The sequence below is a fragment of the Mercenaria mercenaria genome, chromosome 5, assembly GCF_021730395.1.
Source record: "Mercenaria mercenaria strain notata chromosome 5, MADL_Memer_1, whole genome shotgun sequence".
Taxonomy (NCBI): Eukaryota; Metazoa; Mollusca; class Bivalvia; order Venerida; family Veneridae; genus Mercenaria; species Mercenaria mercenaria.
The window spans coordinates 19,051,710-19,123,798 of record NC_069365.1 but is presented as its reverse complement, the minus strand read 5'-3'; the positions used below and the strand labels follow the sequence as shown (position 1 = coordinate 19,123,798).

Sequence of the window (72,089 nt, the reverse complement as noted above, 5' to 3'; positions counted from 1 at the left end):
CAAACAAGACAAAAGCAAAAGTGTTGAAGTGATACTGGAAACACCTATCACGCTCCCTTGTATCGTTTTGAACGAGAAAACATCAACTGACGAAGTCAGGATCCAAACCTCTTGCAAAATGTAAGTATTTGAATAGTTCTAATATCTTTTTTCTCGATTTATTCCTCTGACTGTGAGCCCTGGTAAATCTGGACGAGGCAATTCCTGCAATAAAATATATCTTGTATAATCATAAATATACTGAACGCATTGTCTAGTAATAATTATATTTGGGACAGAGTTTTAATGAATGCCAATTCAATAAGTCAAGTAAACCAATAAACATGAAAAATACTTTTTATTTATCGTTAATAATCAGAGGCTACTCGATTATAGACAGAAACAAAGGAAAACTCACCGTTGGGCATGTATCCAAGTTTGGAGTTAAGATATGAGTTCTGATCGTTATGATAAATTTTCTGCAGTCCTTCAATGATATTATAATGTCTCTATTTATCCCGTCCATGTTAACATACAATGTATCAATATAATGAGTCGAGCCTGCTGATATAACACTGTGAGTGTCAATCATAATCATCCAAGATTACTACCAATAGCCAATACTTCTTCAGTCACACGTATTTGCTATGCTCCGCCCATTTGAATTAGTATTACTTCCTTTTATTGTAGTGTACAAGGAAACGAATTACTTTAATGAATAATCTTACTGAACCTAACATTTAAAATCTAGAACATACCGAACCAGTGTGATTTCGGAACGATATGCGATTGTTATCTATTTGTTTTACTTTGTCTAAAATATAATTAATATAAAATATAGTGTTTACTTTTCGATGCTAAATAAAAACCATTAGGTATGCAAGTAGTACGTGTTAAAAATGAACACAGAAGAAAGTATTCGGGAGTGTGCGTGAGGCTAACAAAGAATGTGCGTAAAGTTAGCCTCCTAGCAGCCTTGCACCCTAGGAGAGAAGGTTCACTGCCCATTTTTATGAAATTGCAGTGTATAAGCATCAATGCTTGTTACAGATATGCGAAAACAAGATATACTAAGGCTTCTAGCATGTATTTGTATAGCTACGTTTAGTATTTTGGCCATCTTTCGCAATACGCGGGTGTCATAATTAAGAACGTTTGTTTAAATAGTCTATTTTATGGATGTTGTAAGCAGACTCGTATTGCTTTAAAAGCTATAGAAATCGGCGTACACGTACGTACGTAAATGTAAGTGTACATGATCAGGTTGACAATCGTCTTGTTCGAGATAGGTAGATATACTAATAAGCAACATAAACATAATTTTCCTTGTTTCAAATTATTTGAGTAATCAGGCTGGTGGAATTGAACATGCTGAGGTAGTTTCCTACATTTGTTTTACCTTTGCTGTTCGTTTTCTGCCGTACATGGTATATAACAAATATGTACGACTTTCAGGTTTAAAAATGTCAATTAGTGAACTATATTTTCTTTTAAAATAACAAGAAGCATAATTGTGTTTTAATAATACAGTATACATTTTTCAGTAATGTGTATGCACACGTATGTGTGCGGGCGTGTGCGTGTTACATTACAAATTGTAAACTTAATAGATATACATTTGACCAATAAAACGACTATTTACAGGGTTCCGTAAATGTGGGCAGATTCTTTTTAACTCCAGTACCGTTAGTCTGCCCACTTCTACAGATATATCTGCCCACTTCTACGGTATTTTACGGAATGAATCTATAGATCAAACGTACATCTGCCCACTTCTACAGTATAGTAAAAGTATATATATATATATATATTATTATATATTATCTCTACTATATATATATATCTGCCCACTTCTACGGTATTTTACGGAATGAATCTATAGATCAAACGTACATCTGCCCACTTCTACAGTATAGTAAAAGTATATATATATATATTATTATATATTATCTCTACTATATATATATATATATATATAATTATCTCTACTATATATATATATATATATATATATATATATATATATATATATATATATATATATTAGAGATAATTCATACGAACTAAATCACCACCACAATATACCAGACCAATTACGGCATAGCGCCTAGCAGATATATATATATATATATATCTTAAACCAGACAGACACTGCTTGTTTGGGCTTTTTTTACATACCGCTAAAAATAAAAACGCCACATTGCTCGACAACTTACGTATACTAGAAGCAAGCGCATGTTTTTTAATGTTTAAAAACAGTCACAAATGGACTGTTGTCTTTGAACGGTTAAATATTTTTTTTATGAATGAAACAGTTTCGCCTAAACCGGTGCAGAGAGTTGTTAGGTATGTTTCAACATCTGTTGAACAGATTTAATAAAATAGAGTTTACTTTTATGATTACTTGGTTGAGATCGATGCTTCTAAAGGATATTCGTACGGGCTTTCTAAAATGAAGTCAATGATCTCTTATTTCCTAGAAGATATGAAACAGAAAAAAATCAAATTTTATATAAGAGCCGATTATCTGCTTTTTCCTTCAAGATGACACCATTAAGTCTATCTATTTTTGAATTTTTATACATTTTAGTTTTTTTTCTAGGTGAGATATCATTTGCTTTAATATTGTGTAAATATATTAGTTGCATGTTTTCAGTTCTGGATTTGTGCACATATTTAGAAACATTTATATTTTCATATTATAGCCTATGCCTCGCTAGAGATGATACATATTTTTGAATTGTGGTTATCACACTATGTACCCGGATAATCTTAACTCTGTTCAGCGACCCTAACTCAGTGCCAACATGGCGGATGTAAAGCCGATACAACTTTGTTTTCTATGTAATTACGATGTATAAAGGAATGTTTCGGTTGTTATATTTATCTCCATTGATCAAGTGTATATTTATTTCAATATGTATCATGTTAAATATATCAACCCTTGTGTTTTCAGGTGGAAAAACGACAAACAAGGCAAAGTTTTCAATGAATACTTCTACAAAAAATCTTTAAAAATACTTATATGCTTTTGATGCCTCGACTATTTGGTTGTTTGAAAGCAAAAATATACTGCTTTATAGGCCCGTTTACACTATGTTGTTAACCCACTACATGTTGACACAATACATGTTCAAATGTACTGCCAGCGAGAAAAGGGATAAAAACCTAACTTTGAGTTGATAAAAACCGAACTCAGTTTACATGAAGAATGGATAAAAACCTAACTTACACAAAATTGCGGGAAGGATAAACACCTAACTGACTAGTATTCTATAAAAATGAATGAGTTGACATGTACATGGTCCTGATTATTGTAAACATTACTTTATAAGCGGTATTGTCTTCAAACTTTGTCATTAATTTTACAAGATGTTATATTTATGCCCACTACAGTCACATATTTTTTCATAATTTTAATATAATGCAAATAGCAATGTTTGCAAAAATCTGGATAAACCCTCGAAAATAACTCAATATAAAAGTCAAAAATATAATATAATTATATAAGAAATTATTTAATACCACCGATGTTCGAAGTTCTGTTACCCCCAGCCCTCTCCCTCCATCTCTCTCCCTCTCTCTCTCTCTCTCTCTCACACACACGCGCGCACGCACGCACGCACGCACGCACGCACGCACACACACACACACACACACTGTTTCAGAAATATTGTGTATGTTTCAAATCTTGTATATCGTATAAAGTAAGAGATTTTTATAGTGGTGCTAATGGAAAAGTTTTGATATTGTTTAAATGGGATTAGATTTATTAGCCCACCATCATCAGATGGTGGGCTATTCAAATCACTCTGCGTCCGTGGTCCGACGTCCGTCCTTCCGTCCTTCCGTCCTTCCGTTAACAATTTCTCGTTATCGCATCTCCTCAGAAACTACCAGGGGGATTTTGACCAAACTTTGTCAGAATGATGTATTGGTACCCTAGTTGTGTCCCCCTGAAAATCAGACTGGTTCAACAATTCTTTAGTGAGTTATGGCCCTTTGTTTATTTCTATAATTTACATAGATTTATATAGGGAAAAACTTGAAATCTTCTTGTCCAAAACCACAGAGCCTAGAGCTTTGATATTTGGTATGAAGCATCATCTAGTGGTCCTCTACCAAAATGATTCAAATTATTTCCCTGGGGTCTAAGATGGCCCCGCCCCGGGGGTCACATGGTTTATATAGACTTATATAGAGAAAAACTTTGAAAAACCTCTTATTCAAAAACACAGGGCCTAGGGCTTTGATATTTTGTATGCGACATTATCTAGTGGTCTTCTACTAAGATTGTTCAAATTATTCCCCTAGGATCAAATATGGCCCCGCCCCGGGGGTCACATTGTTTACATAGACTTATATAGGGAAAAACTTTGAAAATCTTCTTGTCCAAACCACAAAGCCCTGGGCTTTGGCATTTGTAATGTAGCATCATCTAGTGGTTCTCTACCAAGTTTGTTCAAATCATCCCCTAGGGTCAATTATGGCCCCGCCCTGGGGGTCACATGGTTCATATAGACTTATATAGGGAAAAGCTTTTAAAATTTTCTTGTCAATAACCTACAACATTCAAGTTTGGACCACCTGTATGGTTTTGAGTGGCAAGATGAACCTTGACATGAGTTGACCTTGATTTTGACCTAGTGACCTACTTTCACATTTCTGTAGCTACAGCCTTCAAATTTGGACCACATGCATAGTTTTGTGCACTGAAAAAAACTTTGACCTTGATATTGACCTAGTGACCTACTTTCACATTTTTGAAGGTACAGGCTTCAAATTTGGACCACATGCATAGTTCTGTGTTCCGAAATAAAATTTGACCTTCATTTTGACCTAGTGACCTACTTTCACATTTCTCAAGCTACAGCCTTCAAATTTGGACCACATGCATAGTTTTGTGTTCCGAAATGAAATTTGACCTTCATTTTGACCTAGTGACCTACTTTCACATTTCTCAAGCTACAGCCTTCAAATTTGGACCACATGCATAATTTTGTGTACCGAAACAAACTTTGACCTTTACATTGACCTAGTGACCTACTTCCACATTATTGAAGGTACAGGCCTCAAATTTGGACCACATGCATAGTTCTGTGTTCCAAAATAAAATTTGACCTTGATTTTGACCTAGTTACCTACTTTCACATTTCTCGAGCTACAGCCTTCAAATTTGGACCTCTTGCATAGTTTTGTGTACCGAAATGAACTTTGACCTTAAGATTGACCTAGTGACCTACTTTCACATTTCTGTAGGTACAGGCTTCAAATTTAGACGTACATGCATAGGATTGTGTACCGAAGCAAACTTTGACCTTGACATTGACCTAGTGACCTACTTTCACATTTTTATATATACAGGCTTTAAATTTGGACCACATGTATAGATTTGTATTCTGAAGTGTAATTTGACCTTGATTTTGACCTAGTGACCTACTTTCACATTTCTAAAGCTACAGCCTTCAAATTTGGACCACTTGCATAGTTTTGTGTACCAAAATAAACTTTGACCTTAAGATTGACCTAGTGCCCTACTTTCAAATTTATCAAACTACAGCGTTCAAACTTGATGCACGTGCATAGTTTTGTGTACAAAGAACTTTGTCCTTGAAACTGATATAGTGACCTACTTTCACATTTCTCAAGCTACAGGTTTCGAATTTTGACTACATGCACAGTGTTTTGTACGGAAATGAAATTTGACCTTGAGCTAGTCAATAAGTCTTAAAATTTGGAATTCTCAAAAGTGGCACATTGGTGGGAGCCAAGATCACTCTGTGATCTCTTGTGATTAATTATTAAATATGATATTTTTCAGACGGTAAATAGGTATTAAAAAAGTGTGTGTGTGTGGTGGGTGTGTGTGTGGGGGGGGGGGGGGGGGGGGTAGTGATGCATGGACTGACAGAGCAGGGATGTGGGTATCCTTACATTTTTTACTTGTCCACGGACACTTAAAACTCCGCTTGTCCATATTCAAATTTCACTTGCTCTGATTTGTAATATCAAACCTTTATGAAACTGCAAATAGTCTGGAGATTGAGTTTTGTATTTAGGACAATGAAAAGAAAAATGCATATCACAGTAACTGTGGTAAGAATTAAGCTGTTAAAATATTTGCCTTTTAACGTTTATAAAAGTCCGAAATCGCGTAAGCAGGGTTCGGGATCTTTCGACGTCATGCCCGAAACACTGCCCATGCAATGGAGCAAAACCAGATGAATTCAGAGACAGACACTTAAAATGTTCCTACTTGTTTTTAGTCATACCTGCGATCTCTGTGTGCTTTTGATTTTAATTTGACTGACTACTGGCTCCCATATTTCCTTTGACAGTGGCTTATTGTCTCAGCAGTTGGAATCCTACTTGCAAACTTGTCATAATACTTTTTTAAATTGTTTACGTTTCTGATATATTATCATAGCCACCGAGTTACAGTGTGCGCGAGACCTAGTCAAAGAACCAATCAGATCATGGAAAGTGATGCTTAAAACACAGATGAATGTTGTTTTTTTTAACTGCAGCAATCGAGAGGCTTTCAGCAAGTACATCGCGGATTTCATACATTAAAATATCTTTATCACCTCCATACACTTGAAGCAACACACAATCTAAATGATATTTTTTGTTTTCTCATTTTATACCTGAAAAAGTCTGTTTGTCCGCGGACACACAGAATGAAACATGCACTTGTCCGCCGGCAAAAACATCACGAGTCGGACAAGTTGGACATAGGAATCCCATATCCCTGCGGGGTGGGTAGGTCAAAGAACTTCGAGCATCTATAGTCCATAAATAAAGCACAGACGAACAGCTATGTTTTCGTTTGGTTAGGTGTTTATCCATTCAAAGTTCGTATTTATCCAGCTCTGTTTCCTATACCAGTTAGGAATTATCCGCAAATTTAAACCCATCTCATAATCAAAACAATGTTTAAGCTATAAAAATCAGTTTCAAACTTTGATACTGTTAAACATTGTCAAAGAGATGTTTATGGAACTAATACAGTTGATAAGTAAGGCCTTACTGCAATTTCTGGTACTTTAAAACAATCAGAAACATAAATTATGTTCATTTTGAAGACTTCTTTGAGTACATTTTAATGAATTCCAGCCACATAATGTGACTTTTCGATTGAAATATTTAGTACACAAAACATGTTATCAATACAGGATATTATGACTATCAAACGTTTTACGCTAACATTGCATACTAACATAAAAACAAGAAAAAAGACATGGAAATTAACTACATACATCGTCTTTCTGTCAGCCATGTTGGCACTGAGTTAGGGTCGCTGAACAGAGTTAGGATTATCCGGGTACATAATGTGGTTATGATCTTATTCCGAAATGATGCTGTATAACGATAATCTGCTAAACGCTGAACGTTTGAAAGGCGAAAGAGACATGTCATCAAACGTCATATTTAAATGTGTATTTCTTATCAATTATAATTAAGATTAGATTAAGCCTATCAAACTATTATGCCATTTATATTATTAACATTACAATATCTGTTGAGATCAAGAAATCTGTAATTCTTTGCACTGACACTGATATTTTCTCAGATAACCATTTTCTCTCTAGGCTCAGCTCAACAAGTTACAATCAGAGATAAGATATGTCTTATTTTCTTTTCGGAAAATGCTGTTAAGGCTCGTCTACATTAAGTCCCGTCTACACACTACAAGAAAATCTTGTAGGGCTCATAAATCACTTGATAATTTATATCTTGGACAAGCAATTAGTGCTTTGCAATATTTCTTGAACTTGAAAGACACATTAATTTTAAATGGAGGGAAATCATGACAGGTAAATAAAAAGATGGCTACAAAGTGTTTATAAAGTTCAAATATTTGGACATTTAAAATGAACCATTGGTGAAAACATTTACTGAGAAAAACTCTAGTTGAAGTGATACATGTCCAGTTGAAGAACAAAGCTACTCAAAAGATATTATTTCAGGAAATATGATAAAACAGTCATATTTTGTTAATACCTCTGCGAAATGCAGTTCTTGAAATCATGAAGACTTCAAACCATTAAAGAACTGTTCATGAACAAACCTTCAACAGTTCTTGACTTGTGTTCATGAATTTTTGGACATGAACTGTCCTTCAAATGTGTTAATGAACAGTTCATGAACTACTAAAGAATCACACAGAGTTCTTGAATTGTCCATGATAAAAGGTTAAAGGAACAATCATGCTTGTAGTATGTAGACGGGCCTTTCAGCTAATACATTGAATTGAAAGTCTTTCATGTAAAGATAGCATTTGTCCTTTTAACGCTTATAAAACGGCAAAACACTTTATACTTTAAGTGATCGTTTACGGGTTGTCATTGACAAGTAGTTTCGTTTCAGGTAATTTATTGGTCTATACTGCTATTACATTCACTATACAATTATTTGAAGACTAATGTTTCTCGACGTAAATGATACTTGATACGCCTTTTGTAATATTTAATCTTTTTAAGAATACATTTAATCTAGGTTTAAGGGAATGCAAAAAGGACTTGACCTATAACCAGGTGCCTCTATGCACTATAACCAGCGCTTTTATGTATGATTATGTCAGGTTTATAAAGTTCCGCACGATGTTTGACGTTTTATTCAACAAATTTTCACAAAATGATATTTATTTTGTATAAGGGTTTATCATTTTCAAATTTCAAAGTAAAATAATCGTCAACGGTTTCGAACGTCGCAATGAAATATTCGCTGGATTTATCTATCATCGAAAAGGTAGTTTGGGGATAACGTTATGGGAGTAAGAGCATGACATGTTTCTAAGAAATTTTACGTAGCAACATTGTACAAGAAAGAGTTATAGTCGTTTCTACTTGAGACATAAATGTTTACTTGGTATACATTGTTTTGTACGTATATTTAGCGTTTAGTAAAGTGCTGGCATGTGCAAATTTTGAATAACATTTCCCTCTTCACGGGCTTTGCTTGCCTTTAAATTATCTTGAGTCAGTAATTCATAAAATTTGAGTTTGGACGTTATGTTGTTCTATCCTTGTTCCGAGGGCATTTGGCTTCTTCCTTGCCATTTATAAAGTAGATAAGAAGCGGTCTCGTGATAAGATAAAAACAGTCACCAAGATAAAAACAGTCACAACAATACCTATTAAATTTATTGAGGCATACATGGCACAAAAACACATAAAAGACACTCATTACTTACTCTTTAAGATAAATGAAATGATATAAGCATACAACCTTCAAATACAAACTTCGCATTTGAAATAAAGATGTGCAGTTGAAAGCACAGTATGCAACAATATAAACACATTGCAAATGAAACAATTAAACTGAAAGTAAATGACCCTGGCAAAATTATTTTGAGAAAAAAATGACACCATTTTATTGTAAGTATCACAAGGCAGTTCTTAATCACCTGCAAATCATACAGTTACTATGAAGCGTTTCTACTGCAGGATTTTGGACACAACCTTGAATTGATCACAGGTCAGAGTTTTGAAAAGATACATATCAGGAAATGCCCCGGGGAAAATTTGATATTTTCTGTATTTGGTATTGCTCTTTGTCAATGCAATGATTTTTATTATTAAACGTTAAGAATTTCACAATGTGGAAAACGTTGATAAAACTACATATAGAAAGAAAAAAGTGTGGCTGTCTTTTTAAAACGACAAAGACTAAACGAACCTAATAATAACAATTGAGAATTGACAGCAGCATTACTGTGTTATCCTCCTTTGTATGTAACACAGATAATAAATTCTCCATAGCTTCGATAGGATCGACTAAAATATATTATCTGTAGAAACTAAGAAAACGGTTCGTTTCTCTTGAAGGGTAAACCTGTATTTTATTATCAAGAGCTCTAATTTTGATTGTTATAGCACAAAATGAAGTGTTCCATCACAAAGGTACTTCACATCTGCTTCTTCAGATATTCTTCCGACAATATCAAACTAATTATAGAAGTAATAAAAAGTTTGGTCAACCAAACAAATCTCAACTCGCATTTCAAAATAGCGAATATTTCTTCTCAGAGTATACAAGCTATCATGTACATTATTGTTAAAAGTTTTATCATGTCAGTGCTAACTAGCAACAGTTGTTTGATATTTTCGAACTAAAATGTGATGCTCATTCATTAGACTCTCTATGCTATAAAGTCGAATGATGCATATGTTTCTTCCTTAGTTTCATCATTTACAGCTTGAATTTTGAGTTCCGTTCCTCCAAAAATAAGACTGACAGCTGCACCACCAGCTCTGCCGAACCAATCTCTGAAGTCTACACATATTTCCCCTATGCTAAAGCAACCGTCGTCATATATGAACTTTGGATCTTTATGTGGCGAGGCGAAAAGCTTTATAGTAAATCCTGTACTACAATCACGTAATGGTGAATAATTCTTTGTGGCACACTGTTCCTCTGGACTAACAGGCTGTCCGACCGTCACAAGCTTGTCAAAGACTCCGCGAGCCATTTGTTTTCCTTCGGTGTAAACCATCTTTTTTCTGCAATGAACTTGAGGGTCGAATTCTTTATACATTTTAAATCCGTAAGTGTATTTGGCAATTCTACAGGTGATTACTGAACTGTTATGTCCAAATATGACTATACGTTTCAAAACAGCAAGCCCTGCTTCGTGTGGTATTATTACTCTCATACTGATAAAGGCTGACTGTATCGCGTAACGCAGCATTGGTGAGTCTGAAAAGCCACCGACCATGAGAATTGATGTGTCCTTCCGGACTAGCTAATATAGTTTTAATATGATCTGTAATTTTCCTATTCGTTGTTTCGAACAACGACTGTGCGACCTCAGCTTCAACTCTCATTTGATCGCCCTCTAATGTTATTTTTCCACTCAGTTGTGGGTGCCTCCTGACTGCTTCCCTTATTTCCCCATTCTTCTCATTTCTAAAAAGCTCATGCAATGCTCAATGTATCTTGAACGTTACTTTTGACTCCATGTCAGGCTAAATAGTTGTCTATGGTTGTTCCTCCCCATGCACCACCGTTTGCCTTGTGAAGCTCTCGAAGCTTCCCGTCTGTCAGAACTTTATGTACTGTTACATCTGTTGTCCCACCTTTGAAAAGAAATATTATAATAATATCTTTACCACAGACACGGGAAATAATTGTTGAAAAAATACGATAAGGTTTGCCTGTTATGTTTGTTTATTGCAGTGCTTAAATATAGTGTTCTTCAATATTAACCTAGATTGACATTAAACGAAATGAATTAATCAATACAGGTAGATCATAAATGCTTTGAACACATACACGTGCTTGGGTAAATGAGTAGGATTAAAATTGATATAATTATGTGCTTGCTGGTACCACACCTAACCAGTATCTCTTACAATTATAGTTTTGCTCCAGATAATAGTCTTCTTTAATGGTAACCTAAAAGTAAAAAGACGTCAAAGTTTAAACCCTAGCTAGGTTGTACAAATATCTTTTAAACCATTGCTATATGCGATCATTGGAGCAACTAAAAGAATTGTTTTATAATTGCTTTAGATTTATGTCATTAAGGCAACAATTTAAGAGTATCACACATTAAACAGCATTTTAAAAGTGAAAATAGATAAAATAAAGAGTGGCTTTTAAACTTGCATACTAAAGTCGTTAGTCGCGTCCTTACCTCCAGCATCAAGCACCAAGTATTTTGAATTAGGTTGGAAGCAAGTGATTTTCTTTTTTGATGTTCCAATCATTTACAGAACATAGAAGCTGCCTCCGGTTCCAGTGCAAGCAGCAAGTTCTAACCGGGAATCCCAGCCTGAAACAGATACCTTTATTTGAATTTATCATAAGAAAAATTTGGAAAGTTATAAGTTTTGTCACCGCATAATGTGTTACCTTGATCACTAGAAGATAGATACAGAGAATAAAGGTCCACTGCGAAGACTTGGACATCTGGATTACATCATTGTCCTTCCTAGGCCCTGTTTTAAGCATGATTTTGCTTACAAAAAGTAAATGACTATCTGTAATGCAATAGTATATTTTGAATGTCATATACACAATATACGAGCAAAGTACGTATATACATGTACTATTGAAATGTCCTTGTTTTTTTCGTCATATCGTCATATGTAATTTATTGTTCAGCTTTGATGTGTTTAGTATGGGGACAGTATATTCATAACGGTAAACTTTACCTTGTGATATCAACAGCCCAGTATCTGTAAGTAAGCATAATCAAAACGGAATTGCATGACTTAGACCCTTAGATATGTGTTGTTTGTAATGTCTTAATTACTCAGGAAATGCACAATTTGCTATCAACTTTTATTCACTATGACAATACTGACTTTTACAGCAGCTTCTCTCATGAATTGTTTGGCAGCGTCATCCCATATTGCTGGAACTGTAAAAAACCCATCGGATATCTTTTATATCTACGCCACTGCCGTACATCCTCTCAGTACAAGACTGCATCATATGATCTTTCAGGTAACAAATGCCTTTTGCAAAAACATCCATTGCAAGCATTTCCTTTTCTTGTTTCGTCTCTTTATCTTTTTTGTCCTATGGACATCCTGTTGCAAGAGTAAAACTATACCTGTTTTGACTTTTACAAAAGAATAAAACATGCTTGTCAAATGTGCTTACTCTTCATGCTTAAATCAATCTGATTATTTTGGAAAAATATGACCAAACGAACTAACAAATAGATTTACCTCTTTCGCTTGATCATTTTGTCTTTAAAATGTCAGATTAGTCATTTAGTTTTACAAGTTTCACAAATGTTGGCTCTAATTATAAATTTTAAGTATTACATGCTATGCTTAATTCCATACATCATACTTTTGAATCATACAGCATCATCTTAAACCTTCTGAAGTAGAACCAGTCATGATGTTCGTTGTCCAAGGCCAGGTCGCTGTATCTGTCCTCAGCTTCGAACCCAAAAGAGTCGAACTGACCATTTGGCCGGAAGAGAACACAAGAAGAAGTCTTCAGTGAGATCGATACTCTTGACCCTGTTGTCCATGAACTTGCGCATATTTTAAGCAGATCGTGTTCAAACTCGTGTGGAAATGAAAAGGCGTAACCGGAATAGGTTGTGCCAAAATCGATGGCTGCAACTAGTAGTGTTGAATCTCTTGACATGATTTTATACCTTTAAAAGAAACACTGAATACATTATCCTCTGGGAAAAATAATTTCATTACAAAGTGTTGACACCGATCGTTCTTACGACGAGCAAGTGAAAAATGAAATATTCACTTGTAAGATCCCATCAGTTTAAAAGCATTCTTTCTCCGAACTGGTGAAAAAGAGAGGAATAGCATATTAACATACATCATATACCCTGATCCATACCTACCCGTTTGAAGGAAATAGTTGGAAAATGGCATTTAGTTTCTGTTTCTGATATGAATAGTTAACTTCCCTGTACTAATTCCATGAAATGATTTGTTTTTTCAGATTACAATTTTCTTCCTTATTTGCAAACCTATTTCATTGATAAAATTTATTTCATTGTTTTCATGTATGAACAATAACAAATTTGATATTTTATTACTCTGTATACTCATTTAAAACTAGCGTACTTGGTCAATTATAATCATTCTTGTTTTAGTAGGCGAAAGAGCCTTTTTGGTACATCTCCATTAAGTACGAATAATATATACGTGTTTATTAGAAATATTTGTGAACAATTAAAACAGTCCCATTGTATAGATATGTGTTTGGATCAATCACATATGAATATAAGCATGTTATAACGCGATAAAAATAGTCACTGCCTAACTTATAAACCTTGCTTACAACAAGAAATAATAGTAAACTATTTGCAATTTACTTCCTCTTTATTTTCAACGAACTCTGTACGGTTTCGTAGAAGCCGCCCGGGCATGCCCCACTTATGATCTTGTGATTACAATGGCAGACTTTTACACGTAAGTATACAAACAATATTTAAATAATTGAATGTTTGTTATAACATATTTAGGTATGAAAATATGTTAGTGTATAATAATTTTAAATGTTTGCACTGTATGTCAGTATACGATAACGGCATTTGTTTCGTAATTGTAAATTAGGTCATTTATACATGTCGGAGCATGCTCCTGTTTGTTTATTGATATCCGTTCGATGTGTTTAACGAATATGGTTTAGGGTGTTAAGGTTTCGTAAACAATAATAGTTTTGAAAAGATAACATGTTTGAAGGTTTTGTATGGCTGATGGTTTTAGGTCACACGGGCACCGTTTAAAGCAACACGGAAGAAACTGGATTACCCTCAATGTATTATTTCAGGATCGGCCGGGTACCTGGGACAAAACTCATGGAGACACGACGCGAAGTGTTTACCATGCAATTAGAACTCAATTTAGCAATATTTTAGTTAAACTGGAATTTCACGCCAGTATCATGTAATTATAACTCATGAAATTAAAAGATATAGCAGTTGAATGACTTATATGTCCGACACAGTAAATAGATACTGGTAACTAGTACATTTCTGTTTGAATGATATGTTTAAACGTAAGCAGTTTTCGTTTCGCTACACTAATTTAAAATTGAAAAAGTATAACATGACCTAGCCATAAAGCTTGACGGCCGATAGGTTAAGATCTATCTTAACTTTAAAGAAAATTTACACAATAAAATTTAACCCAATTTATTCATTGCATTTAATTTAATGTGGAATATTGAACTTTACACAATTATTAAAATAAACCATTAAAACCTACAACTAATAATTTACATATAAAACATTATGAGGTCCATAAGACTGAATAATCAGTTACAAAATTTGAACACTAAATCCAGTTGCTAAAAACAAACTCCAATTTTCGTATTGTAATAATAATAATCATTTATGTTACAATACGAAAAAAAAACGTTATTGGATTGCGAAAATGAATATTATTATATCAAAAGTAACAAAAACTTGTCCTTAACTTAAGACTGTTTTCTTATCTTTTATGGAAAATTCAATAAAATCATTGTTTAGGAATGATGAAATATTATTGCTATTACATCAACATACTTTATATGAACAGCTTAATAATAACATAAGAGTAAGCAACAGTATACACTTGACTAATCTTCTATATTCTTATAGATTTTATAAACTATATACATCAGCAATCTTCAAATGCCAAAAGTCTCCCTGTTCTTTGATTCAGTGTTGTTATATCTTTTGGTCCTTTGGGATCATGGTGTTCATTCGATATCTATTCAATAGAGATCCGCTTAAGTCGATGCTACATAGCATGAGAGGGTGTTGCACTTTCGGTAATCTGTTTTGAACAGACTCAATCAACCTGTGTCTGCTTTTATTTTGCTGCGTTGCATATTATGCTTCCAAAGGAAACCGACGTTTTGGCAATATCGATTGACATTCAAATTTAGCACATATATACAGCTATTATTATAACTTCTGAAAATTACAGCAAAATTGATAATGATAACCACAATAGTATTGTTGTTTATTCAGTGAAAGTCATATGGTACAATTAAACTAATTCTAAGAAACTCGCTTAGATCTAAGTTGTATGGAAACTGGAGCATATTAAAGTGATACGCGAGATACCTATTCTGGCGTGATATTCTGCAATTTGTCCCTCATTAAGATTAACCTTAGCCTGCTGGCGGCAAGTGATTCTGCCTTTGCGACCAGTGCAGACCAAGATGAGCCTGCACATCCGTGCAGGCTGGTCATGATCTGCACTGTTCGTTTCTCAGTCAGTTAATTTTCAGTGAACACCCCTTTGAATAATAAATGGTATTGCTCAAATTGAATGATGGACCGGTCCATTTTAGAAATTTAGCAGGCTAAGGGTTAAACACGCACTGGGGATAACAATTTCGAATTATAGCACATTTGCTCCAATGCCATGCAAATAGTTTAAAACGGTGTTATTTGTACCAAAAATATTTTACAGAGAGAAGAGTATTAATTCCATCAATTAATTGTCATAGAAATCTAATTGTATAGATTCAGTTCAGTAAAAAATTAACTGTTCTTTATCTTTTTCACAAAACAAAGCATAAACGGCATTACTCTTTTCTTTCAGACAACACATTCACGTTAAAATGGCACAAAAGGATAGCAGAGTACTTCAGCCCAAATTTGATGTGATAACATTTTCTGATTGAAGTAAGGGAACGGAGAGTGTTGATGTACATGAAGATGATTAATTGACACTACATCTTTATAAACCAAAAGGAATGTTTCGTGTGAAGTCAACAAAGTACAGCTCTTAGACATGGTTTGTTTCGGAGATACCTCGACATGCAGCAGTGATTTAAAAGTACCATTATCTGACATTTCAAAATACTACTGTCTTACTTTTCTATTACATATTAATCCTCGACAAACTTTCAAACTTAGAAATTTGTTAGGAAAAAAATTCTTGTCCATGCACATATGATAATAAACAAACAACGGACGAAACGGAGAACAAACGTTACATTAAACTTGCGTACTATCACGTGAAATACTTTTGCAGTTCTATTGTAGCATTACGTTCATAACAACTGGATACATCATGACTTCTTTATCATAGATATCAGAAATAGTGAAATGGAAATATTCCGAATAAAATTTGCTGTTTGTGCTCTAGTGAATGATTCTTATTCTTGTGATGACAAAAAAAAGTTGGATATTACATGTTAATATATGGATTTTATTCTTGGAGGTAGGTTTATTTTCAAATACATAAGAAGAACTGCTTTACTCTGTATGTCCGCAAAATTTTTTTGACCTACCGTTATTTTTTGTTTTGTTTTGTTTTTACGTAGTTTACTTTAATCTCGAAAAAAATTCCATTTACAATTACAAAGGGTAACTATAACTTGTATCTGAAATTTCTGTGTTGGTAGTTTAATTATTTAAGGCAATCCAAAAATTACTTTCCTGTTATCTTTTGATTTGATACATCTGTAAGTTACGTTATATTTACACTAATAAGAACAGTTACTAATATTTCAAATCCTGGACTTACAAATGTATATAATTAAATAAAAATAGAATTATTAGAATGTTTCAATAAAATATTTCATTTAATGTGACTTCTGTCTTTTGCACTGCAGCACAATAGCTTTATCATTTGGTTTATAAACATGCTTCTGTCATGAAAAGGCATAATGGTGATGATTATTTCAATCCTCTTTTATATCATTTGAACACAAGTAACTTAATCAAATGTTATATTGACTTGGATATTTAAACACTTTCGTAAAAACTATATTTATTTATGGCCAAGTTAGATTTTGCTGTCATCATGCGCACAGACCGTTATCCAGTATTTGTTCACAAACTATACTCGTCGTCTTGAGAAATATTATGGTTCATCTGGGTAGAAATGAAAAGGATTCTGAAACAAAATTTTCAGTAGTGTCATTTGGCCAGTTCAGGAACATTGAAATGGTGGTCTCGTGTTGGAATTCACACATGATGTTTAGGAATCAATTGTTTTGTTCGTAATGAATGCATATTACGTTCTCAGATTAGAACTACTTAACCACTGTTAGTGCAAGAATGAAAGGAAACGTTTCATTGTTTTTCTACAGTTATCATTGTCGTTTAACCTCAGGATGCGTAGCTCACTTCCTTCTAGCGTTTTCGGGAAGTAGCGTCCTGATCACGATGAACCCACACTCGTTGCAAATTCAGTTTCGGTCTGGTCTGGTGTAGCAACAAAGCCAGCAATACACTATCACAACTTCTGTTACAATTACGTCATCTACATGTACTAACGTTCCTGGATAATATTCATATTTACCGCTAGAGAAACACGCAGCTCAATCTAATCAAGCGTTTCAGAGACATTTATATTTGTTCCAATATCGACCATACATGTATCCTTAAAACGAACTGATAGATGTAGCGGGTCACTCCATAATCAATCAAAGCCGGCAAATTTGGACTTGACAAAAATGTGTACTCTACGGAAGCGTGAAAATGACAAAATATTACTTGAAATACGCTAGTAATGTCCACAATTAATTCATACTATCTTAATTTCATAAACTTATGGTTTGCTAGATATCACCAGTATATATCATTTACACCCTACTTATGCTGTCAGGAGTTCTTTAATGTCCTTCAGTGTTAAAATCATTGACACTCTTAAAGGATAAATATGTATTTGGCACAGGAAATCACTTCAGATATCAAATACCGCATTGGAAATAAAACGTCAAATAACAGTGTGAATTGGTAAAAAGGTGTAATGTAACAAACATAACTCATTTTGTGGTAGACCGCAATCAGTTTAATAATCTCTAATCTGCTGGCGGGAAGATATGTTACCTTTGCAAACAGTGCAAACGTCCTTGCAGGCAGATCATGGTCTGCACTGTTCGCTATTCAGTCTGTAAATTTTCATTGATCTCTCCTTTGAATAGTAATGGTACTGCCACAAGGTACAAGCTGTAAGTCTTGTTCAAACATTGATGATGTTTTAAGCTTTATTCTAACACGGCCAGCAAATAACCTATATACAAATAGGAGAAAATCAATCAACGGTTATTTGCGATAACTCATGCGCGTGCAAAGTAGAGATGTCATTCTCTATGTATAGAATGATCCAGGTACGTAGCACGAAGTGTAGTACATGCCGTAAAAAGTAGGGTTTTTTTTCTAACACTGTTGATACTAGTCGTGTTAAAGTCGGAATAACAAATTCCCAAGTGTGATTTATCGTAGAATAACCAGAGTTTTTTTCGTTCTTATGTGAAATAATAAATCACTCAGTCCTTCGGCCTTCCTGATATATTCTTATGGACAAGAACTCAAAACACGGGCTATTCTACGAAATACCACGCTTAAGAACTTATTATTTCTTAAGTAACCTATATCTCTTTGTAGTTAAAAGGACTATGAACAGTTCTGTTTTGTCTGTTTAGAAATTTAGAAAACCTTTGAATTATTATACTTTATAGGGTTTTTTTTACGTTCAAAATATGATATAAATGAAAATCAAAGCACTAAGATATTAGCGACTAAAATAACATGTCACCTTAAGGTAATTCTGCACGTTTGGATCAAAATTTTTTCTACAATGTAGAATTTGATTAAACTCCAATTTTTCAAAACTTCAAAATATACCTAGAAAATTCAGCAAATAAAAATGATAGGGTCGTGTGCTTGATTTTTTGCTAGGCTGGTTTGAAAAATTTGGACCTCACGCAATATTTCATAATGGGAGTCTATGGGAAAATCATAACTTTCATAACATTTTCGCGAATAGAATTTTTTCTACAATGTAGATTTTGATGAAACTTCTCACAATTGTAAATAAACACATGGCCTATAATTTGGTGAAATAAAATGTATAGATCCGTGTGCTTACTTTTGAGATATTTTACCATGATTAAAGGGAACCGGGCATTTCACGTTAATTTTAAGAAATTATTTTGATTTTTTTAACGTGCCATATGTTTTAATATCATATTTTGACTTTAGATATATAGCAACAGTGCCATTATAACAAATTTACTCACATGTTTCGATAAATTCATAAACTGATCTTCATTTCCTTACGCCGAATTCATGCTTTATTCTACGTTTTCCGGATAAATGACGTTACGCCATCATTTCCGGTTTTTCAAACGTGCAGAACTACCTTAAACAGTTATTTATACCAACTGCATAAAACAAAATTGTAAATATGAAGTCACTTGTGGTGCATTCTCTGAGGATGTATTTTGATGGCGCCTTTCAATGTACAAACAGTTCATAGTAAGCAAAGAGTCTATATCTTTCTATTTCGTTCATTCATTACTTTTATATGGAAACCCAATTTTTGACTTCTGACTTTTAGACTCTTCACTCCCGCACTTCATATTTCCTACCTCTAACTGCCGCACTTCTGCCATCTAACTTTTGCAATTCTGACAAGCAACTTCTTAACTTCTTAGTATAGAAGTCAGTAGTGCGAAAATTAGAATGTTGAAGTTTGAAGTCAGAAACAAGAAGTTTGAAAATTAGAAGTTAGAAATCAGAAATCAGGAAGTTAGAACTTAGAATTTGAAGTTTGAAGCTGAAAGAGTGGAAATTGGATGTCACAAGCCAGGAAGTTAAAGGTCAGAAGTGGGGAAATCGGAAGTGAGAAGTGGGAGTTGGAAATCAGAAGTCAGAAGTCAATTAAATGTAAAAGGTGTTGAAACTGTAAGTGAGAAAAGAGGAAATCTTAAGTTATAAGTTAGAAGTAAAGAAATTGGAGGTCAGTAGTCGGAAGCGAGGTAGTTAGAACTTTGAAGTCAGGAAAGGTGGAAGTCGGAAATCAGAAGTCAGGAAGTTAGAAGACAGAAGTGTGAAAGTTAGAAGTTGGAAGTAAGAAGTCGAGGACATGCAAGTTAGATGTGCAGAAAACAGAAGTAACAAGTTGGAATTCCGGAAGTCTTGTATCCCTCCAGGTCTTCCATACGGTTTATACTTATGAGTATCAGCAGAAGATTGCTGCACTAGACTCAAGTGTTAAAGTCAGTTAAAATCAAGTGTCTGAACGTAATGTTAAACACTTATGGTCATGATGTTATATTTGCCTTATTGACTTTGTTTTAAAGTAAAGCGATCTGTTATAACAGTGAATAATTTAAAACGGTTGAAGAGCGAAACTTTATAACTTAAGTAATATAATATTTAGTTGACTTTATGGTAATGAATATGATACCATATCAATTCATTCCTACACAAAGTTGTCAGCAATTCATGCAATGATCTTGCATCTTTAAAAATGGTATCTATATATCAACCGTAAATTGACTATGAAAATCTGTGCCATAAGTGGTATGGGGTTATAATCGATAATTCTAATATGACAGTTCATGTTTATTTTTAATATATATCCATTTTTAAGCAGTGAATAATGATCGTGCTTCGCATTTTACATATGGACTTAAACCAAACCGTATATCAATAATAGTTAACTAGTAAACGTCTTCAGTTAAACATGTTAAAGCATAATTAATTCAGATACTTTAAGCAATTGATTTACTTAATCGTCGCCTTATTACCACAATGCCGTAACTAGCATGGTGATAGTTTTGGGAAACGACGGTTAAAGATTTGAGCGTCAATGACTTTACACTTCTTATAGCCTTGTTGAACAAGAATTTAGCCTGTGTATGTTAATTCTACAGGGCCACAAATTCACCATCATATGGAGATCACAGAGACATACCTAATGACACTAAAATCTCAATTTTGCCAACAATGGACTACGGCACTCTGGAATTAAGGCGCATATACATTTATTTATATTCTTTAAAATACCTCGTATTCAGTTATTGTCTGGTTAGGGGACTAGTGTTTCTAATTATCATCAGAAGGAGTATCTTAACAAAATAAAACTCATATGGTATATTTGTTTAAATTAATACTTTTATACTCTTGAAACTCTAAACGTCAATATAATTGTATTATTTTATATATTTCAAAGCTGGACGACATTTGCAAAACCTTTCCATTAGTCTGATTTTGTCATAATGCGAAGCAGTTATTGTAATTATATGGATTTAAACGTCTAAAGATATGACAGATTATCTTAGATAATGACACCTTTCAACCTCGGTTACAATTAATAGCTCTTTTGATTTACATTCATGACATATTTGGCATGTTATCACATGAAACACAGCATATGAACAAAATTGCCTTATTGATCTATTTTGGGTAAAATGCACAAGTTCTAAAGTAAACGATAAATTACATCAGTTTACTCACTTATTACGTCTTTTTTTATGGCTAGACTAATTATCTGTGCGTTTCCGGTTTGGATTCGTGATCGTCATTGTTATAACCTTTTCTACTGATCTTCCGGTCCAGACGACAACAGATATCCTGATTTGCAAGTGTCGTTTCAAGTACGCATGTACGCTTAAATCTGTATAAGCACCATCAAGTGATTTTTAACATTAAACAATTAAACAAGAGGACCATGATGGTCCTGAATCGCTCTACTCTTCCCACATGACCCAGTTTTGAGTATGACTTAGTGACCTAGTTTTTGAGCTCATGTGATCCAGTTTTGAACTTGACCTAGATATTATCAAGATAAAAATTCTGACCAATTTTCATGAATATCCATTGAAAAATATGGTCTCTAGAGAGGTCACAAGGTTTTTCTATTATTTGACCTATTGACCTGTTTTCGAAGGTACGTGACCCTGTTTTGAACTTTACCTAGATATCACCAAGGTGAACATTCTCACTAATTTTCATGAAGATCTCATGAAAAATATGGCCTCTAGGGAGGTCACAAGGTTTTTCTATTTTTATACCTACTGGCCTAGTTTTTGATTGCACGTGACCCAGTTTCGAAACTGACCTAGATATCATCAAGGTGAACATTCTGATCAATTTTCATGAAGATCCATTGAAAAATATGGCCTCTAGAGAGGTCAAAAGATTTTAATAATTTTAGACCTAATGACCTAGTTTTTGACCGCAGTTGACCCAGTTTCAAACTTGACCTAGATATCATCATGATGAACATTCTGACCAACTTTCATACAGATCCCATGAAAAGTATGGCCTCTAGAGAGGTCACAAGGTGTTTTTATTATTTGACCTACTGACCTAGTTTTTTAAGGCACGTGACCCAGTTTCAAACTTGACCTAGATATCATCAAGGTGAACATTCTGACCAATTTTTATGGAGATCCATGTACCAGTATGGCCTCTAGAGAGGTCACAAGGTTTTTCTATTTTTAGACCTACTGACCTAGTTTTTGACCGCACATAACCCTGTTTCAAACTTGACCTAGATATCATCAAGATGAATATTCAGACAAATTTTCATACAGATCCCATGAAAAATATGGCCTTTAGAGAGGTCACAATGTTTTTCTATTATTTGACCTACTGACCTAGTTTTTGATGGCACGTAACCTAGTTTCGAACTTGACCTAGATATCATCAAGATGAACATTCAGACCAACTTTCATACAGATCCCATGAAAAATATGGCCTCTAGAGAGGTCACAAGGTTTTTCTATTATTTGACCTACTGACCTAGTTTTTGACGGCACGTAACCCACTTTCAAACTTGACCTAGATATCATCAAGGTGAACATTCTGATGAATTTTCATGAAGATCTCATGAAATATATGGCCTCTAGAGAGGTCACAATTTTTTTCTATTTTTAGACCTACTGACCTAGTTTTTGACCGCATGTGATCCAGTTTCGAACCTAACCTAGATATCATCAAGATGAACATTCAGACTAACTTTCATACAGATCCCATGAAAAATATGGCCTTTAGAGAGGTCACAAGGTTTTTCTATTATTTGACCTACTGACCTAGTTTTTGATGGCACGTGACTCAGTTTCGAACTTGACCTAGATATCAGCAAGGTGAACGTTCTGACGAATTTTCATGAAGATCTTTTGAAATATATGGCCTCTAGAGAGGTCGCAAGGTTTTTCTATTTTTAGACCTACTGACCTAGTTTTTGATGGCACGTGACCCAGTTTCAAACTTGACCTAGATATCATCAAGGTAAACATTCTGACCAATTTTCATGAAGATCTTGTGAAATATATGGCCTCTAGAGAGGTCACGAGGTTTTTCTATTTTTAGACCTACTGACCTAGTTTTTGATGGCACGTGACCCAGTTTCAAACTTGACCTAGATATCATCAAGGTAAATATTCTGACCAATTTTCATGAAGATCTTGTGAAATATATGGCCTCTAGAGAGGTCACAAGGTTTTTCTATTTTTAGACCTACTGACCTAGTTTTTGATGGCACGTGACCCAGTTTCAAACTTGACCTAGATATCATCAAGATGAACATTCTGACCAACTTTCATAAAGATCCCTTGAAAAATGTGACCTCTAGAGTGGTCACAAGCAAAAGTTTACGGACGGACGCACGGACGCACGCACGGACGGAGGGACGACGGACACCGCACGATCACAAAAGCTCACCTTGTCACTTTGTGACAGGTGAGCTAAAAAAGAAACAAAAATACAATCAAATTTTATTGTGTGTAACTATCATTACTGCACATTCTAATTTTGTTTTATTTATGCTTTCATTGCATGTGGACAAAGCCGTGTAATCTGGACTGGGAGGTCAGTAGGGAAAATGTTTCTACAGCAAAAAAATCTGAAAACCGAACAAAGTCAAAAGTCCAGTTTTCAGAGGATTCCATTTTTCAAAGTATTTTGCACAAAATTCTTAATGCTTTCACATCTATAAATTAAATTGGTTTCCTAAAGTTTCTATAAAACGAAAAAGCAAGAAATCGTCGGTTTAACGACAGGCAAATCCAAACTCTTTCAAATGTTCTTGTCTTGGATTATCACCAGGCTGCCAGTTCGACAACTGTCCTCCACATACCGTGCATCGTACCGTGTCTCCTTCACCTTGAAATAAAATCAAACAAATACCCGATATATTCATTATTATTTAACTTTTAATAGGACCAATACATAATTTTAAAATATGGATCATACCTACGGCTGCATCTTTTATAACTTTCAGAAAGTCACGCTAACAACATGCCACTTCTTACGATGGATAAATGGGTAAATAGTCTGTTAATAAAACTTGTACTTATATAGCATTAATTTATTCCTTTAAGTGAATATTACAGTTTTAAATTTAGTACTTATAAAGCAAGCCCGCTTAGCTCAGTAGGAAGAGCGTTGATCTACGGATCGCAGGATCGCGATTTCGATCCTCGGACGGGGCGTATGTTCTCCTTGTCGATTTGATGAAAAATATTGTGTCTGAAATCATTCGTCCTACATCTCTGATAATTCATGTGGGGAAGTTGGCAGTTACTTGCGGAGAACAGGTCTGTACTGGTACAGAATCCAGGAACGCTGGTTAGGTTAACTGCCCGCCGTTACATGACTGAAATACTGTTGAAAAACAGCGTTAAACCCAAAACAAACATACAAAATCTAATGTCAGTGGGCCATTGTTTTTATAAGAAACAAATACCTGTGAAACAAAAATTGGCTTCAGCCAGAACTTCCGGATCGAGAAAGGGTACACGCCAATTTCGAAATGTTCTTAAGCGTATTCTGAAATTGTCTTCGCTGCTATCCATATTCTGATAAAATTGTGTGTGATCTGGAATTTCATGCATTTCGATAGTTCCATGGATATTTTGCATTCTTGATTGGTGTAAACCTTGTATATTTTCAATATTACTTTGCGGTAAAACCTGTAAATAATTGTTAGACAATTTTAGAACATTTAGAATATCATTAAGTTTATACAACAATTTCCAGTTTACCTTGACCGAATTTGTAAACTAAGTAGCGACAATATAAACTTAGTAGCATAAATATAGACTTAGTAGCATAAATCTATATGTATTCGAATATAGATAGTGTCGATGTCAAGGAGAAATGGTGATGCAATTGCCTAATTCTTATTATCAAACATACAGTTATCTCTCAAAAATTTAATGTTATGGTTTTCATATTTGTTAGACACAATTGTTCTGAAAAGGCTATGTACAGATTATATCTGAAACTGAATTATTAAAATTCATTTTTATTTTAAAAGGTATTTTACCTAATAATATCTTAGTATTAATATCTTCCGATTATATTAAGGTTTGTTATTGATTATGATGTATTGAATATTAACAACAGAATGATGCAATATTTTCACGACTGGAGTATTCACATGTCAAAATTAAAATGTAATATAGATATAGATGTAGATATTTTGATTAAAGAAAAATATTTTATTTTATGCTAACTAATGAAATACTGTATTCTATCAGTTAAATATTTTCATATCTCATCGCTCACACTGTGAAAATATGAAATCTATATTTTCACACTGTGAGAGATATGAGCTCCGCCCCTTCATACATTGTGTATGAATTTTAAATTTTTTGCTTAAAACAGGATGAAATTATAGTCGCACTTTGTTCTTTATAATATATTTCTCGATTCAAATTATTTTACTTAAAGAGAATTTCATACCGATATGCAGCAAAATATAAAACAAAATGGAACTTTATGTTGCATGCGTCTTTATAACGTCACAGCACGTCTGACGTCATGTCTGTTTACACGCGTCTGTTTCCCGCGCTGAGATTAAAACAGTAGCAAAATGCATTTCTCAACGTAATTGAGCATAAAATAAAAAGAAAATTTGTTTGTTTTTCGTGAATATGGAATATATCTCACCTCGAAGTGAGAAAATTTTCACATTTCACGCCCGTGAAAATATTTGAAATTTTCTCACTTCTCAGTGAGATATATTCCATATTCACTCTAAACAAACAAATATCCTCTATATATTATAGTTGAAAATTTGTTTTAAACTTTTATATATTGCATGCTTTCAAAGCCATGTTTCGAACTTATAATTGATATACTATATACCTTTTGTAACACAACATTAATGTTAGGTTATATTGTCAGCTTACCACATTGTTTGTTCCTACAATGTCTTGTATTTGTCTTATTTCAATGTCTATTCGTTGAGGCTGAAGAGATAGCGATATGAAGTCGGCACCACTGGCTCCGTCCACAGATGTATTAGATATATATGACGGCAAGTCTGGTACAGGCAGACTGCCATCCTCCTCCGTCCGGGCCTCGGCCATGTTTCATCTTTCTGAAATGAGGATTAAATCGTAATGTAGAAATAGAAAATAAACATGCCATCTGAAATTAATCATGCGGTACCTATAATTTTCTCCAACCTCGACCCACTTATGTCTTTGTCGGGAATGTGTGTACATTTCATACTTTAATTTACTATCGAAATTTGATCAGAACAGTTTTCACAATGGAACGTGATAGGGACGACATTTATTTTATTCAATAAGGTTGTTTTCTTGTTGTAATTTTTTTTTTGGCTCTTTTTCTGTACCACCACACGAAGCCCAGACTAAGTTCTATATTTTATTCTACACTAAGTCATGTTATAATAAATATTTACAGCTATTGAAATAAATAAAACATTTCTCTCCCACATCATTTTCTTGTGCTGAATAAGCTGACAAGAATTTAACGTTAAGTCTGTTTGTTCTTCTTCCACAATCCAGCCTCAAAATATCGAAATATTCCCTTTTTTCACTCTTTATAACATTGAGATGCTAACCCCAAGTATGGCGTATAAACGAATACACTTCTGTAGGGTTTCTTTTCGGACAGGCAAACCCTATATAGCTCCCTTCGGATATAGCTCCCCGGGGAGCTTTATTCGGAACACGTTTTCGTATATAGCTTCTTGGGACAGAGGAGCTGTATACGAACGCAAGCATGCACAAACCCGAATATGACTCCCTATTCATGGAAAAATTAAAATACTATAACAGTACTGTTCGAGTAATACAAAACATGATTATTTGGCTGAGGGTCATTTGGATATACGATTTCCCACACAACCTTTTGAGACAGGTGGGGATTTATAAATTTGATTTCTCGAGCCATTCGTACGTATGAGCTAGAGAGCGATAGTGCGTAGGTACATAGTCCCCAAAACGGGTACAATTAGACGGTGAATCATCAACCTGTACAAAAAAAAATTATGACTGGCAATCGAAGTTAGGAACATGGGTTTAAGGTTTTGTATCTGGTCTAGCAGTTATGAACTTATGACCCTTGAGTACAAATACATACTTGATCATACTGTGACAGACACCCATCTTCTGTACTATGTGACAGAATTATCAAATTTGGAACAAACATTAACTAGGTTTAACAGAAGATTTTAGTTTTTTGTTGGACTTGACGAAATAGGTAATTGCCCCAAAGTCCAAAAAATGTCCAGAAATGTTGACTGGCAAATAGTGGTTTAGTACTAGTTATGACCCTTGCATTAGAATTAAGGCATCAAGTGTGAAATATTTTGACACTATCTGGTCCTTAAAAACGGGACATAACGAAATGTCCTAAATAAGCCACGTGGTCCATGTTGCATAACAACACAGAGGAGCTATATACGGAACTAAGCTACAGGTGTTCCGTTTATAGCTCCAGTTTAAGCAAGCTATATACGGAGAATATAACTCCGCAGGAGATATATACGAAAAGGTGCTCCGAGGAGCTATATCCGAAAGGAGCTATATAGGGTGTGACAAGGCTGCTTTCTTTCCTATTGGATTTTGACCTTGTTTTAATGCTAAATCCTAAATCCCAGTACACTTAATATTTATGATAATTTACTGACAGTGTGTGTTAAATGTCACACTGCCCTTAGTCGAACCCAGACTTCTGCAAAACGTAGCAGAGACTCTTCGCATGTAATTAACTATAGCCGATAATAATGAGACAATTGTTATAAAACAGGGATATACGGTGGTGTTTAATTCTTATGGGCTTCGCAACAATCAGTCTTGCATATCGAGTGTTATCAAATTTAATTTCGAACTGAATCTTTGAAGATTTCTCAAGGATTAAACGAAGTTAAATTTTACTTAAAAGTCGCCAGGGGGCATGAGGGGTGTTGAACATTTCATTACATTCTCATGAACAGACTAAATCAAATCGGGTATGCTATTGTGTCGCTTGGTTACATTTTATGCTTCCAAAGGATCTTTTCTCGGATTGTTGTAATTATCGCAACAGCAGTCTTTAAGTGCGATGTGGCGACTGTAAAATATTTCCACGTACTTGGACTAAATGCTGTGATATTATCTGGTGCTGTGGGATCATGGAGAAAATTCATTTTAACAGTATACCACTTAAGCCGGTGCTGGTAGGCATGAGGGTTGTTACACATTTCAACAGACTCAGTCAAACCAAGTCCGTTTTTTTGTTGATTGGGCGCGTTCTATGCTACTGAGGGATTTTTTTCCACGAATTTTGATTTCCTGAAACCATTTTATTCATTCATATGTACTAAATACAAGGCAACTGATAACCCAGCATAAACACAAACATCATCTAAAGTGTATGGAATTCAAGTTTGTATTCATTTAAAGTAGTCATTATTCATTTAACGTAGTCATCAAATTGTTAAGGAAAGACATTGAACTGAACAAGCAAAACCATAAACCAGAAGGTATTATTAAATCACTAAAACAATTGACAATATAATGTTTGTTTCATTGTTCAACGGATTTCTATTGTTCACTGCGTTAAAGCTGTTCGGAAGTAATCAAATACATCATTTTATGTGCTTAAACATATTATATTAAAACATTTGAGGCATCTTTACGCTTGATACAATAAATTTACATTCAGTCAAAATGATTTAATATTGCTAAAAATAAAACCCAGAGTATTTCAGATCGGCCGGTATGTATTACGTTAATTTATAAAACATAAATCTTGCAATGCAGTTTCAACTAATAATTTGACCACGTTTGTTACATAATTCTTATACTACCAAGCCTGTTGTCACTGCTATATTAAATATTCCCGATAAATTAAAAAAAAAAAAAAAAACAAGTACCTTTTTCACTTCTTATCCGTTCGAAAGCCACCTTGCAAATAACTATCTGTTTAAAGTTATGAATAAAAGTCAAAGTTAGGCAAATATATTTGCTTCCTTGTTGGTCATAAACATTGTAACGTTTGCGGTTACCGTAAGTGTAAAGTACACTTATACAATGAAATCGCACGCCCTGAAAACGATACTTGCTGATGTTGCTTGATAAATATTGAAATTTAACTGAGGTTCAAAGGGCAATTAAAGACTCTGCATTTCACAAAATATGTTTATAGAATGCTTTTGAATGTCCGTGGTTTATACCATTATTCTATGATTGTTTTCTTCCTTTAAGGTTTGCTTGTGTTAAATTGCGTACGTGTACACGCGCTGCCCATGCTTATCAGGACGTTTTCCAAATAGTTCAAATGACAACTGTATGACGTATAACTTTAAACAAAAATTAACCAAAGTCGTCGAGCCGCCGCTGTTCATCGAAGTTAACAGAGATTTTCGAAAGCTTGCTTATCCTGCATTTGTACTTACGGTCAAATTTCGGGTTGAAATCTTTAAAAAAAAAAGACATTATATTTAAGCGACTTTACCTGACGATAGATGCAATTTTTGTATGGAATATTATTTAGATACTGTGTCCCGTTATTGTGAGTTCAAAACAACGAAAGAACGTTACTATCATGTTGAAAGGTCAAAATAAGGAAACTATGATGGTAAAACGCCGAAACCACAATGACGAAAACGCGAAACTACGGTGTTAAAAGGTTGAAACAACGAAACTATGGTATTAAACTTGATGAGGCATCAAAGTAGACTTACATGATGAGAAGCAATAGTTATTTTGAAAGCGCTAGCATACACATTGAACCTACGGAAGTTTAGTCTTGTATTTCAGAAAACTGCAATGATTTAAACAAAGTTGCAGAATGCTGGTGCTGTCAGCTACATAAAACATGTATACACAAATACATGGTGTAGTTATTTTTCTATTTTACGTGATCCTTGCAATGCTGTCGTAAATTGAAATCCCAACCATTGAAAGAATGACAATAATAATACTGAAAATAATACACAATAGACACAGTGAAAGGCTAATTTCTGCTAAGTGTTATGTATCGTTAAATTTCACTTCACAAATTGATCGAGATATAAATGTAATGACAAGGTCATTTCTATTGCCTCTTTTAGCTGTATTGAGCTAAATAAAAAAATTGGAATAACCAACTTGTAACGCAAAATAACTGTTTTTGGAATTCCAGAAGTAATCATAACACAAAGAAAAAAATTATAACCTGCTTTACATTGTCAGTGGGATAAGATGTCATCAATCTCATATATACATGCATTTATAGAAAAGAAATCTAGACATTACATTATCTAAATAGCTTTGAAAAGGATCGGCAATACAATCAGTTAGGAAAGTTCTTCTTGATGTCTTTTATATTCAAGCATAATTATTATAACGAAAGTTATTTCTCTTTTCGAACATAACTGAATATAATGAAATATGAATGTAAAAGTCAAAAAGGAGTATCATTATTTTTTATGAACAGCTTTGTTCGAAGTAAAATTGTATAACATTTACCCTCAATGCCATTCATAACAAAGACCGGTTTAACCTTTGTTAAGATTGTTAATTTTAAAAATGTTAGATTTCATTGATCCCGGCAATACAGGTGAGTATCCGGCTCCTCAGGGAGCTGTATTTGGAGCGCATATTCGTATATAGCTTCTGCGGAGCTAAATTCTTCGTATATTGCTAAAATTTGAGTTATACACGGAACACCTGCAGCTATATTCCATATATTGCTCCTCGGTCTCATTATGTAGAATAGACCACGTGGTTGTTAGTTCATTTCAGATATTTAATAACCGCTTTGGGGACGTGCGTACTCTCGCTCTTACGTACACACGGATGAAGAAGAGCAAGTCTATATGCCTCCCCTCTTCTGTAAAAGTTGCGGGAGGGGAGGGGGAAGCCATCCAGCTGGCATACGGAAGGTCGATGATTGTATACAGATGCCCGCTCGTGATGAAATAATGCATGGAGGGGCATCTGGGGTCTTCCTCTACCATCAAAACTTTGCCACATACTGTTTTGTATTACTCTTTTGTAGTACTTTTACGTTACTGTTATAACATTTTAATTCATGTATAGGGAGTCATATTCGGATTTCCTTATGCTTGCGTTTGTGTACAGCTCATCGATTAGGGGGTGCTATATATGAAAACATGTTCCGAATATAGCTAGAGATATATCCGAAGGGAGACATATAGGGTGCGATACTATGTTTTGTAAGTGCGTCATTGATATAGCCGTTCGTGCAAACAAAAAGAAACATTTTAAAGAACTAGAATAATTCAGGATTCAGGATACTATACACACGTCTGTATCTGAAAAGTTCTCTCTGTCTGTTCTGGGGGCTTTATCTCACTCTGTCCCTCTGGTCAGATCGCTCTGTGTCTGTACTAGTAGAGGATGATTTCGCGCCCTGTGTGGCTGCAGTTGCTGTAAAGCGCCTTTGAACGTGTTTATCATGAAAAGGGCGCTATATAAATCTGGTATAATAATAATATAATACTACCAACACGTAAAGTATTTATCAAGGAGAATATAGTTCACAATTGTTCAACATCTTTTATCTCGGTTTATTATTCTTAAATAAGTAGATGAAAAGGGGGGTGTAAAGTTAGTAGATGTTACCAAGATTCGTTTGTACTGTCAAAATGAGTTAAGATTTTAGAAATATATTTCGAAGGCAAATCTATAATGATGAAATACATATACAAAAAAAATTAAAAAGTGGAAAACCACAGGTCGCCCAACACGACATAAACGAAAATGTTGCAGGCTCGGTTTGATTGAGCCTGATAAAAGATATTGTGTCTGAAATCATTCGTCCTCCATCTCTTATTTATTTGGAGAAGTTGGTAGTTACTTGCGAGGAACAACATAGTACTGGTACAGAGTCCAGGAACACTTTTTAGATAAACTGCCTAACTTAATATCCATTTTGATGATACTTTGAAATGATTTGAATGTATAAATAGTTTATCGTTTAGTTTATATGTATTAGATATAAATATTACAGCTTTAGTTTGTACATCTATACAGTTGACGTTCTACCTTACGGAATGCACCCAAGTCATTGAACGTGCTAGTTACTGCATACATGTAACTAACATTAGACGCTGAACAATCTTGTCAATTAAGATGGTAGATATATAGTTGGGTAATTCAAAATGCGCACAGAAGTGATAGTAAAATAAATGATAGTAACGTCTTGTATAATAATAAGTATAGTCCGAAAGATGCTTAGGATTCTAGATTATGTCGGATATACGGTATTTCAAACGTGTTGATAGCGTCCATATTAGGAAATCTAGATCTTAAATAACAGGTTGTTGACAAAATCCATTTTTTGCCTAAAGAGTTACAGCTTAACAAGGCTAATACTTCAGATTTAGAAGTGTCATTTCTGGATCTAAATTTAAGAATTGTGAATAATAATCTAGAAACGAAAATATATGATAAAAGGGACGATTTTAATTTCGAAATTGTCAACTTTCCCCATCTTGATGGAGATGTCCTTCGAGCAGCAGAGCAACATCATACGGTGTCTATATTTCACAGCTTATTCGTTTTGCAAGAGCTTGCTCAAAGATAGATGATTTTAATGACAGAAATCTTCACTGGGCACGTTAAAGAACCAGGCTGTCTATTCGCAACGAGCTAGGCTAAGTTAGCCGGACAAGCCTGTATCTGATTTCTGATCTCTCTCGTGGGGGCTTTGTCTCACTCTGTCCCTCTGGTCAGATCGCTCTGTGTCTGTACTAGTAGAGGATGAATTATGCGCCCTGCATATGTGGCTGCAAATTATGCGCCCTGCATATGTGGCTGCAAATTATGCGCCCTGCATATGTGGCTGCATTTGAACTATGTAAAGCGCCTTTGAACGTGAAATTGATCATGAAAAGGGCGCTATATAAATCTGGTATAATAATAATAATAATAATAATTTAGTAATTGACCCCTCTACAGTTAATTGCTACGCTTTCCTATTTGATGGTGCGATGACTAATAAAGTGTAGGACTGCATGATGCTTTTCTCCTAAATCCTACATACAACGGACGGAGGGAGATGATTTTTGTCTTACAGTTTTCTTAGTCGGTCCCTTAAAAGTTAGGCTCTTGTTGCTCTGACGTCAGACAAGTTGTTGAGTACATTGGTGTAATTGTACCTTAAATTTACCTTAATTTTATGTTTTGCTTTATTTATCTGTTACTTTTGCACTAATGTTAGAGCCTTTCTCAGTTGGAATTTTATTTACATTGTGTTATTTAACTTGTTGAACATAGGGTAAGTGCGAGGTTGGCATGCCCTAAACGCGTTTAAACCCCCAGTTTCCTTTTTTTAGGTTACTGACCGTTCCAAGGCGGTGTCCCTATTTTCAACAGGTTGTTTTGTCTGTCTTGTATTGTGTGTGGCATATGTTTTCTTGTTTGTTGTAAGCGTTTTTCCACCGCCCCACTCCCCCTTTTGCCCTCTCCTTTCCCTTGCATTTACGCTACTTTTTGCATCCGCTCCCCTTTACTTTTAGTAAGTTTTCGTGGCTCCTCTTTTTTTGGCAGCCGAATCCCAAGACGGTACTTGATTGCTTTTTCCTACTTGTGTGGGTGCGTTTGTAAGCTTGTGAGTCTTTAACGGTGCCCTACTGTTTTCTTATGTGTTGCTTGTTCGTTTTTCAGTTATTCAGTTGATCGTCGTTGTGTGTTTATCTTTGGTGCACGGGTGTCTGCGCTACTGTGATTTACGTTGTTGTGCGACTGTTTTTTAAGAACATGGCATTCCCTTGTATATTCGTCCCTGTTCAACTTTCCCCTTCGGATTCCTCCTCCACCCCGACCCCATTTCGCCCCTTACCTATTCCGCCCCCTTTATCAATATTTAGCTTATATTAATATGTAAATGTTGGATGTTTAAAGCAGCCCGTCTGAAATATTTTTACATTACAGCTTCTTTTTGTTGTGGGCCTGCTATGTAAATGCGTGGCTCTGAGGCTGTGTTTTTGGTGCTATGTGCTTCCGAGAAATCTACTCTTACCTATTATCTTTTGTTTTAAACATTTAGTTCACTGTTTGTTTACCATTTACCATTGTATCTGCTATGGTCATTAAAACATGCAATCTAGTGTCTTAATGTAGTGCTTGAATGTTCAGAATTATTTAGGAAAATGTTAGACTAGCTCCTAAATTATGATATAACTTTTTACATTTTTATGATTGAATGTAGTGAACTGAGCCAGTCTATATTCTATGTCCAGTATCGATAATTTTAACATCATTCCTCTGTGAAAATCTCTACAATAGACTAGCTTTTGTCTCTATGAAACTGAATTAGACAAATAAGTGGAAAAATGTAGAAATATATTTATTATCAGTCTAGTGGCTAGTCTAGGAAAATGTCTGTAACTACATCTTTGCACTACATCCTTACAACATCTTGAACTTCCTAATGATATGTATCTGAACTTTGTTTTTCAATTATGAATTTAAAAGTGTTCAGTCAATACCAAATATTGTAAGACATATTTGGAGGTTATTGTTCTAACTTGCTTGAGGTACCGAGTATGTCACTGTCGCAGTACCAGTGTGTGTATTATTATGCCCCCCTTCGAAGATGGAGGGGTATATTGTTTTGCAGATGTCGATCGGTCTGTCGGTCGGTCGGTCTGTATGTAGACCAATCCGTTTCCGGATGATAACTCACGAATGCTTGGGCCTAGAACCACGAAAGTTGATAGGGAGGTTGGTTATCACCAGCAGATGACCCCTATTGATTTTGAGATTTGTATGTCAAAGGTCAAGGTCACAGTGACCCTGATTAGTAAAACGGTTTCCGGGTGATAACTCAAGAACGCTTGGGCCTAGGATCATGAAAGTTGATAGGGAGGTTGGTCATTACCAGCAGATGACCTCGTTTGATTTTGAGGTCAGTATGTCGAAGTTCAAGGCCACAGTGACCCTGAACAGTAAAACGGTTTCCGGATGATAACTCAAGAATGCTTTGGCTTAGGATCATGAAAGATAATAGAGAGGTAGGTCATCACCAGTAGATGACTCCTATTGATTTTGAGGTCAGTATATCAAAGGTCAAGGTCACAGTGACCCTGAACAGTAAAATGGTTTCCGGATGATAACTTAAGAACTCCTTGGCTTAGGATCATGAGTGTTGATAGGGAGGTTGGTCATGACCAGCAGATGACCTCTATTAATTTTGAGGTCAGTATGTCAAAGGTCAAGGTCACAGTGACCAGTAACAGTAAAATGGTTTCCCGGCAATATCTCAAGAATGCTTAGGCCTAGTGTCAAGAATATTGATAGTGAGGTTGGTCATGACCAGTAGATGACCCCTATAGATTTTGAGGTCATTAGGTCAAAGTTCAAGGTCACATTTACCAGGAACAGTTAAATGGTTTCTGATCTTTTTGTCCAAAACCACAGGGCCTAGGGCTTTGATATTTGGTATGTAGCAAAATCTATTGGCCCTCTACCAAGATTCTTCAGATAATTTCCCTGGGGTCAAATATTGCCCCACCCAGGGGGTCACATGGTTTATATAGACTTATATAGGAAAAATAACTTTGAAAAACCTCTTGTCTAAAACCACAGGTCCTAGGGCTTTGATATTTTGTATATGACATCATCTAGTGGTCCTCTACTAAGAATGTCCAAATTATTCCCCAAGGGTCAGATATGGCCCCGCCCTGGGCGTCACATTGTTAACATAGACTTATATAAGGAAAAAAACTTTGAAAATCTTCTTGTCCAAACCACAAAGACTAGGGCTTTGATATTTGTAATGTAGCATCATCTAGTGGTTCTCTACCAAGTTTGTTCGAATTATCCGTCTAGGGTCAAAAATGGCCCCACCCCTCGGGTCACATGGTTCATATAGACTTATATAGGGAAAAACTTAGAATCTTCATGTCTATAATCTGCATCATTCAAATTTGGACCACATGTATTGTTTTGAGTGACAAGATGAACGTTGACATGAGTTGACCTTGATCTTGACCTAGTGACCTACTTTCACATTTTTGTAGCTACAGCCTTCAAATTTGGTCCACTTGCATAGGTTTGTGTACCGAAACAAACTTTGACCTTGTTATTGACCTAATGACCTACTTTCACATTTTTGAAGGTACAGACTTCAAATTTGGACCACATGCATAGTTTTGTGTTTCGAAATAAAATTTGACCTTGATTTTGACCTAGTGACCTACTTTCACATTTCTCAAGCTACAGCCGTCAAATTTGGACCACATGCATAGCTTTGTATACCGAAATGAATTTTTATCTTGAGATTGACCTAGTGACCTACTTTCACATTTCTGAAGCTACAGGCTTCGAATTTGGACTGCATGCATATTTTTGTGTTCTGAGTTGAAATTTGACATTGATTTTTACCTAGTACCTACTTTCACATTTCTCAAGCTACAGCTTCCAAATTTGAAGCACATGCATAGTTCTGTCTACCAAAATGAACTTTGACCTTGAAATTGATCTAGTGACCTACTTTCACATTTCTCAAGCCACAGCTTTCAAATTTGGACCACATGCACAGTGTTTTGTACCGAAATGAAATTTGACCTTGATTTTGGTCTTGAGCTAGTCTTGAAATTTGGAACATTCAAAATTGGCTCAGTTGTCGGTGCCAAGATCACTCTGTGATCTCTTGTTAGGTTAATAAGTTAAAGGTCCAGGTCAGATTGGATCAGAACAGTAGAACTTTTGATTACAGTGAGTATATAAATTCTGTTCCATGTGCAATTACTGAATGCATCAAGAGGGGCATTTCGTGTTCGACGAGCTCTTGTTTTTCAAAACATCCATTTACCCAGCTAAAAGTTCATATGCTAACCCATACGAGTACATACACTATAACATGCTAGAACATACACATTTTACGCTTGTATTTACTTTTAAGGAAGTCCTGCACAACGTTTGATAAACTGGAAAAGTGGTGTAATGTCATTTATCAAGATATGTAGAATAAAGCCTGGACTGGGGTACGGAAGTGAAAATTGTTTTATGAATTAATGACTCTTTCCTAAGATATAATATGATATTACAACGATTTAGAAAATTAAATAATTCTAACCAATGTCTTAAAATCAATGTGAAAAGAGCGTTTCTCTGGCAAATATCTCAATATCTTATACATTTTATTTCACCGTATTATATATAGACTATATGTTTATTTACGATATGTTTCATTGAAATGTATATTGTAGAAAAAATTATATATGCAAAAATGTTATCAAAATTGTGATTTTCACATAGATACCCATTATGAAAACTTGTGCGAGGTCCCAAATTTGTCACATCCGTCTCACAAAACATCAAACGCCTGACATTATCTTTTTAGTTTTTGAAAAAAATCATCCTTAAATCCAATTCTATATTAAAAGAAAAAAGAAATTTGTCGAACGTGCAGAACTACCAATATCATTGATTCGTAAATTAGACTGTAAGTGGGGAAACGTATCCAACTCTATAAATATTTGCCTACACATTTCATTAAGAAATAAGAGAGTTTTAAACAAAAAGCAATACCAGAGGCAATTTGAAGTAACATGTACTGGTGTTGATGTATGCCTTAGTTTATATTTTCCACTGATATTATTATTACATTGTTTGAACATTTATCTTTGAACGTGAAAAATGTCTCATTGCGTTACAGTAAAACAGAAAACAGCCCTTAATATATTAGGGGTATAGGTGATAATTATAATGGTCATATATGTTTGCAGATATAGTACATTTTTGAAAGCTTAAAGCAGTCTTGCATTTCAATATATATAAAATCGTATGAATACATTGTGTTTTAAGTTGTTTTTTTAGTTAAACACCACACAACAGCCCTTAGATCACCTAATTGCACTTGTTCTCCGAAAATTGAAAGGACAACTTTAAAATTCCTACAGCGTAAGTAATTAGAAATGGGTGCAAAATTGCGTCAGTCTGATGTCAGGTCGTCATGGAAAACATTCAATTTCACGGAGATCGAACTCATGAACTTAAAGTTGTCATGCGCCCTTCTGAGGCTTAGATCGTCTCTGTGTAACTTATCTTATTTTTTACGATTATCAATATCAAAATTTATAGATAGGATAAATTTACTTACTTGACTCAGTAATAATATGGACGTTCTGAAAGTTAGATTTATAAACCTTACTGAAACAGTTTGACTACGTTCTACTCAGGCATTTCTGACAAACACTGTTACCGATTTTCCAAATTTATACTTCGTTCCAATAAAGAAGACATTTCAGTTTTTGTGAATGTGTAAACTAATTTCACGTACATATTTATATTTATATAAATATTGAAACTTCCCACTTTCGCATCTATTAAGAGACCACTTTTCGGTTCCTTTTTGTGTTGTTTAAGGACAAATTTTATTGTATTATATTAAAAGAATATTTGTGTTTAGATGGTTTTTGCCTTTCCCTTAGGTGGTCTCTCAGTGCAAGATGTACTTTACTATAAAGTGTGCTATAGACTTTAGGGCACTGTTTAAGGATTTATAATGTTGGATATGTACAGTAGTTTATTGCCTCTATTGACTCCAGTACTATTTTGAAGAGATCAATTTTGTATATAATTAATATTGTTGACTGGGTAACTTTCCCTTGCGCATTTGAAAAGTTTGATTTTTATCGGTCGTAAAAACAATTTAATTCAGCAGTTACCTATATAACAATAATACATGCAAAAATGCAGGCACTTGTGTCCACATATTGAACATACATTTAAAAAAATATTGTTTGATTAATTCGCCAGAATGTAAATGTTACGATATGGTCACAATAAACATACACTGTCAATTTTCGATTCCGTTTAATAATATTTTAACGCATGTTTAACAACATTTAACCAAAGGTACGATATAATTGTAGCGCGCTAAAATGTCACAAAGTAGAAAATTAACACAAAGTTGTCTGTCTTCAAAACTTTCCACACAGTTAGAGAAATTTAAATAGAGTTCTTTAGAATAAATTAATCACAAAGTTTCTTTCGAGAGTAACACACACTTTAAATACAGTAAAATGAGATATTTTAAAGTAAATAAAAAGTTCAAACACACAACTAAAAACTGTCATTGAGAAGCGTAACTTGTACTTTAACGCATGTTTAACAACATTTAACCAAAGGTACGATATACTTGTAGCGCGCTAAAATGTCACAAAGTAGAAAATTAACACAAAGTTGTCTGTCTTCAAAACTGTATCCACACAGTTAGAGCAATTTAAATAGAGTTCTTTAGAATAAATTAATCACAAAGTTTCTTTCGAGAGTAACACACACTTTAAATACAGTAAAATGAGATATTTTAAAGTAAATAAAAAGTTCAAACACACAACTAAAAACTGTCATTGAGAAGCGTAACTTGTACTCTTGTTTTTCTTATTATCTCATTTTACAATAAAAGTTATCTTTATATACCAGATTTCAGAAACACTACAGGTGGTGTTTGTCATGGGTTAAGATAAAGAGGTGATTAACACTTCCGACTTTCAAAAGTGTCCCAATCAAAGGTGTAAAAAAATGTAATAACTCTGCGGCCAACCTGTCTGTCAATATTTCAAGGCGAGACATGTTATAATCTGCCGAATAATTGGTTTAATCACAGTAGTAGTCAATCATGCCTAACCAGGGCATAATGCACCCGGTGACCCCCTATATATTCTATATAAATGATGCAATCCGGTCTGAAGTCAATTTTCAAAATCATTCAGTCGTAACTGTACCGGTGACTCTATTGGCGCCATTTTTGAGTGGGTGGTTTAAATCAGACTCTGTTATATACGGCTTAACATTTTATCCTTTATACCCAAAGATATTGTAATAATTAATGTTCATATCTCACACAGATGTACATGTCCCATAATAGTTCGACCGACTTCAGTTAATTTCTCATTGCATTAGTGTATAAAATCACAGCTATGATGAATTCACACACGAAAAAAAGTAAGACATAATTTTGTTTTATAGTTTATTTACGAGACAAACATTTTTAATACATGTACATATAACACTTAGTGTGGCATATAAAGCCCATTTTATAAAACAGCTATCTACAAAATATGATGTTATTTTACAAAATAGTTAGTATCCATATGGATATGTGAGGTAATCCTTATCGATTACTCTTTTGTCAAACACTATTCTATAGTCCTTTGTTTCTTGTCTCGTGACAAGTGTAGTATTAGTGATATCCCGGCATATTTTCATATCTGCAACCTGGACTGTATTACCAGTGGACGACCCCCTAATCATGTCCACCACCATAGCGTAATTTATTTTGAGGGAGTTTTTAAAGTTAAGAGTGATTCCTTTTACTTTGCAGAATGATGTATAACCATTTTTATCACAATGTTTTGTTTTATATGCATAGTTTTTTGGTCCACCAGTAAGAAAATTCGTGATTTTGTTTCCCGAAACCTCGTCTGCCATATCCCCGAGATAATCTCCAAGTGGAGGTTTCCACTGCCCTGGTCTGGTTGAAAATATGATAGAATCAGTGTCACAATAAAGTGCACGTTTTCCAAGATGCTGTAGATAGCTGTAAAGTTTAAGCCGGGCCTGTGCTGTTGTATATGCAGCTATAACAACGTTTGTTCGGGAAGAAGCCTCAATAAAATCTTCATTGTATATCCAGTCCAATTGCACAGTTTCTTCATTTACAAATCGTATGTTCTTTATTTCTTGTTGATCGCTAGTCATAAAGTCAAAGAACTCCTTTGTATCTGTTACATAAGACGTCTGTGCTAGGTTTGTACGTTGGCCAAACTTGCCCCAGAAGGAGTTCAGCATCAGCTTAGCCAAGGATCGAAGGCCTGAATTTTTGTATATTCTGTTATAGTCTAAAAATATACCTTCTTTGTCATAAAATCGTTGAATGTATAACTGCTTGTCATCTTCTGTTTTGCACCATTCAGGCCAACCACTAGCTTCCTGTTTGAGTTTTAGAAAGGTATTCACATATTCAGTGAATATACCGCCACATTTGGAGTCTTGGTCATACTGTGATATCTTATTAAAATGCCAAACTTCATAGATTTCCAGTATTTTGTAACCCTGAGACAGGGCCAGTTTGACCTCATCTGTAACCCAAGTACCCAGAAAGGCTCTTTCATTATCAGTATGCTGACATGGCGACTGCTGGTATTGGTCTGCACATGATCTGCATAGGCTAAAGAGCAGTTTTCCATTCGACTTTACAGGTATGACAGGTAGGTAGAGTCCACGTGGAGGTACAATTTTACACTTGATTAGACCCTCGTATTCGGTAATGTCTGTGAAATTTTCTGTGAAAATTTCGGGATGTCCTAGAGGTATTTTTCCAGTTTTGTTAACATATGGATACAACGATGTCACGTCATAGTAGTTTATTTCTTGGTCATTTGAGGCTTCTTCGTACAATTTGAATCCTTCTGTCCTTCCACCGTAAAACGCATCTCGCGGCTCAAGTGGGGACACTATATTTACAGATCTTATAAATTCTTGCAAGCCAGGGGTATCTTGTATTTCTTTTTTAAAATCGCATTCCCACTTGGACACGTACGTATATCCTAGAGACTCTATATAGCGTTGCTTATCCAATGTTCTGGCATACAGGTCACCCATTGTCATATCATTCACAGGATTGATGGTGTAATTTGTAAAGCAGCGGTTGCAACCGTGCCAAAAGCAACCATGCATTTCTAAAACAACTTTCTCTCCTTCTTCAGTTTCGTAGTATCCGTCAACTTTGTAAGGGCCTATGACCTTCTCACCAGCATTTCGACCATGTTGTATGTGTACATTCTTTTGGTATGCAAAGTAAGCCAACCATTTGTATGCTAAAACAGACTGTTTCTCTTCAGGCCTGTACCCGTGTGTTGGAATAATACCAATACTTTCGTGTTCCAGAAAGTTTCGTCTGAACACCAGATTACACGCCGATGCGATGGTCAGGCATTTTTCAAAAGGATCTATGCCAGGAACTCCATTCGTTTGTGTTATTTCCTGAAACAAATCACGAAACTTCAAACAGCATTTCCTCAGAATGTCCACGTCTGATCGGCAGTATTTTAAGAGTTCATATTGAAAATCAAACTTGTCGTTTTTGTGAATGTCATACCATGCAAGGAATTCCAGTCGGTTTTCTATTTTCATACTATCTGGGGAGTAGTACTTTATGTCTGGTAACTGTGTCAGGGTTTTGGCTTGATTTTCTTGTCGATTGAATAGATGTGGGAAATGACCCTTTGCCAGTTCTGTGATTCCAAATGCTTTGGGCATGTCCGCTAAAGCCATCGGAATGAAGTTTATTGAGTCTATGAAGCGGATCTTGCACACAGGAACTTTGATGGACATAAATTTCGTCCCATTGGTAATTACCTCAGGAAGGATGGCATTCTCATGTAAGTATTGTAGAACTGGATAGCTGTCATACCCCTTAAAGTTATGACAGATTACGGTAGCGCCAACATTTTCCTCAGAGAATAACCATTGACAAAACTGCTGAGTGGTCTGCTCTCCTTTGAAAACCAGTTCATTTTTTCCACAATGATCACACTCTGAATCGAAAGACAAGTTGCTGTCCAGGCACTGAGTGCATACCCTTTGTACGACGCATAAGTTCGGCTGATGTTCAAAAGAACCACAAGTTGCTTTTTTACAGTTAACACACTTCCCGTTTGCGCCTGAAAGATATCCTTTCTCGCACTGGAGCTGTTGATCTTGTGTGCACTCAAAGTCAAAAAATATATATTTTGTATCCTTTGGCTTTGTTTTATTACTTGTGGTCATAGGTTCATCCTCTTCCACTGGCTGCATAAAACACTTGTGATCTTCTTCCACGAAATCTTTGCATGTTTTACAATATGTTTCATTACACATGTGAGGATTCTTATGCTTCCGCATATTTATTGCTTGTCCGCAATCTCTACATTTGTAATACATACTGCAAGTTGATGTTCCAGTATCATGGTTTTGCTTGTGCATTAAGAAACACGTTTCGTTGATGAAATATCTATTGCAGTCATCACAATATTCCCAGTGCGCAGAGTCGTCCTCGTGTATACGATGACAGTGAACGCAAGGATTGTTACAGGCATGTTGCTCTTTGTTACTGTAACCCTTTTTACATTGAACGCAAAAGTAACTTCTATTCAGGAAGCCTGCGACTGTCGTGATAACATCAAAGTGTTCATTGTGATAGTACAAGTAAATAGGTACGCCGTCTTCTTGTCCTTCATAGATAATGGCGTTAAAGTGTTCCTTCGACAAAACAAGGATCTTATAACTGGAAAGTACTTCTTGAAATTGTTTCACTTCTTCAATACCACAGTGTTGTAAAGGTACTCCAGCCTTGTCATGTAAGTTAAGTGCCAGTTGTTTTTGCGCATGACGCCCTTTGCGTATGTTATCCCACTGCGGGTGTTTTTCTATACGTGCTATTGCTGTCACTATGGCGCGTGCACAGCAAAGTTCATCGGTATTTCTAATTTGAATGACACTACCTTTACTTTTTAACAACCTTGATATGTCCACGTACGGTTTGCTTCGAGTTCCACTTCCAGTAGGTAAATGTACATGAACGAGCTCCAGCCCGAACGTTTCATCAAGCACAAATTGTTCATATGACTGCAGCACCCTCTCTATTTCTGACAAAATTCTGTTGACTGTAAGTTCAGATCTCCTCATAAATGGAAGAACGATTGGAAAGTCCAATTGCGGATTATCCATTGTAATTCTCACTTTATCGGTAGATGGTATTTTGCTTGTAAACTGTCCCGAGTGCAATCAGTGCTTTTCAAGACGGGATGCGATGTTGAGACATAAACATTACAAACATGATGGACAAAACAATAATGATGCGCATTCTCAGATCAGTGATACGTATCTACCATCACCACCGGTATTGACTAGAATGACACCACCACCACCACAGAAGGGTGATATGCCATCAGTTCAATACAGTGGGATTTTTACACAAGGGGACGCTGCGACGACCACAGAAACAAAACCGGTGGTTTTACAACACCCCTCTACCATGATGATATCAGGCCCAACAGGTAATTTTAGATCCTTTGTACAAGAAATGATATTTCCAGAAATTTAAGCAGCAGCGATTTTCGCATTTACTAGATATAGAAATCATCGCATACACAATGTGAATTAAATGACCGTAAATAAACTTAACCTTGAAAATCGGATGAGTCAGTTAAGCTTTGTATACCAGCGTTGATAAACTGTCGTCTGCTTTTTTCCCCGTTACACCAACACTTCGGCTGGTAATTTTCAAATGCACGGTTACTGGTCTCAGAACGAGCTTATATATAAAATGTCTCAAGAAACCGGTTCAAATGGGATTAAGCCAGTTATTAATTAAGGTTTTCCAGTTTTTCAGTTATAGATGCTATACAAATTAGTAAAATCAGATTTTTAATTGGCAAAGCAGCAATATTAGTGTACACATTTTTATACTTATATCGTCTGAACCATTTATTATTACGGAGAGAGGTCTAAGTAACACTGCTGATTTATGAAAAAATGTATAAGAGCTAAATATAGTAACAAATTATGGAAAATCCGATTTTTAAAAATAGCACGCATCTTGGTATTCCAAATACGGTAATAATCGTTATTTTATTTTCAGCGTGTGGTAAAACGACATTTGTTAAGGACCTACTGCAACATCACAATACTAGAATTCAGCCTACAGTTCACAGAATAGTGTGGCTGTACAGAAGATGGCAGCAAATGTATACAGAAATTCAAAAGACAGTTAGCCCAGTGGTGGAATTCTACCAAGGCATTCCATCCGACATAAACGAAGACGAATATTTTGACACAAAGTTAAATAATTTGCTAATTCTGGACGATATGATGTCAGAGGCTGGAAAGGACAAAAGAATCACGGATTTGTTCACAGAGGGGTCTCATCATAGATCTTTGTCGGTGATTTCCATCAATCAAAACCTATACGCTAGTAAGGATCCGACACAGAGAAGAAACTGTCATTACCTGGTAATGTTCAATAACCCGGTGGACAAACAATCTATGATCACATTAGCGAGGCAGATGTACCCTGGTAAAAGTGAATACTTTTTAAAGAAGTTTGAGAAAGCAACTAAACAACCCTATGGTTGTCTATTAGTGGATCTTAAGCCATTTACACCGGAACATGCAAGATTGAAATATGATTTAATGTGGATAGACAGAAAATCTACGAACAACGAAAGCCTTACAGAACTGACCAATCAAATGACAGAATCAGATCGAAATTGTATAAAAGGCAAGCAGCAGTCAGATTTAAATCATTTGTCAGTCGGAAGTCATACTGTGGACATCGCAGGATATAATTGTGAAATTATGGCTGAAAATACAAATGCTTGCGACGATTGTGGACTTCTGTTCGACTCTTCGCACGATGTACAGAGACATGTAAAAAGGGGAGGGTGCGCAGAATATAACGACACTACGCAATCAAAGAAAAGAAAAATGGAAGACAGCAGTGATGTCGAAATGGAAGATAACGTTGAAGAAAATCAGGCTTATCTATCCCTCTGGAAAAAAGCTATAGACTATAACGACGATAAATACGACAAATTGTATAATCAGTTTATACAGGACGGAGAAGACGAGGAGTCTGCACAGGAAATGACAGAAGATCGTATCCAGCCATATAATGAACGCACATTCTTCACAAAATACGAGTATCTGTTGGATTCGTTTATTCTGCCACTTCAAAACAGTACACTGCATCAAAAGATTTTAAAAGACATACATTCATTGACACAGAAGAATGTAAGCACTCAATCGGCTATTAAGCGTGTACTGCGAAAATACAAGCCTGACTTTAAAGAACTATTCGAGACAGAATTGTCGGACGAGGAAAATGATGACGAAAGCGAGGAGGACGAGTCTGATACTGGATAAAATACTTAATGTATAAACATTTATTTCATTTATGTTGTGGATTTTGGAGAGTGCAGACATGGCTCAATGGGAAAACTATTTAAAGAAAATCTATTTTGATCCTTCACATCCAGCGAGTTTCTCCGGACCACAAAAACTGTATCATGTGGTAAAAACGGAAGGAAAATTTAACATTGGGATGCATAGAATCAGGAAATTCCTTCAAAATCAGGAACCCTACAGCTTGCATAAACCTGTGAGAAGACGGTTTCAAAGAAACCATGTGATCAGTGCCGGAAAAGACGACCTATGGATGGCAGATTTAATTGATATGGTTAAGTTTGAAAAATGGAACAAAGGATACAAATACATACTGTTAGTTATTGATACATTCAGCAAGTATGTCTGGCTAAGACCTCTCAAACAGAAAACTTGAAATGATGTGACAGAGGCATTTAAAGACATCTTCAAAAATTCAGGCCGCATGCCAAAGAGATTGATAACTGACAAAGGTATATGTCTTATTCTTTGAAATCTTTAAAAATATACTTACTTATGTACATTACAATGTATTTACAATCATAGGTAAAATCAGCGTTTTTTTCCAAACATACACTTCTATTCTCATGAATAAACTACAATTTTAAATTGTACAATTTCAGGTCAGGAGTTCAGAGCCAAATTGGTACAAGATCTGATGAAAAAATACAACGTCTTATACTCGCCAACACAGAATGAGACAAAGGCGAGCACGAGCGAACGTGCAGTACTGACAATAAAATCGAGAATAATGCGTTACTTAACCTACAAGGACAATAACACATATTTACCAATTCTTGATGGCATCGCGGAAAGCTATAATCAAACATTTCACAGAACGATTGGAATGAGACCAGCCAGTGTAAAAGACGCTAACCAGGAAGAAGTGAGATTAGCCACATATTTTGCACAAAATCCGAGGAAAGGCAAAATCAGCGCAAAACTAAAACCGTTCAAATTTAAAATTGGTGACTATGTAAGGATTACATATTTGAGAAATGCGTTTACTCGTGCGTATGATCAAACGTACAGTGGAGAAGTGTTCCGAGTGTCAAAACGTTATCTCAGAGGAACTTTGCCTGTATACAGGCTGAATGATTTGCAAGATGAAGAAATTAAAGGAACATTTTATGAGAGTGAAATGCAGAAAGTGAACTACGATCCAGATCACAGCTTTAAAATTAACAGAATTATAAAGACAAGAGGAAAAGGACAAAATAAGCAATATTTTGTACAATGGAAATATTATCCGAAGAAGTTCAATAGCTGGGTGAAAACTAATGACCTGCAGTGATTTTTACATGCATATTGTATATACAGATTTTGATTACTAAACAGAAGCTCTGTTGTTTAGCTTGTGTATTGTATTGTTTGTCTTGTAAATATCTTGTAAATAAATTGACATAAACTATATTCACTCTTGTTGTTTTGAATGTTTAAACCATAAATGGATACTGGCGCGTGCCACCTGTCAAATGTGAAAGATAAAATAACCTCTTAACCCGTTTACAAAATATCCCTATTTAGTTTACCGCATTGCTGAGTGAATAAGGTCAATTACCCGTAGCAAGCATTAAACCCGACTCGATAATAAAGAATGTTTAACCATATGAAAGAAAGATTAATATCAGTGTAATATTTTAAATTTATGTCCCTGCGGTTTATCTGAACCTTTCTCTTCGCCGTCTCTTTGAAATATGACATACCATTTATACGTAAAAAAGTATTATATGTCTTTATCAAAACAAGACTTGACTGGTTAATCTTAATCAAAACATTTTTTTGATTGGTTATCTACATATGCTGTTTTCCGCTTCAACTTGATTGAATCTACTTTGTAATTGTGTCAAATAAATAAATGACAAATACACCCATTTAGAAATAGGTAAATGCAAAATTCAACATGTATCTTGTTAAAATGGGATCTCATAGTTATGTTAAAGAAGGTTTAATTTGTCAAATCTCTTATATTTACATTTTATCAACAGTTTATTATGGATAAATCAAATTGGCGAATGCGTACAAACGTTTGTTACCGATAATGATGAGTTATGAACCGTGGACTGTTACTATATTTTAACTACGGAAAGTCCAATATTTAATACTATTATTACCTAACAGTTATAGATTTAAAAAAATAACAGTAAAAGCTTGTGTGCTGTATAAAGTGAAATTGCGCGTTATAGATTATGATATAAAGAAAGAATGAGTATTGATTTGAATATTAAAACGGTTTAAACGGTTATAAACTGGGAATCCAAGTTATTTAAATTTATGGATAGATTCACGACTGAATGATTTTGAAAATTGACTTCAGACCGGATTGCATCATTTATATAGAATATATAGGGGGTCACCGGGTGCATTATGCCCTGGTTAGGCATGATTGACTACTAATCACAATAATATGGTCGAAAAGAAATACAGGAACCCTAAAAGATATACAAAAGACGAAACAAAAGGAATGAATAAATTTCACATAGAATCTAACCTTTTATGGCATGGCTAGTTCAGCAAAATTGTAAAAGATGTTGTCCCAATTTTTGCATAGTATGATATATATCACTCAAAATCATTAGATTTACTGTACGTATGATTCTCTTTACTATAAATACATTCACACAACTAGTACTTTAACACACACCTACTAAATTTACATAAATTACATGTTAAATGTGCACAAAACAGATAATATCCACGCATCCAATATCATACTGCCTTTTATATGGCATATCTGTGCATTGTCATATTACTGGTATAACATTTAATCGTTCTAAAAGCCTTCACATTAATGATAAAACACATGTTTTGCTACAATCGTGTATTTGTTTTATTTCCACAAAATCATACTAGATAAAGTCTTTATTTGTACAATTTGTGTCGTGAAATACTACTTTACATTTTAGAATATCATTTTTGTAATAAATAACATGCTTACTTCTTATTTATCAAAACAAATTGACAGTTTATGCCATTATAATTATAATGTATCAAAATAAAATATAAATCTAATTAAGTAATTTAATGTTAAATATAAATAGTCCTTAGAAAATTATTCGTTAAAATCTCATACATGCGCAATTCCAGAAAATAAGATTTAAATTCAAAGTAAAACAAGTAGAAATAGTACAGGTCCGTCTCAAAAATTATTGGCATAACGATTTGTCTAGAAATATTTCTCATCTCTCTTTGTCGACTAAACCACGATCACGCCGAATCGCATACTATTGATTTTGCAGATGAAATACGATCGCTGTGTTGTTAAATTTTGAGACGGACACTGTACTTGCCAAAATTTTCGTAGGACTAACAAATTTGCCGTAATTTCTGCCCCAACGTCCTTAGAACTTAGGTGTATTTCGCCAGGGATAAGGGCGATCGACTGATGACGACAGTTAAAACCGTTACCAGCAAACAGGAAGATTAAGGAAATTGTGAATTAAATGTTACAAGAAATCCAACAAGGAAACACTTTTTCCACTAACGTTTAGCTTATTGGTCGATTCTGCACATTTGTGGTGACTACCACTTAAAGCTTTTAGAATACTGTGATACTGAACAAGTATTCATATATTGGGAGGCAAGCGAAACATGCCCAGAAATGCGGAAACATTATATCCAATGAAGGCACAGCCTCGCATTTTATCATTTTATTCAACTCGTTTAATAAATTCAATATGAAAAGACACTCCTGTAATATCCTCTATATATTTATACTAATAAAATCATTATTCATTAATCATCATACATACCAAATGAATATGAAAGTCCATATACAATATCGACATTTCTTTTCGAAAACAGCCTCTGGCCACAATACAATATGAAGGTGTCCCGAATTACTGTAAGTAATTATTAAATTTTTTCAATTTTATGTTCATTTAGTTTTAAAGGGCAAATGAAACTGTTTACTTGCATAGCTCCATGGAATATTTTGAAGGCAGGCCTCAACGAACTGCTGGTGTTTTACAAATCCTGGATGTTTGCATTCATGCATTAATTGTGTTTAAGTTAACAAGTGTCATGCAATGTTTCGGAAGAAAACCTGTCGAAATGTCTTTGACTTTAAGAGTCGGTGGTGTTTAAAGGCCTATTTTCTAAAGAATCTAAATCAATAAGCACACATTCCTGCCATTGTGTGCCGTTATGTTGTAGCAAATTAGACAGGAGGATCCAGAACGTTCTTATAATCTACAAAATAAACCGCTCCTCTACCACCAAATGTTTCTTGATGAACAATGTTTTGACTGGTAATCATTGACTCGCATGTTTACTTATAGTCATTAAACTTGTTTTACTTAATGTCACTTTACTTTTTTATTATTATTAATGTGTACATAACAGGCTCATTATTTAGTATTTAAATAGAAAAGGTAGTTTAAGTGTGCCATCGTGTCTTAATGTAATACAACAGTTTTTTTGTTCCATAATAATATTCAACAATTCCACAAATTACAATCCTGTAATGTAATTGCTCTACGCCCATCTGTAGTCTTTCGTGCAATTATGTGCCCCATAAGCTTCTGTATGAAACGAGATAAGTGTGTGGCACTTATGTAGATATATCAAATGTCAGATAGCAATAATAGAATATAATATGCTTGAAAAAGTTAAGTATTTACATCAACGAGGGTCGTCACAGTTTAATACACTAGACATATACTGATAAATTGTTTCGAGTGTCACACTGATTAATTTTTATATCTATATCGTTGTGAAAAATATACTCAAACTAAACACTTTATACATTTTTATCAGGTATAATGTAATCAGAGACAAATACAAATATTACCTGTACATCTTTTTTCTAGCAAAACGTGTACATACTTACCTTAATTAAGGTTCATGTAAGTTGTTTGTTTTTCCCCTCCAGTTGATAATATACTCGTACACTTTTGATTTTATTAAACACAATCATACAACGAGAAAAACAAGCTATATTTCAATTTACAAGCGCAGAGCACCAAAATATATCTATGTTAATTCACTGTACAAACCGGTAGTATAATCAGTGAAACTAAAACGTGCATTTACAAACTGACGGTAAAATTATCAGAAAAGTAAGTTTACCTGTATAAAATTATGTATAAAAATCCAATGTATTCACAGTTTTGGCACAGTTAATTAATCAAGGCTAACAAATATATCGTGTTTATGATTTAAACTGCTACTATCCCAAATATGGTATTATACACAAAATTGTCAATAGAGTGACAATCCCTTTCGTCATACACGACACGTGGCGCTATTAACAATAAACCCGGTCATTTTGAATAGTGGGGAATATTTTATTAAAAAATGCTAAATTACACAGTTTCGTTTGGGCTTCTACTTGAGGCTCAACACTCACACTGCTTTGTCTGCCGCTCAAAAATCTAGATCTATTTTTATTCGGGACGTTAAAATTTAGTCCAAATGATAGGACGTTTCAGGATAGCGTGATAACTTTTGACTGTCGCTGACCCTTAGAGGGATGACAACTATAAAATAACAGATCATAAAATAAGTCATCCCGATAAGCCAAATAAGTAAGGCAATATCTAGTTAAAATTGTGAACTTTTAAAATTTTAGGCCTGCATCAGATTTCATCAGGACACTGGTCAACGGTGCTGACCTTTATTGTGTACAAGCAGCCGACTAGACAAGCTTACTGTCGCTGAGTGGCTGCTTTTTAATTTCGGACATTCGCAGCCACCGCTGCAAAACAAAGTCGGATTAGTTTGACTAGCAGCCGACTAGAATCTGTTCGGTAGGGCGTTTCTAAAACATGTTGAAATTGTATTACATCAAACCCTATAGTAGACATTATATACAGCGTAGATGTATGTCTGTAATGTTTATATGATCGGCAACAATTAATAAAGTATTGATTTGATTTGTTATGATTATACGATAGTCAGTGTGGCTGTAAAATAAATGTTTGAATAGCAACACACCCGGAAAATAATGCTTAGGGCTTACAGAATGTGGGTACAAGGGTTGTTCTTTTCGACGTATTAACCAAAAAACGTGAAGTCTACTGACATATAATCATTAAGTAAGTATATATTACATTATCAAGATAATGGCAAAAATAAATGAAACAAATAACTTTAATTAACACAACAGTATAAAATACATTTGACCCTCCGATGATAATAATAAAAGACATGTGAGGAATATACTGTAAACTATCGTATAAATCACATAGAAAGAACAATTCCAGTCTTATATAAATAATCGTAAAATAAGGCGGGGTAGGGAGGGAAATTTTTGAATATCAAATTCCGCGTGGAGCGCAAACCGCTTTTCGATTGTCTATACAGAGTTAGGAACTTTATTCTATGACAATGTTTTACCCTGATTTCTATAAGTTTGAAATGTAAATATATTTTTGAAACCTATGCAAATGTTATTCTCAACGTATACCTATAATGCCCATAAAAATACATTAGATTGTACATAATATAAACGTACAATGTGCCTGGCATATTTTGCATAAAACGTCAAAGGTTAACTTTATTCATAATATTAACAATGGTTATTTGTCTTACATATATTTCAAAATAATATGACGTGTTAAAATTTCACAAAACTTTTGCATATTTCTAATACACTTAAAGCGAAAACAGGACAGAAATTCTTGAATGTGATTGTTATGGAAAGGTTTAACTTACTGTAACTTTGGTAACGCAAATATGTCATTGTAGAGATTGTACAGCAATATTACTAAATTTGTAAAATTTTCAAGTAGAATTTGCAACAACATTCCAAAACAAAACTCTATTAAATTGTAGGTGCACACTACTGTAAAAGTGTTGGACAAACACTTATGACACACTTGAGATAATAAATTTGATAACGAAGTTTGATGTTTGATGATTTACAAAAGATTATGTGTATTTTCAAAGTACTACAATCTGGTTACCTCTTTCTTGCTTTAGATTAATGTTTGTGTATATTATGAACGATAACCTGAGAAATATTATAACCTTATATGAAAATTCACCTGAGGGGATGAAAAAACACCTTACTAGAACCTTAAGCCAAAATCCTAAAATAAAATTAATATTGGTCATCCTATCTTCAAAATCAAATGAACATAACCAATGATGCATACTGCATGTTAGAACAGCAACAAATTTCAGTTCGACTGATAAATTCGCGCAGAAAAGTTGCATGTATGAATTAAGGGAAAACAAGGAAAATCGTTTAATATATGGGCGAAGTATGGAAGCCCTGGAGGGACAATTGATTTCCGTACTTCCCACTTCTAACTTTTGCACTTCTCACTTCCAACTTCTTGACTTCCTACATCCTACTTCTAACTTCCGCACTTCTGACTTCTAACTTCCACACTTCTGACTTCCAACTTCCTGACTTTCGACTTCTGATTTCAAACATCCACACTTCTTACTTCCGACTTCTTGACTTCTTACTTCCTTCTTCTAACTTCCGCACTTCTGACTTCTAACTTCCAGACTTTCGACTTCTGATTTCCAACTTCCACACTTCTTACTTCCGACTTTTTGACTTCTTACTTCCCTCTTCTAACTTCCGCACTTCTGACTTCTAACTTCCGCACTTCTGACTTCTAACTTCCTGCCTTTCGACTTCTGATATCCAACTTCCACACTTCTTAACTTCCGACTTCTTGACTTCTTACTTCCCTCTTCTAACTATCGCACTTCTGACTTCTAACTTCCACAGTTCTGACTTCTAACTTCCTGACTTCCGACTTCCAACTTCCGCACTTCTGACTGCCAACTTTCTTTTTTTGGAAGTCGGAAGTAAGAAGTGTGGAAGTTGGAAGTCGGAAGTATTAAGTCAGGAAGCTGGAAGTCAGAAGTGCGGAAGTTAGAAGTCAAAAGTGCGAAAGTTAGAAGAAGGAAGTTAGAAGTCAAAAGTCAGAAGTAAGAAGTGTGGAAGTTGGAAATCAGAAGTCGAAAGTCGGGAAGTTGGAAGTCAGAAGTGCGGAAGTTAGAAGTCAGAAGTGTGGAAGTTAGAAGTAGGAAGTAGGAAGTCAAGAAGTTGGAAGTGAGAAGTGCAAAAGTTAGAAGTCAGAAGTGGGAAGTACGGAAATCAGTTGTCCCTCCAGGGCTTCCATAGCGAAGCCTACATACTATTTTTTTTTGTCAAGGACTTAAATTTATTTCTTTGCATCATCACTGATTTTTTGCTGCCTTTTTCTTTATCAGTTTCCGTATTTAAATGTCTAACCCTGCAAACATGTGAAACGGTAATAAGTATAATCTAAATAAAAACAAAAACGGTGGCAGCCGTTTGTTTTTACTAATGATCTGAATTAACAAAAAGGTCCTTAATAGATATTGATAAGATGACCGAGAAAAGATGTTGATCGCTCGAGATAATATGTTGATCGCTCAAGATAATATGTTGATCGCTCGAAATAAGATGTTGATCGCTCAAGATAATATGTTGATCGCTCAAGATAAGATGTTGATCGCTCAAGATAAGATGTCGTGCGCACGAGATAAGATGTTGATCGCTCAAGATAATATGTTGATCGCTCAAGATAATATGTTGATCGCTCGAGATAAGATGTTGATCGCTCAAGATAATATGTTGATCGCTCAAGATAATATGTTGATCGCTCGAGATAAGATGTTCATCGCTCAAGATAATATGTTGATCGCTCGAAATAAGATGTTGATCGCTCAGGATAATATGTTCATCGCTCACGATAAGATGTTGATCGCTCAAGATAAGATGTCGTGCGCACGAGATAAGATGTTGATCGCTCAAGATAATATGTTGATCGCTCGAGATAAGATGTTGATCGCTCAAGATAATATGTTGATCGCTCAAGATAATATGTTGATCGCTCGAGATAAGATGTTGATCGCTCGAGATAATATGTTGATCGCTCGAGGTAAGATGTTGATCGCTCAAGATAAGATGTCGTGCGCACGAAATAAGATGTTGATCGCTCAAGATAATATGTTGATCGCTCAAGATAAGATGTCGTGCGCACGAGATAAGATGTTGATCGCTCAAGATAAGATGTTGATCGCTCAAGATAATATGTTGATCGCTCAAGATAATATGTTGATCGCTCGAGAAAATATGTTGATCGCTCAAGATAATATGTTGATCGCTCAAGATAAGATGTTGATCGCTCCTCAAGATAAGATGTCTTGCGCACGAGATAAGATGTTGATCGCTCAAGATAATATGTTGATCGCTCAAGATAATATGTTGATCGCTCGAGATAAGATGTTGATCGCTCAAGATAAGATGTCGTGCGCATGAAATAAGATGTTGATCGCTCAAGATAATATGTTGATCGCTCAAGATAAGATGTCGTGCGCACGAGATAAGATGTTGATCGCTCAAGATAAGATGTTGATCGCTCAAGATAATATGTTGATCGCTCAAAATAATATGTTGATCGCTCGAGATAATATGTTGATCGCTCAAGATAATATGTTGATCGCTCGAAATAAGATGTTGATCGCTCAAGATAAGATGTTGATCGCTCCTCAAGATAAGATGTCTTGCGCACGAGATAAGATGTTGATCGCTCAAGATAATATGTTGATCGCTCAAGATAATATGTTGATCGCTCGAGATAAGATGTTGATCGCTCAAGATAAGATGTCGTGCGCACGAAATAAGATGTTGATCGCTCAAGATAATATGTTGATCGCTCAAGATAAGATGTCGTGCGCACGAGATAAGATGTTGATCGCTCAAGATAAGATGTTGATCGCTTAAGATAATATGTTGATCGCTCAAGATAATATGTTGATCGCTCAAGATAATATGTTGATCGCTCGAGATAATATGTTGATCGCTCAAGATAATATGTTGATCGCTCGAAATAAGATGTTGATCGCTCAAGATAATATGTTGATCGCTCAAGATAAGGTGTTGATCGCTCCTCAAGATAAGATGTCTTGCGCACGAGATAAGATGTTGATCGCTCAAGATAATATGTTGATCGCTCAAGATAATATGTTGATCGCTCGAGATAAGATGTTGATCGCTCAAGATAAGATGTCGTGCGCACGAGATAAGATGTTGATCGCTCAAGATAATATGTTGATCGCTCAAGATAATATGTTGATCGCTCAAGATAAGATGTTGATCGCTCAAGATAAGATGTCGTGCGCACGAGATAAGATGTTGATCGCTCAAGATAACATGTTGATCGCTCGAGATAATATGTTGATCGCTCAAGATAATATGTTGATCGCTCGAAATAAGGTGTTGATCGCTCAAGATAAGATGTCGTGCGCACGAAATAAGATGTTGATCGCTCAAGATAATATGTTGATCGCTCAAGATAAGATGTCGTGCGCACGAGATAAGATGTTGATATCGCTCAAGATAAGATGTTGATCGCTCAAGATAATATGTTGATCGCTCGAGATAAGATGTCGTGCGCACGAAATAAGATGTTGATCGCTCAAGATAATATGTTGATCGCTCGAGATAAGATGTTGATCGCTCAAGATAATATGTTGATCGCTCAAGATAATATGTTGATCGCTCGAGATAAGATGTTGATCGCTCAAGATAAGATGTCGTGCGCACGAGATAAGATGTTGATCGCTCAAGATAAGATGTCGTGCGCACGAAATAAGATGTTGATCGCTCAAGATAAGATGTTGATCGCTCAAGATAATATGTTGATCGCTCGAGATAAGATGTTGATCGCTCAAGATAAGATGTCGTGCGCACGAGATAAAATGTTGATCACTCAAGATAATTTAGTCCTAAAAAAATTATGGCATGTCCTAAACATACCACCGTAGGAATTAAAGTGATATATGTCTGCTATTATTAAAGAAACGGCTACAATATACTAAATTTATACTGTTTTTCCATCTTGTACGTATTGTTTTTTCTATTTTTTGTATTCTTGCAAATAGATTTTCAGTCTCCCAGATTTCCGGACGACAACTCGTCGAACTCGTATTCACCCACACTACGATTGAGAAATGTATACGCAAACGGGTGGTATATGACTAAACTGAATTATTGTATGGAACAGTTGCTAAACAAATTTGGCTGAATGTCTTCCTTATACCAGCTGAGGCGGTCATGCGTAAAACGGAAATGTGCAGTCCGTATATATTAACGGAGCAAGGGTACATAGAGATTTTTGGAACTTCGTCAAATCGCTCAAAAGGTTCTTTTTGATGTTTTCTGAAAGTGTCAGTATATGCATCGGATGTAAGATATTTCTGTATTTGAGAGCTGCAGACCTAGACATTAAAGAAATATTTTCAACATGAATTTCGAGTAACAAATGTTGATTATACGGAAGCGTGAAAGGGCCATCAGACGCGAATACGTTTTATTACGTTACAGGTGCGAAAAGGATATGCTGTTTGCTCCGTAACGTTCATTACTCGGATAAAGCTTGTTACGACATATTTTCCATATATTCACACTTGTCTCCGCCATAACTTTGCTAGTGTGCGTATGTTTTCAAACTAATAAATGCTTGTATAAACAAACAAAACATGTATATTGTTTAGGCCCATCTATAACTAACGCCTACAATAGATCAAATGTCTGTCATTCTACCTAAAGATGTCTAGCAAATTATATTAGGGATTTACAAAGCAAAATGTGTGGAAGTACATCATTTGTAAAGAAATGTAATTATCCAAGATTTAATCTTTTAACATCTTGATTTCTAATCTATTTAAAGATACGGAAAATAAATAGTTTGTGAGAATATATAAAACTGTGTGTTTAATAATATCTTCTTATTGGCAAACTGCTTCTTAGTAGTGCGTTTTCATGATTCCCTCAAAATTCAGTAAGAACCCGGTTCTTATTTCTTAATTTTTAACTGATAGGTTTAATTGGGAAGGTCATATTAAGATCACAATCAAGTGATACAGGCAATTCATTTATCAGACTCATTTATTGTGGTGCTCTTTACAGGAATACAGTGACATACTAATATTATGAAGTGTGAAAATATAACACAATTTTTTTTGAAAACAGCAATTTCATGGTTAATTAGGAAGGTCAATTTCTTCACCCCCACATATTTGCCAATAAGTAGGTAAGACATTTTGATAACCGGGCTTCGCCCGTTTATCAAAACCTCTTACTTATACATGGATCAAAAGTTTGTTTTTATTGACATACTGCTTCTAAATGGTGCGTTCTTCATGATTCCCCAAATATTCAGTAAGAACCCGGTTCTTATTTCGTAGCACTGCTTTTAAGGCAATTAAGGGATGCCGGGAACAGTAAATGGGTGTCAAATATACGGCTCAAAGCCTGAAAGCGTGTTGCACACGACATGCGATAATAACCTGGTGAGAATCCTGTTAAGTACAAAAAAAAGCATAATCTCAATAAAATAATATCAAGAACTACGAACTCTGTCATTTAGTCGGTATAATTATGGGGAATGATGAATTATAACTGATATATGACCTTCTTGACAGTCGTTCACTAGTTGTTTTCACACGCCGACGCCATGTGTTGTAACAATAACTCTCGTTAAATTCGTCAAATCGATCCTAAAATTGCGTTTTCTCGACAAAGTAAGCTCACATTTTCAGTTTGTCATATTATTTATTGCCGAGCCCGCTTGCGGTGAGCTCGACTTAGTCTTCACTTTTGGCGTGTCGGTGTATGTGCTTGCGTCCGTCCGTCCGTGCGTGCGTCCGTCCGTCCGAATTTGTCCGGACCATACCTTTGACATGCATTGACCAATCTTGTTTATATTTGGCATGAATGTTTACCTCAATGAGAAGAAATGTCATGCGCAAACCCATGTTCCTACCTCAGGTCAAGGTCACAGTTGAAGGTCAAAGATCAAATTGAAGTTTGTCCGGAGGATTTCTTTTTCGTGCATGGTGGGAGTTTGATGTAACTTGACATGAATGTTCAACATAATGAGACGGAGTGTCATGCACAAGAACCAGATGGCCCATTCTGCCCGTGGGCATACTTGTTAATTAATAATTCTTTCTCATTCAAGTGAATAGTTCATGCAAAATAGAAATATAGTATATAATGATGACAAATACATGAATAAGATGCGTGAAAATTTTTAGTATATAAATATCCAATTCAGATACAACAAAGGCCAAATGCTAGTTGTCAGTAGAATACTTACAAAAACACTAAATAGAATAAATTGATCTGTTGAGGTAATTGAATAATAAAATGATAAGAAGTTAACGGGTTTGACAACTGAAATGTTAATCTATTTGCCTGTAATATGAGTATTCCCAAAGATTTGGATATAACATATACACGTGTAACCACTCTTGTGTCCGTTAATAAACATGAGTCATTGACTTTTCATACGTCGCCATTGGTTCATGTTAAAGGGATAGATAATGCACGTGTTTTTGTACATCAGCGTTTTCAAAAACCCACGGGATTGTTTGTAACCAAGCTCGACCATGACACGAATATTAAATGTATTGTCTGCATAATATTAATTATGTGATGACTTATAAATATATTTGTCAAAAATTTGTATTTTTAGCTCACCTGTCACAAAGTGACAAGGTGAGCTTTTGTGACCGCTTGATGTCCGTCGTCGATCGTCCGTCGTGCGTCAACAATTTCTAAAAAAGTCTTCTTCTTGAAAACCACTTGGCAGAATTACACCAAACTTCACAGAAATGATCCTTGGGTGGGCCCCTTTCAAAATTGTTCAAAGAAGTGAATTCCATATAAAACTCTGGTTGCTATGGCAACCGAAAGGAAAGACTTTAAAAATCTTCTTCTCAAAAACCAGCCTAGAGCTTAGATATTTGGTGTGAAGCATTGCCTAGTGGACCTCTACCAAAGTTGTTCAAATGATGATCCTGGGGTCAAAATTGACCCCGCCCCAGGGGTCACTTGATTTTACATAGGAAAATCTTAAAAAATCTTCTTCTCAAAAAACAGAAGCACTAGAGCTTAGATATTTGACATGTAGCATTGCCTAGTGGACCTCTACTAAAGTTATTCAAATCATGACCACGGGGTCACTTGATTTTAAATAGGAAAATCTTGAAAAAAAAACTAAAAATAAACCAGAAGGCCTCGAGCTTAGTCATTTCACATGTAGCATTGCCTAGTGGACCTCTACAAAATTTGTTCAAATCATGACCCCCGGGGTCAAAATTGACCCCGCCCCAGGGGTCACTTGATTTTACGTAGGAAAATCTTAAAAAATCTTCTTCTCAAAAACCAGAAGCCCTACATCTTAGATATTTGACATGTAGCATTGCCTAGTAGACCTCTACTAAAGTTGTTCAAATCATGACCCCGGGGTCAAAATTGACCCCGCCCTAGGGGTCACTTGATTTTACATAGGAAAATCTTCAAACTTTTCTAAAAGTAAACCAGAAGGCCTAGAGCTTAGTCATTTCACATGTAGCATTGCCTAGTGGACCTCTACTACATTTGTTCAAATCATGACCCCTGGGGTCAAAACTGACCCCGCCCCAGGGGTCACTTCATTTTACATAGGAAAATCTTCAAATTATTTTTAAAAATAAACCAGAAGGCATAGAGCTTAGATATTTGACATGTATCATTGCCTAGTAGACTTCTACAAAATTTGTTCAAATCATGACCCCCGGGGTCAAATTGACCCCCGCCCCATGGGGTTACTTGATTGTACATAGAAAAATCTTCAAAAATTTCTAAAAATAAACCAGAAGGTCTAGAGCTTAGATATTTGACATGAAGCATTGCCTAGTGGACCTCTACAAAATTTGTTCAAATCTTGACCCCCCCCCCCCTCCCCCAGGGTCAAATTGACCCAGCCCCAGGGGTTACTTGGTTGTACATAGGGAAATCTTCATAAATTTGCTAAAAATAAACCAGAAGGCCCAGATCTTAGATATTTGATATGTAACATTGCCTAGTAGACTTCTAAAAACTTTGTTCAAATCATGACCCCCGGGGTAAAATTGGCTCCGCCCCAGGGGTTACTTGATTGTACATCGGAAAATCTTCCAAAAAAATTCTAAAAATCATCAGTTTGACATTTGAAACATGTAGCTCATATTTCTCAGGTGAGCGATCCAGGGTCATCATGACCCTCTTGTTATAATTATGATTAAAGTAAACATGATACAACTTTTCATTTTTGCGACTATATACTTACATTGTTGAATTTATTTAAGAATATTTAATGTAATTGGTACTAAATCTATTCAGCAGAAAATACTTTAAAAATGCGCTAAAGTACAAATATTTGTAAAATATCACGCAGGATATGTACAATGTACATACTACATGGGACAGCGATTTCAATATTTCGGAACCAAGGTGCTTTTATCAATAGATATGTTTTACCGACTATTGTTCAAGATAAATATTGCATATGAACTCTTATAGTTAGAGCATTAAAGGGAGGTTATACAAAACAATAGAGTGAATAAAACATTCTATCATATTCACGAATATTCAAACCTTTGACAAATTTTAAAGAAAGTTAATATCAAAAATAGGATTTAACAAGAAATGAATCTATTTTATGTTCATAATGGAAAATGTGGCAGCAACATTTCAAACAAAGGCATTATGAACCTTTAAAGGGACTGACCTCCTGGTTATCCGAAACAAAATGTTTTTCTAGATATTTGGAAATAAATGCTATATTTCTCAACAAGGCCTTAAAAGTTAATTACTACTTAATTGTGTACTTCAATATCAGAGTCTAGATCCTATTATTTCAGACATTTTTTATGAAAGATTATACATTTTATTTCAGGATAAAGGATTTGATGAAATGACAAGATACTTTGAGAGTGCATCTCTTGTCTCACCAGCTGGTCCAAGCGAGGTTACAGTAAGTAAAATATGCATCTTCCTGAAGAATAGATTCACATCATTCATATCATTTATTCTGTTAATGAAACAATAATACTTTTTGTCGGGATGAACTGAATTCTAAAATATAGATAAAATACATGGCGGATAATTGATCAAAAATAGTATCTCAAGCTAGTTGTGTAAATAGTTACTCGGTTATCAAAAAAGTATAGAGTTTCTGGGAAATTAGATCCCATGACCTACTGACTTGAAATATTATTTTGTACTTTCAGATAAAAAACTCATAAAAGTTGTTCAGATAAAAAACTCATAAAAGTTGTCTGTGAACATATGCATTATTATATATACTGATAAAGAGATATTTTTATGTTAATACTGACTTAAATGCAATTTATCACATTGGTAGTTGGTAGTCCCTTTTCATATGCTGTTTTGAAAACAATGATCAATTATGTACGTGCCCCTCCCCCATCCCCCTTATACCAAAACCTTTAAATTTTGAGCTCTTGGCTTTGAATCAGAGTATGTATTGGTCATTATTTGACATTATTCAAGTAATGGGACATGATACAGGATGCTAAATTTGATTTTACCATGTATCCACATGTACAAGTGCACAGGTTTCAAATTAAATTTTACATCATTAATTATTACATATGTGCTTTAATGTCATATGATCTCTTGGAACATGAGATAAATTTTGATCATTTCAGTCTACTTCTACCCCCTGGAATCATGCAAGCAATGTAGTTAAAAAATATCTCCAAAAGAGGGAGGAAACATCCATGAAGCCAGTACAAACTGTGATTGAAAAAGCCCAATCAGAATTGAAGACTCTGTGTTTGATGGAAACAAATTCTGTTCTTAGAACCCGGAAAAAAGATGCTTTAGTAAATTTTTCACTTGAATCTGTAAATAATGAGATTCACACGCTGCTGCCAACTTTCACGGAGGTGATCGAAAAAAGTGTGGCAAACCCAAGACAGGTAAAAAACAAAAAGAAAACGGGCAAAGCGGTTGAGGTGGAAATCATATCAGCAGCAGCAAAACTTCTACATATCTACAATAGAGATTTAAATCTGTTTCAAAATTTAAACAGTATCATTTTGTTACAAGGAGGGTGCAAAAAATCTGCATTTCAAAGACTTTCTGAGACTGGCCAATGTATGTCATATCAAGCCACTTTGGAACTTGCGGATAAACTATCTGAAGAGTGGATCAAACTGATGAGAAAATGGCAAACTGATGTTGTTTCTGATTATCAAATTGAAGATAGTATATTGAAACAAAATTCTGAAGTAGACGAAACGATTGACTTTCTCGCGTCAGAGTACATGCAAACTCAAGCATCAACTATGGAGCTTGAAAGTTTACACCAAGATCTAGTAAAACATAGAAATAATATGCATCCCGGATACTACTTCGTAGGGGACAATGTGGATATGAAAACTGATGTCAGGCAAATGACAAAAACGAATCAGAGAAAAGATCACCACATGTTCAATATGTGCGCGTATATGAATAGAGTATCCGGTAATATGTTGAATGATACACAGCCTAAAGGAAGTACAAAGTCGGTGCATTTCAGCACATTTGTACCGAACAAAACAGATAACACAAAGCTGATTGGCCACTTTGCTTTTCTTGTCGCTCATGAGTGGTGTGAGTATTTATTTACCTCTTGACAACTACATATGTCATCCGTACATGAAAGAGACAAGCTCAAAATCACAAAGGGTATGTTTATTTTTCATTTCTTATTCATTAAGTGAAAATTAAATCTGCTCGCCATAATTTAGTGACATTTTTCAGCAAATTCTTACCACAAAGTTTGGCATAGCAAAATGAATGTTTATTTCACCCATCATTTCAAACGCATTGATAAAGTTATCTCACTTTAGCATGTTAGTTTTTGCTATGTAGTTTGATACTTTCATAAATAACCTTTCAGTACGTTTGTACGACTGGAAACTTAAATACATAATGAATAAACTTTTTAGATCAGTTCTTTGCCTAAAAAGTGTGAAGGAGTCACTTCGAATGTAAGTGAAAACAGAAAACTTAACATATCAGTTTTATTATATCTTCTACATAACATTATGGTATTGTTCATTATCATGATGTCATGTCATGTTATTACATACATTGAATACAAAAGCTGAATCTTTACTATATACACTATCAAAAAAATGTGATACATTAACATCTCTTTTATAGATAAATATGGGTGTCTTGATGCGAAATGAACAGTACAATGATCAGATGGTATACATATGCCAGTTCTACCACAGACATGTCCCAATGCATGATGACAGTGAAGAAAGCTCTAGAACAAAACCTGTTAAGATCTTAAGCGGGGGTGACTACCTCACATTTGAACGGCATAAATCAGCACAAGCCAGCATGGCAAACGGAAACACCCCTAGTAGTCGTCTGGAGGGTCTTGTGCCCAAAATGGAGGAGTTCCACAACCAGGCAGAACTGCTGAAGGTATGACTGAGTTAGATTTGAACAATTAACTATTAGGTGAACAATCTATTTTTATAACAGATTCATTATGTACGATATAGGATATAAGATTCTTTCACTGGTTGCAAGTGCAGATGGAAATATACGACCTTGAGGGTTACTGTTTAAGGCGGTAACGAGGCTATGTCGAGTTACTGTGTAAACAGTTACCCGAGAGCCGGATATTCCCATCGGCAACTACAGGCAGTGAAATAATCTTTTTTCTTGCATTCCATAACAAAGACATAATAGTAAACTAGAAATGTGTCCATGGGACACAGATGCCCCCACTACATGACATTAAAATGACAATTTTTTCCCAGGTCAGGGGCCAAAAATGACAATTTTTTCCCAGGTCAGGGGCCAGAACTCCTACAATACTGAACGAATCCGGATACGAAACCCCAGGTGCACAACTGCACATGCTGACCAACATTCCTGTAAACTTTGGTGACTCTAGGTCAAATACTTTTGGAGCTACGCACGACACAACATTAAAATGACCCATTTTTAACTAAGTCAGTGGCTATAACTCCTACATGACTGAATGAATCCAGACGCGAAACCCCAGGTGCACAACTGCACATGCTGACCAACATTCCTGTAAACTTTGGTGACTCTAGGTCAAATACTTTTGGAGCTATGCGCGACACAACATTAAAATGACCAATTTTTTACTAAGTCAGGGGCCATAACTCCTACATGACTGGATGAATCCAGACACGAAACCCCAGGTGCACAACTGCACATGCTGACCAACATTCCTGTAAACTTTGGTGACTCTAGGTCAAATACTTTTGGAGCTATGCGCGACACAACATTAAAATGACCAATTTTTTACTAAGTCAGTGGCCATAACTCCTACATGACTGGATGAATCCGGACGCGAAACCCCAGGTGCACAACTACACATGCTGACCAACATGCCTGTAAAGTTTTGTGACTCTAGGTAATATACTTTTGGAGCTAGGCGCGACACAACATTAAAATGACCAATTTTTACAAAGTAAGGGGCCATAACTTCTACATGACTGAATGAATCCGGACGCGAAACCCCAGGTGCACAACTACACATGCTGACCAACATTCCTGTAAAGTTTTGTGACTCTACGTCAAATACTTTCAGAGCTACGCGCGACACAACATTTTCGGAAGGACGGACGGACGGACGGATGGACAGACGGACGGAAGGACGGAAGGACGGACGGACAAGAGCAAATCTATATCCCCCCCCCCCCCCCAAAGTGGTGGGGGCATAAAAATAAAATTATACAAGTAACTTTCTTTTTAGAACTATTTTCTTGAAGAAGCGTTACACAAATTGCGCGAAACCAACAGACGTAAACAGAAAAGACATCATATGTTATGTTTCAAAGACAGATAACAATGGTTTGGTTTTGTCACTTGCAGCGTAACATAATGTATTTTAATAAACTTTTTTGAATCTTGAAATATACTAAAAGGAACACAAACAAACTATCAATGTATAGAATTTTGATGCCGTTTTATGAAATGAAATATGAATTACTACATAAATCTCTGACATCCCAGTCTGGTATGCAAGAATAAATGGATGTCGTAGTATATACTGTACAATAATTCACAGGAATATATTATGTTACAACCTCTTTCACAAATATTATTATCTTGTGTCATTTTAGGTCATATGGAACATTTTGTATTCCACACAATCCTCCAGAGAAACTGGGACCCTGTATGCTGCAAGAAATGCATTGGACGCCAAAAATGTTACAAACAATCCTGCAGATGACTTTTATGCCAGTGCCGAATTACTAAATAAATTTTCATCTGCATACATCATATGTGGCGGAATCCATCACTTCGGCATGACGAAGCTCGAAGACGAGCCTTCTGAAAATGCATACACTGGACCTATTGGCTCAGAAATTGACATGAAGAACGTTGTTATGAAAGAAGCAAAAGCATTCTTGGAAAAAAACGTTGTGTTTGATGTTCCACAAATACCGCCATATGGAATTCAGAATAACTTACTTGTTTGCCGATTTTGTGGTAAATCATACAAAAAGCAAAAGTCTCTAAGAAAGCATGAAGCATTGTCTCATAATGTAGATGATCCACTTTTTCAAGATGAAACACAAAATGTCTCAAACATACAGGACACATCATTACCAGAATCAAAGGATTTTGTTCTTTAGCACACCAGGTGTACACTACTCCTATGTTTGTTACACAAAAATCATTCAGACGCGATAGAGATGGGTGATGGCCAAAGAATAATGGAATCTGATAAATATCTGTATCTTTTATACAAATTAAATAGTTGTCCAAAATATGCATATGGAATTCTTGAAACACTTGCACAGTGTAACGTCCTTCTGTCGGAGAGGAAAGCCCATCAGCTGGTGTGGAACCGTACTGTAAATTACCAAGGTAAACTAAATACCAACTTCCCTAATGATCTGGATATAGAACACCAGAACAACACGTTTAAAAACCAGATTCACAGTTACAGGGGAACTTTCACGGAAAGAGCTATTAACAGAGTCAGCAGATCTGCTGTAACTTGTGACAAAGTGTTAAAAAATTACGACTCTGTGATCGGCGTATTCAGACCAAGTGGGAAACATACCAGTCTAAATACATCAGAGGATATTCTCGCACTTGTTAAACAAATTCAAGTACGAAACGTATATAGTTACTTGCCCGGACGTGCATATAATGGTATGAAAGAAGTCCACGCAAACCCTTTTCACAGTCTTGACGCTGACAAACTGAGAGACTGGATCTCTTCATCATTGAAAAAATTCTCAGAAGAACATTTTACTGAGTTATTCAGACATTTCATCGGAATTATTCAAAACCCTTGCCTTTTTCGATCGGTAGCCTTCAAAATCGGAATCTGTTAAAAATCCTGTACTACTGTCAGAAGTATCAGACGATGTTTCTTCTTTTGATGCTTCCAACATAGATTTTAAAACTGTGCTTTCTTCATAGTTGCAGACAGATTCACAGTTACCAACATTTTGACACGTACACTGACACTTGCATACTTCTGAACATACATCACAACAGTTGTATATTGGATGAGGTGATGGTATATGTTCTTCCGTGGTAAAAGAACGGATGAGCTTTTTCCGGCGGCATGTGGATGACAATAGGAATTCTTTCACTGATTTAGTTATATTTTTGCTTCCAGTGCAACGCTTATACTTCACAGTGATAGCATGGCAGTTTTGGTTTGGATCACGACCAGCTCTCCCTGTCTCCTGTAGATAGTCCTCAATGTCATTTGATGGACCGTAATGCACTACCGTATCTACACCCTTAACATCAAGACCCATGCTGAAAGAAGTGGTACACAAAACTACCCTTAAGAATGAGTTTTCATCTTGAAATGAGCTACATATAGAGTCTTTAACAGAATCTGGAGTTTTCATGTGGAACATGTCCATTAGAGAGATTCCCTCTTTTTCATGCGTGGCCCGTGTATCATTTTCTAATTCAGCTCTAACGTGTTTGTAGACAGTTGCCATGTGATCTACTTTGCGGAAAAATATAATAATTCTTGGTGCTTCTTTAGCATGTTCCCTCAAAAGTTTTATGAGCCAGCCAAAGTTTTCGCGCACATTGTCACTTTTTACTTGATGGACAGCATATCTGATATTAAGTTTATTTGGTGAAGATATCACATCTACACACTGTGTCATGCACAGACACTGTTTAATTAGTTGTTGTGTTTCTAGCGCTGCAGTTGCTGTAAGAGCTATCACAGGGACTTCTGGGCCAGCAAGTGATCTTAATTCGCCAAGTTTTCCATAAAGTGGCCTGAATGCTGGCTGTTTTGTTGCTGATGACATTTGACCACTGAAATAAAAAAAAATCATTAGCAAGACTTAAACATTTGATGGTTGTACATTTTTATGTATGTTATTTGATCGAGGATAAATTACATATCTATTGTACATTATTCGTCTGTCTGTAATGTGTTTTAACATATTTTATGAATCTCATGAAATGTCCTTATAAACATGATCATTTATAACCTAATTAATTATTGCACAAGTTATTTTAACCGATTAATTTTCCTTTATTTCTGTCAAAAATTGAGCTTAATTTCATAAAAATATTACTTATCAAATACTGTAGAAATGATTATTTTTGATAGGAAATATTTTACCGAATTGCAGAATGTGACCGAGGCGATAGCAATATTGCACTCCTCTAGTGAATATCACATCATATCCAGTGGCTCAAGAGTCAATAACTGTTTTATTATATGGGTTCAGGCTTATGAATAAATAACAAATATTTGTTGCAACATATTAAAAGCAGCATACAGATCGTTCAACAAAAAACATTTTTTTTTAGATATCTTGAAATAAAAGCTAAATTTCTTAAGAAGGCTTTAAAACTTAATTACTGACAAACTATGTTACGGAAACGCATGAGAATTTGCTGCTGTTACTACTTTTTTCGATGAAAATCGAAAAGCGTGTGCTTTTACTCCAGGTAAACTGTCTCCATTATAAATATCTATATTTAGAAGTCATTATTCACTACTTCAGTTATAGCGCTATTGGTTACGCCGACAGGAAAATTTATTTATTGCCGCGGCGGTCCGGGGTTCGATTCCCGACGCGGTCATCTTTTTTTTTTCTTGATTTGGAACTTTTAAACTATTTTAGAAACAAAAATTCATATTCTAGTATTCATAATATGACCAAGCTTCAATTTGAAAGAAAGATTATTTTTTAGCCAAGTCTGGAGGCATGCTGCTTTAATGTTTGAAAGTAACAATAGATCTAACTGTATGAAAACTTATGAAAATTTAAATGAAGACATGAATCATTGTGTATACAGTTTTATTGTAACAAGAGCTACAAGTCAGTCTATTTTTAGAAAGTTATGTTTATTGGGAAAAACCCACTAGCCATTAAACATGAAATATGTTTTGAAAGATGATGAACGATTTCCGTCAAAGAAATTTGGATATAATAAAATAAAATATTTGTGAATATTTATATATAATTGAGCCGTGCCATAGGAAAACCAACATAGTGGGTTTGCGACCAGCATGGATCCAGACCAGCCTGCGCATCCGCACAGTCTGGTCAGGATCCATGCTGTTCGCTAACAGTTTCTCCAAATTCATTCGGCTTTAAGAGCGAACAGCATGGATCCTGACCAGACTGCGCGGATGCAAACCCACTATGTTGGTTTTCTCATGGCACGGCTCATATATGATTAATAAAATGTGTGCAGCCGTTGGGGGGGGGGGGGGGGGGGGGGGGGGGGGGTAATGGAACGAACATTAATAATTGACAAGGTGCCTATTTTTAACAGACAATTAATAATTATACCAAGTACTTCTTAAAATATTTCATCTGCATCCTATATTTTTTACTGTGAGGCCACCCGATTGTACTTTATTAGCTGCTACTAGCAGAAAATTGTTAGTATTGCTAGGCTGCTAGTAGCACTAACAAAAGACAGATTTTGTATGCCACAGTATAGCTGTTAGCGCTAGTAGCACTAACAGCGTGTCTGTACAGTATGTAAGCATGCATAGTATGTTTAACGCCGACCAATCAAAATTCACCGAGGCGGCCAATCGAGAAGCCTCTGCCATCTCCATAAGTATAATGTCGGGCGTAATACACCAAGGTGGCAGGGGAGCGGTTTCGTAGTTTTGGCCCTTGTCGATTTTCTGTATAAACAGGACAGGGTAGATATAAAGGCATATCTATCTTACTGGTTATTTATCATTATTAATTCTTTAATATATCTGGGGAATGTGGAACGGTTAATGATTCTACATGGCGGGTGTTTTAAAATTCCTAGCTCCGTACTTCCGGTTGAGGCTAAACATAAATACCAGAACAAAAAGTCGGCCAGACGCGCGGCTGTCATCCATACACATTTTTTTCAAGTGAAAATTAGGGAAGTAAAGTGGTGTTTGGCAGACACATTCCACACCACCTGGGTATGCATCTATGTTCGTACTATACATATATGCTATGAAATTGGATTTAAAAATAGAAATGGATGAATGGCAGAGTTCAAGGTGAGGCCCGGTTAGGCTATATTTGGGTGCTTTGGCCGATTTTTACTACATCTGGCGTGGAAAGCGACAGGTGCATAGGACCGGAGAGGCGTCTTTATGTAGTCTATAGTATCTGCAATGGTCCATAGTAGTTTCAAAGAAAAATAAGCAAAAACGAGATTTCTATGGATATTTTCAACACTGGTACCCACACGTCAATGTGGAATTCGCAAACTTGCACTCCCCTGCCACCCAAATGTGAATCGCCCTGGTAACGATACACATTATTTGTTTATGACAAATGATATGCATGACATGTTTTAAATGTCAGTTTTCCATTTTCTAGTCGAAGAACACAAACGCAACATACATGTATAAATAATATAGTCGGAAAATCCTATAGAAAATAGTCCAATATTTCGAGAGAATCGCTGATGACGTCAGATTATGATGCGGACAGACTCTTTAATGTTACGTCATCACGGAACGTCATTACGGAACAGAAAATAATATCCGTACTGGACTAGCGATTTTTGAATTTACGAACCCTCGATCGTACGAACCATGAGTCTTGGAGATCAACAACAAGATCCAGAGTATCAGATGGAAAGGGTGAGTAATTCTTAGACAGAGTAATTTAGCGAACTACACACACTGGCTCTGTCCATGCCACGGGCGAAGCCAGAGCTTCAAAAAGATACGCATATAAAAATGTCGCCGGATTAGGGAAACCGTTCCTCACCCTTGAAAAAAAATGTGTAGATCTATCTTAAACGTAAAATTAACAATTTTTCTTAAAATGTAGGCCTAGGTTGTAATCACGTAGTTTAGAAAAGGTAAAAGGTAAGCTTCATTTAACGTCGCATATAATCCAACATAACACGAGCTACAGTGCTCAAGATGTGCGACAAAACTATTGGTATCCAGTAAATAATAAGATAAGGCCTAAAAAAATTCTTTGTTTCCGGTAACATGCTAAAAAAAATAGGGTATGGGGGTCGGAATTCTTTTTTTTTTTTTTTTTTTTTTTTATATTAAGGGAGACTTTTCAGAATTTATTTTTGTGTCAAAAAATGAATACAAATGAGGGGGGTTATGCCTTTAGAGCATCAGTTAGTTGATTTCTAACATCACTGGCCATGTTTAAAGCATAAAAAGTGCAGTTTTGCAACTTTTTGTTAAGGCTATAAAAACATTTAGGGTCGGGTCAAAAATTTAGGGTAGGTCGGGATACCGGAAACAAACAAACGCCTAAACTGAACAACCTATTACCTACCATATTGTCGTTTGACCACTTAATCTCAATAATACGACTTCACAAGGCAGATCCTTGTCGCAGACTGCCGTTTCATTCTGTCCCCAGTCCAAAAAATAATATTTTGGAGTGGACTAGCGAATGACCCTGATAGTGATCTTAGATAATCATAAAGTTGTCTCCCTTTTTTAAAAAGA

General features: G+C 35.3%; 4 protein-coding genes and 2 long non-coding RNA genes across 8 annotated transcripts; 3 read left to right on the top strand and 3 right to left on the bottom strand.

Moving 5' to 3' along the window:
* Positions 1–5,919: 5,919 nt before the first annotated feature.
* Positions 5,920–12,926, bottom strand: LOC128556911 (uncharacterized). The gene is made up of 4 exons (XR_008370893.1): positions 12,790–12,926; positions 12,294–12,521; positions 11,621–11,758; positions 5,920–11,060 (listed from the first exon to the last, which is right to left on the bottom strand). It is a non-coding gene; the product is annotated as an uncharacterized LOC128556911 (long non-coding RNA).
* Positions 12,302–17,005, top strand: LOC128556910 (uncharacterized). The gene is made up of 3 exons (XR_008370892.1): positions 12,302–12,435; positions 12,805–13,886; positions 16,014–17,005. It is a non-coding gene; the product is annotated as an uncharacterized LOC128556910 (long non-coding RNA).
* A 6,922-nt stretch (positions 17,006–23,927) lies between these two features.
* Positions 23,928–51,556, bottom strand: LOC128556909 (uncharacterized). Of its 3 annotated transcripts, none has more exons than XM_053542828.1 (4): positions 51,412–51,556; positions 26,356–26,546; positions 24,906–25,131; positions 23,928–24,322 (listed from the first exon to the last, which is right to left on the bottom strand). In XM_053542828.1, exons 2-4 carry the CDS (start codon positions 26,533–26,535, stop codon positions 24,210–24,212), a joined length of 519 nt encoding a protein of 172 aa, XP_053398803.1. In that variant the 5' UTR covers positions 26,536–26,546; positions 51,412–51,556; the 3' UTR covers positions 23,928–24,209. The 3 variants fall into 3 exon arrangements, with proteins under 3 accessions (XP_053398803.1, XP_053398805.1, XP_053398804.1); XM_053542830.1 differs by lacking the exon at positions 51,412–51,556 and adding an exon at positions 51,173–51,309; XM_053542829.1 differs by lacking the exon at positions 51,412–51,556 and adding an exon at positions 29,334–29,430.
* LOC123523245 (uncharacterized) lies at positions 40,501–44,127 on the bottom strand. Its single transcript, XM_053544466.1, has one exon. The coding sequence runs from the start codon at positions 44,125–44,127 to the stop codon at positions 40,501–40,503; it is 3,627 nt and encodes a 1,208-aa protein (XP_053400441.1).
* LOC123530887 (uncharacterized) lies at positions 44,150–47,754 on the top strand. The gene is made up of 3 exons (XM_053542823.1): positions 44,150–44,456; positions 45,041–46,814; positions 46,965–47,754. The coding sequence occupies exons 1-2, from the start codon at positions 44,210–44,212 to the stop codon at positions 46,321–46,323; spliced, it is 1,530 nt and encodes a 509-aa protein (XP_053398798.1). The 5' UTR covers positions 44,150–44,209; the 3' UTR covers positions 46,324–46,814; positions 46,965–47,754.
* A 9,280-nt stretch (positions 51,557–60,836) lies between the features above and the next one.
* LOC123541335 (uncharacterized) lies at positions 60,837–68,556 on the top strand. The gene is made up of 4 exons (XM_053542826.1): positions 60,837–62,120; positions 62,818–63,841; positions 64,322–64,594; positions 66,274–68,556. The coding sequence occupies exons 2-4, from the start codon at positions 63,758–63,760 to the stop codon at positions 66,787–66,789; spliced, it is 873 nt and encodes a 290-aa protein (XP_053398801.1). The 5' UTR covers positions 60,837–62,120; positions 62,818–63,757; the 3' UTR covers positions 66,790–68,556.
* The last annotated feature ends 3,533 nt before the right edge of the window (positions 68,557–72,089 follow it).

What these genes read in the sequence shown, in the direction of transcription:
- LOC123523245 (XM_053544466.1), bottom strand. Translation starts at nt 44,127, where the DNA reads ATGGATAATCCGCAATTGGACTTTCCAATCGTTCTTCCATTTATGAGG.
- LOC123530887 (XM_053542823.1), top strand. Translation starts at nt 44,210, where the DNA reads ATGTTGAGACATAAACATTACAAACATGATGGACAAAACAATAATGAT. An exon ending in GATGATATCAGGCCCAACAG is followed by an intron (nt 44,457 to 45,040) that starts GTAATTTTAGAT and finishes TTTTATTTTCAG; the next exon opens with CGTGTGGTAAAACGACATTT.
- LOC128556909 (XM_053542828.1), bottom strand. Translation starts at nt 26,535, where the DNA reads ATGGCCGAGGCCCGGACGGAGGAGGATGGCAGTCTGCCTGTACCAGAC. An exon ending in TTGTAGGAACAAACAATGTG is followed by an intron (nt 25,132 to 26,355) that starts GTAAGCTGACAA and finishes AATTATTTACAG; the next exon opens with GTTTTACCGCAAAGTAATAT. An exon ending in AGCCAATTTTTGTTTCACAG is followed by an intron (nt 24,323 to 24,905) that starts GTATTTGTTTCT and finishes TTTTATTTCAAG; the next exon opens with GTGAAGGAGACACGGTACGA.
- LOC123541335 (XM_053542826.1), top strand. Translation starts at nt 63,758, where the DNA reads ATGAGTGGTGTGAGTATTTATTTACCTCTTGACAACTACATATGTCAT. An exon ending in CAAGCTCAAAATCACAAAGG is followed by an intron (nt 63,842 to 64,321) that starts GTATGTTTATTT and finishes TCTCTTTTATAG; the next exon opens with ATAAATATGGGTGTCTTGAT. An exon ending in ACCAGGCAGAACTGCTGAAG is followed by an intron (nt 64,595 to 66,273) that starts GTATGACTGAGT and finishes GTGTCATTTTAG; the next exon opens with GTCATATGGAACATTTTGTA.